The sequence below is a fragment of the Adiantum capillus-veneris genome, chromosome 25 (genome assembly GCF_014529385.1).
Source record: "Adiantum capillus-veneris isolate H3 chromosome 25, ASM1452938v2, whole genome shotgun sequence".
NCBI lineage: Eukaryota > Viridiplantae > Streptophyta > Polypodiopsida > Polypodiales > Pteridaceae > Adiantum > Adiantum capillus-veneris.
In genome coordinates this window covers 119,332,971-119,405,059 of record NC_140955.1, presented here as the reverse complement: position 1 = coordinate 119,405,059, position 72,089 = coordinate 119,332,971, and the positions used below count along the sequence as shown (strand labels likewise).

Genomic DNA, 72,089 nt, shown 5'->3' with positions numbered 1-72,089 from the left:
TCGACACAAAAAATTTGACTGACTTGCTATCCACGCCAGTGAAGTGCACAATTACATTGTCAGAACTTTTGAAAATCAAGCCAAGTATGTGGACGGATATAGGAAAATGCTTGGGAAAAATTGGGATCAAAAGCCCGTTAAGGTTTCTGGAAAAAGAGCTAGATGAGATCGGGAAGCCTAGATCAAATGTAAGATCGGTACCTCTAAACAAAGTAGGAGAGTACTGTGAAGGAGAAGATGGTAATGCCACTTTGCCTGTCAAGTACAATGGGATTGAAACGAAACCTATACTCGACAGCGGAGTAGGAATTGCCATAGCAACAAAACGAATATGGGAGAAATGGGGTAGGCCCGCCTTTAGAACAACCAGAATAAAATTACAGTTAGCTGATGGGCATCTGGAAAGACCCATGGGATTGCTAGAAGTGATAGTGGTGTCTTCTTGTGGTATAGAGTATGCGCATACTTTTGTCATAGTTGACTTTGGCAAGAAAAATAACTATGAAATCATCCTTGGAAGACCATTCATGAGGCAACTCAAGATGGTACAAGATTGGGGTTATGATTATCTATACTTGAGACATGCTAAAACCACAACACGTGTAAATATGAGAAATCATAGTTACCAAGATGTAACTAGAATGCCCGTGGAAGATTTTGATTCTGCAACACAAAGTGGATCAACAGACCATCCGGGATGGGCAAAAAGAAAGAAATCTGGATGTGCAGAGCATCGGAGTGTAGTGACTTTGGGAGAAATGAGAATTCCTTAGAGAGGGTCTTAGAAGATGATGCTTACATAAGAGAACCTTTTCCGGAAGAGGCGTTAGAACCACTAGAGTGGACTCAGATATTGGCTACTTTGGATGTCTGTGTTAATGAGACCACACCAACAAAATTTTGCGATGAGGACATAGTCCCCTACTACATGCTAAGGGTTATGTGTGAGATAGATGAAGAATCTCAGTATGATGAACTCAAAGTCAAGACAAATGACTCTATGGGTGGTCCTGCTTGTGATTCATATATTGAAGGGTCAGATAGGCAAGAAGTGAATACCTCAATGATGTCTACAATATCATTGGGTGGTATTGCTACACTTGCTACAACGGAGGGAGGTGTGAAAGCTATCCAAAGTGCTAGATGCAAATCACCACCACATGATGCATCCCTCACCACTGGAACCTCAGATGACAAGGAGTCCATGCCAAAGATTGCTCAAGTCACTCAAGAGAACACAGGCAATCTAGTACCAAAGAAGATCAACTTTTTGCTAAGTGCACAAGGCAGAGTCAAGATGAATTTTATGGCAGAAATTGATACAAATTCCACGACTAATGTCATGTCATATGGCATGTGGTTACTTCTAGGTAATCCAAAGCTTTATGATATTCAAATAAAGGTAAATCTCTCACCTGAAGTAGATGTTATAAGTATGGGGATTGCAAAAGCTACTCTCCAGCTACACTCACAGAATGTCAAAGAAAAATTCTTGGTGGTAGATTCTCGACAAATGGGAACACACTTGATTTTGTCCAAGCCATGGGCACAAGTCTTTGAAAACGAGCCTAAATCTTCAACAATGGTCATCACGACAAGCTATCAAGTGGCAGCAGAGGTCAAGCCTACAATAGTTCAAAGATTCTTGGCTATTAAAAAAGGCAAAGCTAAAGTAATCCCACATTCTCTAGCCCAGCCAATGCAAGTGCAAGACAAAGCCTCTACATCAAAAGCCAAACCATCAACAAAACAATGGAGACCCAAGCAAAAAGTCTATCAACCGAAGTTTCCATCGCCCGAATGTCTCCAAAGGAAATCAAAACAGGTCAACCAAGTGCTAGTATCCAAGGCACAGATTAGAGTTAATGATCCAACTTGGATACAATCACAGGAACAACCTCAACAAGCAAAGGTAACAGGATGGATCACATCAAGCGAGTCAATTATTGCACAAGGCTACAATAAAGTAAATTCAAATGTTTGGGTCAACAAGCCCGAGATAACAGACTGGCAATATCCATCCCATGACAACCACTCAGTTAGGAATCAACAAAACCGTCAACGTCAATCATATAACTCAACCAAGAGAAAGGATAGATACAAAAATCAAAAGAGAAGGTCTTCCACTGGACAAACCATACGACAAGTCTGGGTAATGAAATCAGAATTCTACCAGACTACCCAACAAAGTCAAGTAAGATCACCTCCAAGCAAGTCCAAAGATTCATTCCAGTCGAGTTACTCGAAGCACAAGGATTCTATGAGGGTAACTTTCAAATCTGGTTACCTAAGCTAGTAGCTTATCAAGGAATCACCCAAGAAAAGCAAGAAACATCAAGAAATCAAGAGCAGCCACACGCTACACCCAAGAGTACTACAACCTATAGATGGATCCCTCGCCAACTACTACAAGAGGAAGGCTTTTACAAAAGTAACAACCATATTTGGAAATTAAAGACAAGGTACCATCAATTCAAAGAAGAAACAAGGCAAGTGGCAAAGGAGATCACACCACGCCCAAGAACAATGTGGGTTCCAAACTCCGTGATTGAGGCTGCTCAACAAGAAAGATACACAACTCCTTTATAGCCTCTTAACAACAAAAAGAAAGCAACGGTAAATGCGGAGGTCACAGTTTTGAAGAACACTATCTGGAAGAAGAAGACTTCATCAACCATTGCTTCAACATCAATACCTGTCTCATCAAGCGACCACAATTTGCTACCAAGGAATGAAGAGCAGATATATGCCAATGTATTGGACAACATGGCATCTCAAACAGAAACTAACGAGAAAGGCCTAAACATCAAAAGCATATGGAATTGGATTTCAGGCCGCGATCAGGTAAGTCCAAGTCTCCATTAAACTTACATGGCATAAGAGTCTAGAGTTGGGCAGCTAAGCCTTTAAATGAGCAAAGTGTCAGACCCAAGCTTCAAGTTAATATTTTTCTGTGGTCTATGAGTTTAGCTAATAGGTATAAGCTCAAGCTGGAGAGTTGAGCATACATAAAGTCATGTCTCTCATGCTGGAAGAGGTGAGCATAAGAGTCAAAGTCCATATAATAGCTAAGGTGGAGTAGTTCAAAAAAAAAACACTCACGCACTTGACACAGTGAGGAAGAGTGGAGAACCCTCGACAACAAAAACCCTTCTTGTGAGTAGTGAAAGATTTTGAAGCACTCATGCTATATGTTTTGCTAGCTACACTAACTCCATGAAGAACCCATCAATACTCTTCTCTCGCACCACATCTTGTTTAAGATGCATAACTCTGTGCAAGCATATAGATGTCCCATCATTGGACATATGCATTAGGCACTCTTTTTTATTCCACCCATGCACTTACACAAACAAATGACGATGACCAAGCGGAAATAGGTTTTATAAGCCTTTTCTCAACTGACTATGACTTCAAGCTACTAACACTTATCCATGTATATCAAGTCCATACTAGTAGCCATATGGCCATATGTACTTTAACTTAGCATAAATCTATAACATCAGAACCTAAGTACATATAGCCTCGCATTTAATTATGACTAAAGACATTTTTTCCCACTGGGTTTTTCCCTTTAGTTTTATCCAGGTATCCAAGACCTTCATTTTGTATATACGCTACATTTTACTTTTACTCTTTTATTTTTTATAACAACAAAAACAAGAAGAACCACGATATCCCCACACTACTAATTGAAAATCTACTGACAAGTCAAAAGGGAGAGGCAAAAAAACAGCTTGACAAAGCTTCAAGTCAACTTATAGGTACGACTGCCAGATAACAACCACAAGAACAGCAAACTAGAGCTACAATGACAACGAACTGTTGCACCAACAAGTCGATACAACCTCATCCAATTCAAGATACAACAACCATTAGGAGGGGGAGAGTTCCAGGCTTCAGATACACTACAGGTACGACTTCAAGGCAGCTTTAACATCACGCAAAGCAACCAACTGCAAAAGAGGCTGCCACAACAACTTCAACCAACACCAAGACATCAAGAACTCGTCAAGGCCAGCAAAGACATAGGGTCTTGTCGGGGACGACAAGAATTCGGAGGAGAAGAGTGTTGAAAGGATGCCCTTTAAACAATGTTTCCATAAAGATTCCATTAAGATTCCTCAAAGATTCTGTAAAGATTCCACATGAAGATGGTGATGAAGTAATGAAGATGAAGATGGATGCTGCAACATGAAGATACAAGTTCATGGATCATGGACGTCATCAAATATCCCGTTATTATTATTTTGAGCCATTACGGCCACTTTTGTAATGTTTACGGGAACCTCATATTTTAAATCGGCACTTGTATTTTGGCCGCAAATGCTTGTATAATGAGTAAAGCCAACTCAGTTTCTTGTAATTAAGCTCTGTAGAAGCCTAGGGACAATTCAGGTCATTTGGCTGGACATTAGGTTTGAAGGCTTGGTATATAAGCTGAAACCTAAGGCTTTGTAAAGGACACATTACGTTATCTCAATTAATATACAGTCGTGGGTTCTACAGCACACGATAGTGAGCTTCACGCACACACATCGTCGTGCACACTAATCACATTGCAGATATGAAAGTAGGAGCGTGTTAGCATCGAGGAGCTCTCCGTGTCGACGGAAGCAATGCAAGCCGAGGACCACATCGTGAGCCCGCCTACTACGAGCTATATTTGGCCGTAAGTACCTCAAACGACATCCGTTCTGAATGATCAAGTAGTCGTTAGAATCAGGGCGAGAAGCTCTTCGTGCTGATGTCTTTGTAGATCAGTTCTGGACACTTTGGAAATTATTGTTTTGAGTCTATCACGATAGCGATTAGAGGTCTTACAGTCATGGTTTTCAGGGTTTAGGTGTTTGGCCATATAGGATATTTCCTTGTGAGTCTTACCCTCCGATTTCGAGTCATTCCGATATGATTTGAGACTGTTTCGAGCTTGTAGTGTTTTGTAGAATGCGTTGTCTGTTTCTTTGCTTTATAGTAGTGTTGTGGTAGGATTAGTGACTCTAGAGTGTTTTTAGTGTCTAGCTCAGGGTTGACAACCCAGAGATTGTCTCCATTCCCTAGTCGGGTCAGCTATATCCTCGGATTGACAATTTGTTGGTCTGTGTTCTCGCTGTGCTCCATCGTCCGTCGCGGCGTACCCGCTAACATTAATCATGATGGATTGTGATTTTGGTACCTTGTAGGATTTCAACCAAACTTGGTAGGATAATGTCTCTATGTATCTTAGACCTCCTTTTAAAGTTTTTTTGCATTTGGATTTTGTTTGAATGCCAAAATGCCATGACGACTGAGAGTGGTTACATAGAACATAGGTATCTTGCTAGATTTGAGAGTGATAATTTGCTAGTTCTAAAGATGGCTTCATTCCGTAGGTTTACTTCTTGAGGTTGACACCCTCAATGAGTCTATGTGCCCAATCCAAATCACTTTCCAGAGTATTGACATTATGTTAGTGTCAAGTAGCTATGCTACAGACGTCCGACACGACGATCCAAACATTGGCATCGTTACTAGAGATAGTAATCCTTAGGTGGTGAGTGATCTATCACAGCTTTTACTTTAGAGACCTTTGATTTTGATTTCCATTTTGTTTACACCTTAGCAATCAAGCAGCTAGACTGAGGGTTTAGTGCTTGGTAGAGGCTAGAAGTCGGGGACTTGCTATCTCCTCTTGAGAGGCATATGGAGTTGTGAGTGAGAGATGAAAGCATTTCATTTTGCATTTTTTTTATACTTTAAAATCACTATTCCATCATCTATTCTTCTTTCAGTCTTGTACCAATTGTTTGTTTATGTTTCTAGAATTCATTTTAGTACTTAGAAGTAGGTTAGGTAACATCCAAAACCATCAAATTGAGCTAAAAAGTTTAGGAAAAAACTATCAAAACCATATTTTGGTAGGAAAACCATAAACTCTTAAAATTTTAGAAATTTGATGTGGTCAAAACTCAAAAGTTGATCTAAACCCAAAAATAAGTGCAAAAAGGGGATAAACAAACCACAAACAGTCAATCTAGAAAGTTTCATGCAAATTGGTGCAGGAACATGGATGACGATCCATGTCTCCCTATGATCTTTTGACCAAAAACTGATACCATTGGGTTGAGTGTGGTCCACATCACTGAATATACACTTTTGGTGAGAAATTGACACAAAAAACTCACTCAAATCAAGAAATTGGGGCAAAAGGGAAAAAAAACTTGTAAATTGACTAAAATTTGGGACTTTTTTACTTTTTGAAATCCAAATTCAAAAATAAGTGAAAATCTAACATCTACTGAGTGCAAGTATACACAGACCAAATTTCATGTTCAGATGTGGTCAAACATGGATCGCGATCCATGTCCCCTTTGATCATCTAGAGCTGAGATTTGAGCAGTGAAAAACTGACAACATTTGGGACAACTTTTGCAAACAAGACCATAACAAAAAAACTCCAAAAACTTGAGCAAATAACCAAAAGACCAGTTGCTAGTAAAAAACCACAGGGCAAACACAATTTTTTTCTTTTGATCGACAAAAGGTTTTCCAAATCCAAAATATAAGTGGTGGAGTGGACTACTCATACTGCAAGTAATCATCAAGCCAAATTTGGGTTCCATATCTGATGGAACATGGATCATGATCCATGTACCCTTTCTAATTGTTTGGATAGAGACCATGCACTTGTAGCAAAGACCTATACAAACAAAATATCCAAAGCAAGAATAGTCAAAAAACTCTAAGAAGTGGGTTAAAAAAGGACAAAAGTACTACTAGTCCACCAAGAACCGCCAAACAAACTTAGGGTTTGACTTTTGGGTGACCCAAAGTGATCCAAATCACATAAAAACCTTATAGCAGGGATCAAGGGGATTGAGAGAAACCTGTGTATCAAGTTTCAATGTAATCTAATACAAGGGTACATGGATCACAATTTATGTCTCCCTATCATAGATTGAGCCCAGAGACATACCAGAGCTAGCTCTAGCCCCTATAAGCATAGTAATCTTTTCAAAATTCAATTTGGATTTGAATTGTAAAAACTACAAGAAAATTAAGATTTTGTGTCGAAAGTGCGATAAAACTCTGCTTGGTTCGGATTTTGACCAATAGAGTGGTTGTAAACTTATAGCCACCAAGTGATTTTTATACAGGTTGTATAAATCATAGTTTGTAGATCTAGTCGCCTTCCATTAGAAGATTGGATGTATCATAAAAGGTAACTGGTTAGGGATTTATAAGCGTAATTTTCTTGATGTATTTGCAATCAAGCAAGTTATATCAAAATAGAAATCTTGTTGTTAGTGACCAGCCAAGGTATACTTCAAGGAAAGGAAGCGTCAATCAAGGAAACTTACCGACCTTAGAGCCAATCCTAGAGGAAAGTATTTTTTATACATCTTCAGAGAGATATTATGGGATCCAAGAGTGTGAGTTTCAAGGAAGAAACCAAAATGGGAGTGGGATTGTCACAATCAGCACCAACCACAAACTTCTACACGTGCAATACTAGTCTCAAAATGAATAAGGTGCTCAAATCTACAAAGATGGAATGGATCATTACTTTGTGAAAATAGAAGAGAGACCTAATGAGCTCAATCTCATACTACTAGTAGATCATAGTGGTGATCGATACTTTGATGAGGAATGAAACATGTAATTATTTGTGCACAATCCCTTCATTGTGACAAGTGGGGATTGATAAGCCCTAAAGATAAGGTTGATGTTGAGCCCGAGGAAAAGCCGCCAAAGCTGGAATTCCTAATGCAAAGCTCAGGCGAGTGAATGTGGCTACTCACATCAATACGAACAACACGCTTGTGGGTTTATACAAGTATGATAACATAGAGAAAATGCTCTATTATGGATATGATGAACCCAATGTGAAAGAGTTAACAGAGCAAAAATTCTTATATCTATTACAAAGTGGAGAGACACTCAGGTGATCATGCTGGATAAGTATGGTCCGAAGTATGGAGAGACACTATGATCAACTGCAAACTATGTTGGTCCAACAGACTCCTTTGCCTCAAGAAGATTGAGCCATTGTTTGATACACATAGCTGGAAAACCCACTCATGAGCATACCCAATGATGCCACCAACAATTTACTATGAGGAGCCTGTAGAAACTCATGTTAGACAACATAAGGGTGTAGCATATGCTATTGAGGATAGTCCATTTTGGGTAGCGTGGATGAAGCCACGGAACCTTCATAGGTGTCTCAAATAGCAAGAAACAAATTCATGATGGATGAAAATATGCTCATGTTCATAGCAAACCAAAACTACAAACCTAGAAGATATCCTCCTAGGATAGAACAGCCAATGGGAGCCCCACCAGATGCCCAATCAGAAGGTCCATGCTATGAATGTGGAGGTGAGCAATGGGCACAAGGTTGTCCAAACAAGGACCAACAAACAAAAATATTTGGATTCTGAACAAATTATTATATTTTCTTGTGGAATAGAGTACGAGAACACTTTTGTTGTAGTTGACTTTGGAAAAGGCCACAACTTTGATGTTATTTTGGGACGTCCATTCATGCGTCAAGTCAAAATGGTTCAAGATTGGTTATATGACCATCTCTACTTAAAGTATTAGGGTATCACAGCCAGGGTCAACACAAAGAACATAGTTAGAGAGATGTAAATTGAACCCAGTGGAAGATTTTGGTGCAACTACGGATTCCGCAACACAGTTTCCTAGTTGGTTGTTGAAGAGAGCGCATGTTTGGATATGTGGAGTGTTGGAGTGTGGAAGCCTAAAAAAGCAAGATTGTATCCTAGAGCTCTCGTTAAAGGATGAGTACTATGTAAAGGAGCCATTTCTAGAGGAGTTGTTTGAACCCTTTGGATGGGAACAAATATTGGCGACTCTAGATGTTTGCATAAACGAGGTAACCCCCATTACATTTTGTGACAAAGCTGGTTACGACATAATTCCCTTCCAGATGGTAAGTACTATCTTGGAACCAGAAAAGAAAACCAAAAAAAGAGAAACTAACAAAACAATTGATTGCAAACGAATAGTGGATGAAGTTTCTCTTCAAGATCTTAGTGACGATAATGGGGAAGAAATTCATGAATCATTAAGTGATGACTTAGGGAACGATGTTGGAAGACGAGCTATCCAGTGGCTCCAAAAAGGAAAATGTGCCAAAACAAGATGAGCCAATTTTCTACAAGTTTCTTGACCAAAAATTGAGGAGACAAAAGAGATATCAAATGAGACGAATGATGAAATAACAAAATAAATTTGAGAAGCCAATGGCAAGATTGATGGCCAAAATGTAGTATCTCATGCTTGTGGGAGCAGATGACTATGTCCGAGAGAAAATCACCAAAAAACCATTGGAATTAACAACCTTTTGGGCAAATCCAAAAAAGTAAAGCTAAAAGAAATCCATGGACACGGTCAAAACATCAACCAAGATGTCCAAAACGGAACAAAAAATTGAGTACCAAAAGCTAAAATAGACGTTAAAAGAGGTTTGGACAAATGAGATGGAAAGTGGAGAGGAATCAGCACTAAAGAATTTGATTAGAGACAAATATCCCTTACCTATCATAGATCGTGTGATTGAGAGAGTCACAATCAAGGAAGCTTACATCCTTCTTGATGGAATTTTGGGCTACAACCACCTCACAATAAAGCCAGAGGATCATCACAAAATGGGCATATTTTCTTATTGTGGGTAATGCCATTTGGTTTAACCAATGCACCTGCTACATTCTAGAGGCTAATGAGTCACGCATTTAACGAATATATACGACAATTCTTAGAGATTTATATAGGTGACTTGTGTGTGTATTCTCTACAGCGAGACAAACATATCAAGCATTTAAATAAGTGCAAAAATTATTGCATTTTTCTAAATCCTCAAATTTGTGTCTTCATGGTAAGAGAAGGTAAGATTTTGGGACACATTGTGTCTAAAAATGTCATTTCCACAGATCTTGCAAAGATACAAGTGATTATTGCTTTTCCAAGACCCACCAAAGCTAGAGGTTCAAGCCTTTATGGGCCATTCTAGCTATTATCAAAGGTTTATCCACATGTATGTTGTTATTGCAAAACCTCTCTATTCTCTTATCATGGAATTCAAGTGGAATGAAGAATGTGAGAGAGCATTTCACCAATTGAAGTAGAGGTTGGTTTCTACTCCAATTTTGAAAAGTCCTGATTGGAACAAAATCTTCCATGTCCACATATATGTGTCCACATATATGTGTCGACATAAGCTATTGGATGCATCTTAGCACAACTTGGAGAGAACAATATGGATTTTCCAATCTATTACTCCAATAGATAACTCAATAGTGCAGAGCAAAATTACACGGCCACGGAAGAGAGGGATTCGAAATGATCTATGCCATCAAAAATTTTAGACATTACCTTGTCGCAAACAAATTTGTTTCTTTTGTGGATCACCAGGCACTATTGTACTTAGTGAATAAACCATGCAATACTGGCCACATAGTTTAATGGTTCAACATATTGCTTGAGTTTGATTTCATCATAGTTCTCAAGAGAGGGACTACTCATCAGAGGGTGGACCATTTATCTTGTTTGATTCATGGAGAAGCACCTCTTGGGGTTAACAATGAATTTCCATACTCGTACCTTTTAAACATACAGATGATAATGAGGTGGAGTGAACATGTGATAGCATTGCTCATCATTGGTTCTCTACAAATGAAAGGTAGCCATGACTCATTGAGCAAACACGCCCGCTTGTGCTTATCATTGATTGGCTATATAAGCAGGGAAATGACAAAATGCTTAGACTATGTATAGAGCAATCCAAGAAGGAATTGTACTTGAGACAAGCTCACGTACAAACAATGGGGTTTCACAATGCAAAAATGCAAACATATTAGATATTGATGAGACCTGGGGTGTATTGGCTCCATATGCAAAGAAGCTACCATGACTATGTTAGTTCATGTGATACTTGTTCCATCCAGAAGCCAATCAAACATGCTACACTATTCAGGATAACAGAAGCACCCAAGTGGGGGAAATACATAATGGGCTACCTAGAGCCGGGAGTCTTGCCAGCAAACATGAGAAGATCTAGACTATGCTCAATCCAAAGAGAAGCAAAAATCTATACAATCATTGAAAATAATCTTTATTAGAGAGGGATCGACAACAACTTAAGATTTTGTGCAGCAAAGAACAAGTAATAAAATTTCCAACGAGAAAAAGTACCCATGAAACACGATGAAATGCCATTATGACCAATTATGGGTGCAAGGTCTCTTGCCAAATGGGGGATAGACTTTGTTGGACCTGTCTCACCACCCGCATCACACACGCATGCTGAATACATCATAGTTGCCATCGATTATTTGACCAAATGGGCAGAAGCCAAGGCGAAACATAAGAATGATTTTAAAACAACCACACAGTTCTTGGATGAGAATATTTTCATTAGATATGGGCTTTTGATTGAAGGACTCACTTCATCAACGATATGGTTGACTATCTATTGCAAGAGTTTATAGTGATTCATTCGAAGTCAGTGTCATAACACCCTCAAGCAAAGGGGCAAGCCAAGAGCACAAATATATTTGTATTCACAGTTCTCACAAAAGCAAATCAAAAGCCGATTGGGATAAGAAATTACATTTAGCTTTATGGGCATATAGGGTAGCATACAAAATGCCACAGAATATGACACCTTTCAATTTGGTGTTTGGGATAAATAATTCCATATTGCCCGTGGAATTTTTGATTCCTCTACAAGTGGCACAAGAATTAGGATGGAATGGACACGAGTTGTTTGGTAGACTTGATCAACTCTCTAGGCTAGCCTATGCACAAAAACGAAAAATGAAAGCATTTCATGACCAACACGTGATAAACAAGGAGTTTTAAAAGGGAGAATATGTCTGAGTTTATACCTTGAAGCAACACTCCAAGAAACTAAAAAGCAAGGTAATGGCACATTTGTGATCACCATATCATCAAGTGGCACCGTACAACTTGCGACATTAGAGGGAGAGGAAATGCATAATTGAATCAATGGTTGTAGATTGAAACAGTATCATCAACCTCTGACCACGGAAATGTTGGAAAAGATTCACGAGGCAAAGAAAAGGAAGCAAAAAGCTCAAGCAATTCAGGATCAAGAAAAGGAGGAAGCCAAAATGCAAATTTTAAAGCATAAATAACGACATAATAACGCTCAAATTTGGTAACAGGAAACACCATCTCCTCCTATTGTAGTAGTATAGATTGAGCAAAATTGGCTTGGAGGTATGGATGTATGCATCAATCTCTAGCTTGCCAATGGAACAACAGAAAGAGCACTTGTAGATACTGGAGCGTACGTTAATGTGATGTGGTATTCTGCATACCTCAAAATAGCTAACTCCACGATAGAACTCACAAAGATTGAGCTATAGCACAGCTAACCGAGGAACAATGGTTAGTTTGGGACAAGCCAATGTCTCAATCAATATTGAGGGTAATCAACATCAATTTCATATCATGTAGATATAGATCTCAATGAAGAAATCATCATAGGAGTTTCATGGATGTGCACTTACAAATCCATACCACATTGGTAGAATGACACTCTCTCTAGGGCACAGCTTATGCTACACCCTTGGCACAAACAGATTACATTTGGAATAAACAATCTCACTTTGAATAGTCAAATCCAGAGGAAATATTGTCAACAATCCAACCGCCACAACCTACAACCAGCCATGGGAGAAAGGTCAAGAACATTTGGGTTAAAAAGTTCATCATGGAAACCAAGCGAGATCAGTTATGGATACCCAAAATAGTACTTTCCAAGCAAATTTCCAAATCATCCAAGCCAAGCTTCCAAGGATCTAGAACTACTCTAAACAAGCCTAAACAAGGATCTAGAACTACTCTAAACAAGCCTAAATGGTGGATGAAATTCAAAAAGCAAACCAACGCTTCAACAAGATGCCCACAGTGCATATGGATTCCCAATCCACAGCAAATAATTCAACCACTACCAAAGAACCATCCTCGCAATGGAAACCTAAACCATCCAATCACCAACAATCTCCAAAGTCTCCAAAACCAATCTTTAAGTGTGTACCCAAAGCCCGAACAAGCCAACTCATTAACCAACCACTAGTACTCAATAAACCAACCATCTACAGAGAACGGGCATTCGTCTTGAATGAAAACATAGTGTTACCCAATATATCTCTTCCATAAGCATGATAGGGACACATTTCACGGCCTTACATAGATACATCGTTTGCACCCAAGCACATTGCATAAACCTTTATTCAAGACGACTCAGAATGGGAAGGGAGAGTAACCATAGCTAAAGCAGCATATAGCAAGATCTTAAGCTAAAAGATGAAAAGAAACTGTGTGTATAGTACAAAGTGTGTTTTGTCGCTTCGAATTTTTTTTTTAGCGTCTGCTTAACAGAATTTTGCTCTTATCAGGCATAACAGTGAGCCATATGGACAAATTTTGATGGGAGAGATGCTTAGAGTGAGAGTAGGTACATATGAGTGTGAGGAATAATTTTAGCAAAATGTTTGGTCAATAAATAACACATTTCAATAATTTTCTTTATTTTTTAAACTAATAATGATTTAAAAAATTTAATAAACGGAGCCAAGAAATTTGGATTCAAGTTTTGAAAGCAAACACCAAATCTACAAAGAAAGAGCTTTGAGCATGTCAAATATGGAAAGATTTGTCACATGTCAAAATTTGGGCCAACTTGCAATGGACCATAATTGAGAAATCAAGAGCAATTAATGACCAGCAGGTGTCCAAATGACGAGCCATCTGAGTTGTAGATGGTATGACTTGAGAAATGTGGGCAAATAAGGTAAGTATGCACATAGCTTCCACGGTAAGCCAATCACATATAGGCAAAAAATGGGCAAATTAGACCTCATTTGTAGTCACACACTTTCACACAGAGAGAGAGAGAGAGAGAGAGAGAGAGAGAGAATCACTTTCCTTACCTACGATGGAACATTTGGAGAAACTAATAAAGTGTTGGATTTCATCCAACAATTTGATGTTGCTTTTAGAGATGAAGATTTCTTGAAATTTTCAAAGGTCCAAAATATATCCATGCATTTTTTTAAATCAATCCATAAATGGTGCGCAAGTATACATGCCCAAGGAGATTCTTCAAAGACATGGGAGGCTTTGAGGATTGCTATTATGAAGCAATTCCTCACAAGAAATGCCAAAGATAAAAGTCCTCATGGAATGGCAATGCTTGAAGCTGGCACGAGTCTATTCAAAAATATCTAGATAAGTTTTGGGAGTAACATATCAAAGGCACTATCTACAAGAAGATAGACTTTGCAAAACAAAAGCAACAATTTTGTGGCAGTCCATCCAAAGAGATGATTGAGTATGTCAACTCACAGTGGCCTAAAACTATCTTGGCATTCATACATCACACGATTGTCACCTTGAGGATTCACTTCTAGCAAGGAAATAAGAAGGGCCCCAAGAGTTAACACATTCAAGGATGTTGCCTCAAATTCGGTCAAAACTCAAAAGCCTAATTAGGAACCTTACAGTAGCAATGCTCCAAAGAGAACATAGAGCAGTAGTTAGGGATTAAGATGCTCAAGTTGAGCCTCAAATCCTCCTAAGCTTTTTTTACCCAAGCCTAGATTAGCTTATGTTGACTTACTACAGGGAATCTTCTTGCTTCAATGAATTCATGCAAATGAATGATCTAGACATGTGGGGGCAAGTGATGCAATCAATTTAAATTTCATTGAAAGGAAGACAATGTTACCTTGCAATTGGGTTTACAAGAAGAAGTATACAAAAAGAGATCCAAAGCCTAAATACAAGGCTAGTCTCAAAGCTAAAGGCTTCAAGCATCAAAAAGGTGTGAATTTTACAAAATCTTCTCACCTATAGTCAAGATGACTACTTTACATATGGTGCTTGGACTAGTAGCTATAGAGGACTTTGAGTTAGTCCAAATGGATGTAAAGACATGTTCCTTCATGGATATCTCAAGGAAGATGTGTACATGTTGTAGCCCGAAGGGTTTGTTAAGCTAAGCAAAGAAGAGTTTTTATGTGACTCAAGAAAGCATTTTATGGCTTAAGGCAAGGTTCCAAGAAATGATAACAAAAATTTGATACTTGCATGCAGTCTCATGAATAAATGGATTCACAAGGATCATTGCTTATAAATGAATAAGCTCAGTGATGGATTAATTATTCTCCTTGGGTTATATGTTGATGGCATGCCAATCATCAAGAAGAACACTTCGGAGATTGCAAATTTTGAGTCAAACTTTTCCCATGAAGGATTTGGGAGAATTTGGTCACTTTGTTGGTATGCATATTAAGAGTGATAGGCCAAAGGGTATTCTTGAGCTTGCAAGTCAAGAGTCATACATTCAAGAGATCTTGCAACATTTCAATTTACTGGAGGTAAGGCATCGATTAACCCCATGCCATCATATTCAAAACTTAGCAAGAATGAGTATCCTAAGTCTGATGTTGAGAAGTCCAAAATGGCTAGGATCTACTATTCCTCAATAGTGGGTAGTCTCATGTTACTTTGGTGGCATGAGGCCAGATATTTCATTTGCAATGGAGTTGGTATCATTACATGGCTAACCCTAGCAAGAAACATTGGGTTATAGTGAAGCATATCCTCAAGTACTTGAAAGGTAGGACAAGCAAGTGCTTACACTTTATAAATGGATATATATAGCATTTATGCCAAGAATATATACAATAGAGATACCTGGCCTCAATGTGTTTTGTTTTGGAATGAAACATGGGATTCCAATTTAAAGCAATGGCACTTTCACTATTACAACACTAGAATTTGTTGACCCCTATTCAAATCTCCCACTAACCGTGCCAACCGTAATGCTTCCTTTTGTTGGCCTCTCATGCTCCAACATACTCAGTCTTTGTAGTGGAAGAGGACATACAATTTTGAAAACACAATCTCTTAGAAACAACTTATCAAGAAAATCTGAAAATATAGCCAGAAGCTTTTAGCAAAGCTTTGGGCTTACTCCCCTTTGTAGATTGATCATGTCCTTAGGGCATGACACTTCCCAATATTCTATGTGCCAACTCTTGTTCAACGCATCGCTCTCAGGGGTGATTTGTTACCATACATATGGCATAGTGATGTGTGTGAACACACTTAGGACCTTCAAGGAAATATTTTCCCTCACTAGGAGGTTTGTTCCCCCAAGCATTGTAGATATGTCCATCACTCTAGGGCTATCTTATCTTTCCATTGCACACTAAGTACTACTACTCTTTGTTTTGTGCCTTGAGCTTCCTTCATCTTCTCCAAGCTGTGTGTGATTCCCTGCAACCGTATTTCGAACAGAGGGTAGTCCAAGAAATTTGGGTGGCATCTCCATAGGAAAATAAAAGGGAATTGTCCCACCAATCAAAAAACCATCAATATCTAGGTTTATCAAGGAGATTTCCCATTGGATGAAAGTCCTTCTAATTTGCAATATCTATTAATATGAGATAGAAACAAGTTCCTTCAAAATAAATGAAAATTGGTGGAGAAAAATATCACTAATGGGTACATTCTTATGGGGGATCAAAAGATACTTATATACTTAGTTCCCAACAAAAAATCCAAGCTAACCTGATTAGATTCCAAATTTCATGGCTAGTAGGAAGAAGGAAGTGTTTAACCAATGAAGTCAGAATTTGTTTGAGGACTCTATTAGACTTACACTTTCTAGCTTTGAAGATTTCTGATAATTAGCATGATAGAATTGAAAGTCATATCAAGGTGACACTTAAAGTAAATTTCTTCCAATGAAATGTACAAGAAAAGTAGAACACATTAATTGTGTGTGTGTGTGTGTGTGTGTGTGTGTGTGTGTGTGTGTTGTTTTTGTTGTCGTTGTTTTAAAGATAATACTTATCCATTAAATGTACAAGAAAAGTAGAACACATTAAGTGTGTAAGTGTGTGTGTGTGTGTGTGTGGGGGGGGGGGGGGGGGGGGGGGGGGGGGGGGGGGGGGGGGGGGGGTTGTGTTTGTTGTTGTTTCGAAGATAATATTTATATACAGAAGAACACGTTGTTCAAAAAATCAATTGACATTAGACAGCGGGAAGTATTAGCACAAAAACTTTCTTGCATTTGAGAATTCCAATTATTCTATAATTCATGACTGAAAATGAATCTATGGATGAGTTAGGCTTCACCTTTGAGGTCGAATTGCGACAAACCTAAACCTCTTAAAGCAAAGATATAACTATCATATGCATCCATATATACAAGACAACGGATTTGTTAGCCTTTGATACACTTTGTAGGTGTCAAAGAACCTATCAATTGCGATCCATGTTATACTTGAAAGTTATTAAATTAAATATTATCCTAGAATATAAAAAGATTTTGAAGTAGAGAAATTTTATTCTCTTTTTTACAAAAAAAACAAGTTTATTTGAGAATCTGTATTTCCATCAAAAGACCATCACATACTGTAATGGGTGTGGAGTAAGAAAGCTTTGTGTAAGGAACATCTTCTTGATGTTTTAATGTTTTTATCTTAGTAATTATGTTTTTGAAAATTTTAAATGATTTTTTATGACCTCCGCCAAGAAGATCTTTGATATATGGCAATCCTTGTGTAAACAATGAGTCACGATTAGATACATAGATATCATAAGTTCTTCCTTTGAATAATCCCATGAGTCAATTGACCAAGCCATCATTACACACTCTTGGAGTAGTATCTAGACAATCATAAGAAGCATCAAAGTGTCTTTCGTTCATCATAGAGCCTAAGTTGTCCAGCCATCCACAACGCAAGGACATCTTCTTTAAAGTCTTCATTAGTTGTATGAAAACATAAGTTAGACTAAAATTGTATTTAAAACTAGAGCAACTATAAGATTTTGTAGATCTAACATTAGGAAAGTTATAGACCAAAAACTAAATTTCATTATATATTTTGAGGATTGCATAATCGTGCCATCATAATAATCCCAATATATATCAAATAAGATACAATAAGGCATCCGTTAGTGTGGTCTCACTAAGTAAAACAAAGTAACATTCCTAGGAAAAGTCGGGTAGATATCAGCAAAGATCATAACCATAAGCTATGCTTTGTGATGAAACATAAGGTTTTGATAAGGGTACACAACCATAACTAGGTCCAAATCAAAGAACCAAAAAGTATGGATAGGAGGTAGCATTAGGCATGTATCAGAAGTTAAGAATGCATCTATTGGAACCATTTGGACGAAATTAAAGGACTTAAGTAGAAAATGAGAATAAGGGAACAAGTGGAAAAAAATTTCAAAAATTCAAAACAAGAAACCCCAAATCCTATGAACACATAACTAAGTTGGTAGGTTAAATCATACATGTACACAACAACATCAAACTGATGCTGATATTTGGTGTGGAGAAATGCTTATATTTAGTGGAGAAAGAACCCCAAGGTAATAAGCCTTAGATTTCGATTTCCTCAATCCTAGAATAGAGTAGTAAAGACATATCAAAACAAGGAGTCCTAGGCTTAATATAACTCAAAAAATCAAACTAAAACTAGACAAATTATAGATCCCATATGTGTTTTTACCAATGCCATAGGTTTTAAAATCATGGTTTTCAAAAAAACTAGTAAGCCATTGGTGTCATGTTCTTAACGCAACAGGCTTAACTTTTCCAAAGTTTATAAAATTTGTAAGTTAAGTTCAACTCTAGGTGAGCTTATTTATTTCAATTTTCACAAGGAAGATATAAATTCCAATTGAACAATAAGTTTCCAATTGCAAATCTTTTCAAGCAGATGTCAAGAGGATTATACCCCACCAAATCAAGAAAAGAAAAGAATCATTCAATATTTCAATTTTCACAAGTTCTCAAAGGAAGATAATGATTCCATTTGAACAACAAGTTTCCAATTGCAACAAATCTTTTCAAGCAGACGTCAAGAGGATTATACCCAACCAAATGAGCAAAGCAGAAGAATCATTTATACATCTCATATTTGAAACAAGGAATCCTAAGCATTGTCCATGTAGATTAGTGCATAATAAGGCCTATAATATTCAAATATCAATAGGATAGTAACACTCTACTTTGCTTCCAACAACTCTTTCTTCCATACATAACCTATAACTAATTGAGTCAAACATTATAAAATGAGTAGGTATCCCAAGCCATCCAATGAGGTATACAAAGCATACTATGTTAAGATCTTAGAGATATATCTCAAAGGAGGACCAAAGTTTCCAAAAGATAACACAATCGATGCATTAAAAAGCTTTCAGTATCAATGCTTTCGAGCAAACATCAGAGTGAAGATTATTCAACCTCTAGAATATTTATTTTATACATTTCAGATTTAAAGTAAGATATTACTATTCCATGACCGTTAGAAGGGGAAACACTTAATTTATCCTTGCCAAAAAAACCAAAACCATGCTTAGTTTTTAGAAACCAATTAAGCACACAAAGAGTCAAGCCATCCATCATATGGAGTGTTTCGTTTTTTTACAAAACATATTAAGGTCAAGATCAATAGTAAGTAGTAGGCTTCAAACAAAGCCTAGGTGAAAACCCCTTTCAAATAAGAATAACCAAATACTAAAGGCCGTATCATACATTAGAAACTAGAGACCAATAACTAGAGCAACATAACTTTATTTCAAAATAAAAACTAATGGACTAGGTACGCTCAACCATTCTTGGAGGCAAAATCGGGCCTTTAGTATAAAGCATCATGATCAAAAAACCTAGTCAAGCAGTACAATGATTAGGAATCCAAACTATTGTGTAAAGTAAAGAACTTAGTGTTCCCAAAACCATTCAAGCATTGCTCTCTCTTTTTTTAACCAAAAACTATAGCTAAAATACCATTACTTATTAGTACAAGAGTGACGAGCAAAAAATAATCCCAATTATACCAAAAAAAAATAGACTTTAGGTAAATGACCCATGAAGAAGATGCTCCCTCCATAATCTCCATATGGTGAAAAGGGTAATACAGCCCAAAAATCAACTAGTTGGCACCAACAAAGAAAAAAAGCACTCTTCCTCTCAGTCTCACTCTCTATCCCTCTTGCTTGGAAGGCAAGAACAACAAAAAATCCAAAAGCTAAGTGAGGGATAAGATCTCTCACCTTGTATAGAGGCATGGACTTGGTGTGAGCTGGCAATCACCTCCTCACCTGCATATCCTTAAGCATGTCTAGCTACCTTCCCAACTAAAAGTTGACAAAGAGCAAGTAAAGCAATCAAAGTGGTATGTGTTAGGTGATACAAAGTAAATGTGAGCTTTGAGTATGATCCAGAAGAACCTTGGAGTCCAAAAAATACTATCCTACCTTCCTCATAGCAAGAGGGACTCATTGCACTATCATTTCTTTACTCATTAAAGTATCAGAGCATCAAGCATGATAGAATCTCCATATCACTAGTTTTTAGGATGTCCATTAATTGGAGAATCCAAGATTATCGCCAAGTATGGGTCTTCAATAGTAAAAAACCGTGTGCAAAGGATAAGAGAGAGGATGCAATATATCCTTGATGTGAAATTTAAACACCACAAGGGGCACAAATCAATTCATAGAGAAAAGAGTGATGCAATACTTCCAAACATGAAAAAACAAGCCAGACGATTGCTAAGTCAAGGAGAGTAAAGGCCCTAGATTGTAGAGATATGAGAGAGGGTAGCTCCTTAAGTGTGACATGGTGGTGTAAAGTGAAAAAAGATAGGGAGGGAGGGAACAAGGCCTTTACATGGCCATTGGACAAGGAAGGCGATAATAATTGCTTCCTCAAAGTCCAATGAGGCCTTAAAGGCATATAAGGTGAGGATGCCACCAAGAAAAAGCACTCCTTTGAGGAGTTCTAAGTCAAAGAAGAGGTTAACTAAGAGGTTGTCTTCATGGGGGCCTTCAAAGTGGGGGAGAGAGTGTCAATTACAAGGAAAAATCCAGCCCAAGGTGAGGGCTTAATTATGTACCACATAGATACTACTCCAAGGTTAAGATTCATAATCAAAGCATCAAGAAGAGTTATCATTGAAGTAGAGGATTCAACCTATAGAGGATTGGTAGGGAAAAAATTTCCCAACAGGGCATCTTTAATTAAGAGTTTTTTCTCAAGTCACACTACTAATATGGTCAATTAGTTTCAATGGAAGGGGTTATTCAACTCGAGTCAAAAATTTCCTAAAAGGTCTATTAGATGCATAAAAGCAAAGCCTTACACATCGATGTAAATTTCTAGGCCAAGTTGCAATCAAAAGTGTTACATGAATCAAACAAAGTCTCAAAAAGGTGCCAAAGTGTATGAATGATAATAATCAAAGTACAAAAACATGTTTCATAAATTCAAGTGTGTGTATTAAGTGGAGCAAAAATGAAGTTCTTAGAAGAATATGACATCTTTTAATCAAGGTTGCCCCAATGCTATTACCTAATTCATCAAAATTATGTGGTATCAAGGTTGCATAACAATAAAGAGGAATCCTTGTAGTTCCCTCTACTATGTTGTGCTATTAAGTCTACTATATAATATCCCACCACCCTATAGCATCTTATAAATTATTCAAGTTTTATATTATTAAGTGCAATTTTGTGCTATAGACCAAAAATGAGGGGTCACAGCTATTAGAAAGACTCCTTATGATTACACCAATGCTATCATATAATGCTATCCTATAATGCTATATTTGATTACACATTGCTACTATTTGCGTAGCAATCAAAGGTTCCCTTGTAGTTGCATCAATGCTATTACCTAAAGTATACAATGTGATTATGTCCTATTTTGTATGCATATCACTAAGGAGGTTTCCTTGTAGTTGTTGTGGTAATGTGAGTTCTCATTATACACTCTTTTATTATGTGGTTGTTGTGTTGTTGTTTGGCATTCAAGTTCTTTGCAGCATTTCATAGCAAATTCATGCCTACTATTAAATAAATTCTTGTGCTATATACCGCTACAGTGGTATCATAGCAATCAAGTTGTTCCCTTGCAATTGCACCATTATTGATTTGTGTGGTTAGTTTCATTACACACTTTGCTATTATATACAATATAGAACTTGGGTGGGATATCTTGCAAAAGAGGAGGAATTGACATTTCATGAGTATGATTGTCTTATGGAGAAGTGTTCCAAATGTGGTATGAAGAGGGCCAAGTGATGGAAATTGTTGCGATTCAAGTGTTTGATGATGTTCAAGTCCAAAACAAGCTCAATGATACAAAAAAATGCAAGGTTCTGGTTATCAAGCATTTATTTGTAAGTGGATTTGTAAGTTCTTGAAGAGAAGGCCAAGAACTTTATCAAGCACAAATTTATATATAAGTAGCAAGTTATCAAGCACAAATTTATATATAAGTAGCAAGTTAAGTAGTATAGAGAGTACTTGAAGGTTTTTCAGAGGCATAACATAGTTCCTATCGTGGACTTTGCAAAGGACTGCTCATACAAAGAGAAAAATGATATCTCAAGAAAACTAACTAATGCATAATCTTAGTTCACATTTGATATCCCCAAAGAAGCATAGATAACAACATAATCAAGAAATGCACTTTTATATATATGATGAAAAGTTTTCATGACATACTTTTACTCTAGCATTGGTTCGTTTCCATAGTATATACCTTAAAGATGAAGGTTTGTGGTTTGAGAAACATTGTTTTTGTTCTTATTGTGTAGCTTTTCAATTCAAGGTTGCAATGCCCTTTGCTTTGTCATCAAATATTACAATCTAATGGGAACATAGGTGACACTTCTTTAGATCATGCCATAGGAAGGAACAGCACGACTTTGTTGGTTCTTTCTTGAAGAGGACCTTTCCATATGATCAATTAAAGATGAATGGTGTGATTCTTTGACAAGCTATAGAAGTTGTTTCTTTTCTAACATAGACAATGATAGATGGAGAACCAAGATTTTATGCTTAGTCAACAAAGCAAGGCCCTCCAATAAAGAGAATTTTTTGGCTCATAAGGGTAGGAGATGGAGCTATCAGACAAATTACGGTATGATAATTGGGGCTATGAGACAATTACACAGGTACACATTACTAGTACTAACATAGGTTTGAGTAAAGGCATACTTTTGTATAATTTTGACAATATCTAAATAGACACAAGGATGATTACATGTCACCATGATCCATCATATGATAACATGCCCTAAAAAATATGTACATATCTCCGAACTAACTATATATTAGGAGGGTAATTCCCTTGTCATATAATCTACACTTTAGGATGTATATAGATCAAAAACACATAGAGCCTAGTTAGGCTTTGCAAGCAACTAGTAGCAAAAATCAAAAAGATATTGCAACTCAGACAAAATGGATCAAGGAACTTCATTCAGCTCTTATTCATCTTCATGCAATGTTCCATCACTATTCTAGAAATAAAATCTTTAGGATTGTGAAACATGTGCAAGCTCACATACCTTTCTAGCTACCGGCACCATTCCACTACATTACTTAAGGAAGCAAAGTTTGTGTCGGATACCATGGGCCGTTTTTATCATCCTCTGCCTCAAAGGAATGATGGTAGATGCAAGTATGCCAGGGGCTCTTCCAAGACTTGTATCATGCGTCATCTATCAGCAAATTTTTACTTTGATCATAGTTTGATTATTATTTCCTGTTATCATATAAGCTCTTTAAGAAAACATGTTTCTTGTTATCTCTCTCTACAAGGACATGATCTACATCACAAAGCTTGAAACCAGTCTCCCTACAATGGTCCTGTGTAATATTTTCCATGAAAATATTCTTGCATATTATGGGAAACACACATGGATTGCCCAATTTATAGTTTCTCTCTTGCATGAACTCCATAAAACATAGGCAAATACGGCTGCACAAATCTCAATAAAAGTTTGTGCATTTGACGGAAACTGCCATGCCCGAAGGACACGGTCAATCCACAAAGGGAAGCAAGCCCAAAGCTTTGCGGAAAGCTTCGAACTTCTCATGAGGCAATCCCTTTGTTAGAAGATTTGTAAGGTTGTCCTCTATCGGCACATAATCCAAGTTGATCTCTCTTGCTCAAAGTCTTTCCATGATATAGTGATAATGCACCTCAATGTGCTTTGTGCGAGCATGAAAAATTGGGTTTCTCGCAACTATCGATGCGCTCTGACTATCATTGTAGATTTTGTAGGCAATATCTTGTCCAACACCCAAATCAGCTATAAGGCATTTGAGCCATGGACACTCAATCGTGGTTGTGAAGACTACCCTATACTCAGCCTCTCAACTGGAATTAGCCACAATAGGTTGCTTCTTTCTCAACCACGATATACATGAACCACCAAACATGAAACAAAAACCACTTGTAGACACTCATGTATCATAACTACAAGCCCAATCTGAGTTCAAAAAACATACAAATATGGTGGCAACGATCCCCCTTGGATAAAGCACCCCAATTTGTAAAGTGCCACTCAAGTAGCAAAAGATCCTTTTAATAGTGTGCCAATGCTTAGACCCTAGGCGATACATAAACCTGCTAATCTTTGAGACTATAAATTGAATATTCGGGCTAGTGTTACATACATGACAAAGCATGACATCCGCAAGATCTCCAGCATTATGAAGACTCAATTTCAAGACTATTTCCATTGGAACCCCAAGTCTTTCATCTTGAAAGTAGCATTCAATTCAACCTTGAATTTAGCAACCTGTATCTCATCTGGACCATTAATCAACAAATCATCCACATACAAAACGACGATTAGATATACACTACCCTCATGTCTGAGATTCAGAGTGCTTTCAATTGGATTGTTACAAGAGCCTTAACCAAATGAGTGTTAGCTTTCTCATACCAAGCACGAGGAGACTACTTCAACCCATATAGAGCCTTCTCGCATTTGTACGCTTTCTTTTCTTGTCGTTTCTTGGCAAAACCATGAGGCTACATTACATATGTTTAGAAGATGCAATCAAGCAAGTTTGGATTGGTGTTCGAGAGAAAATTCTACACAAATTTTGAAAGGTGGTGTTAGTTTTTGAAGCAGATATGAAGATTAAAATCCTACGGCAAGATGTAAGGGAAGATTTCAATACCTTTGTTGATATATTTGAAGCATGCTAGAGGATAGATTTAGCTATTGTTACCCAAGTGGCCAATGTGGAATTCTTCAAGATGAACAAATTCCTCTACTTGCTTTAAGAAATCTAAGCTCCATGCAACACATGAAGAAGCTTTTGTCTATTGCATTTAAAATAGTGGATCTTCGAGATATATATTCATGTCTTCGTATTCAAATTCAATGACATTTTTTAAGGTTATCATACTACTTTGACAAACAAAGTATATTCGGGATATATTCAAAAGTTTGGATTGGAGAATGTTCACTTTGCTAATGGTAGCCTCAACTAGAAGTACTACATTCATTTGGAATGATTAACCATTAGCCTTACATCAGTCATATGCCAACCTTAAGGGTTGTTTACAATTTGTGGGCTGAATTACAAGACTTGGCATTCTCTTCAAAACAAATTTTCTTGGTGACTATCTCGCTTCTCCATCACTTAAAAGGTTGTTATTTTCAAGTACACACTTCTCAAGAATCTACGTGTATCCTTTTAGTGGTATCAATCTCATGCTAATATGATCCTCAAAACCTCATTGTTTGATTTCCCCAGTTCTTCATTCAATAAGCATTTGACACACTAATCCATTGCTGTTATTGAGCCATTATTGTAAGAATTATTCTCAAAAATTGTTGGGCCAATATCCTCATTTTGAGTTGAATTCATCAATAAGTTAATCTTTGTATAAGCTAGATGTGTCCTAATGCACACCTCTTAGCTCATAATTCGTACATTTGCATTAACATTGTTGGGCTTTGACCACTTCTCTAGCCTATTCAATGTTATTACAATTGTATTGATAATGACTTGATTATGTCTCTTTCACTAGCTGGGAGTTGCACTTGCAAAGGGCTTTTCCTAGAGCCCAAGATTGCACACATTGGATATCAGTTGTCCACTCACCTTTATATTTTCTTTTTCCAAACTCACTATAGTGAGTGGGTGAATTAAATTCATCCCAAAAAAATATACAGAGAGGCCTCAAACTCATGACGAGCCTTGAGGGATATCATAATACAACGGCATAGTTCCAAGCCTCATAAAGAGGCAAACAACTACCCATCCTCAAGTCAGCTCAAGCTCATGGTGAGAACGGTCGTGGTGGCCCACACCCATTCCTCCAAGTCCTTCCTTTTGCCACAGGCTACAATCGAATCCTTGCTTTCTTGAACGATTTCTATGAAGCTAGCAATTACAGTAGCATTCTCAAACACTCGACTGTTTCTATAGAGCCTTCCAGATTTCTTAAAGTAGCAGTATCTAACTATTTGAGTGCGGACCAAAACAGAGCTTGGCTTTTCAACCCTCCAAAAAACAGATCATTCTTGAAGAATCCTATTCCCCACGTCCTTTGAACTCATTTGCAGATTTTTTCTTGCGAGGCCATTAATGGTCGGGCACTCCTTAAAGAGGTGAGGGAGGTCCTCACATGCCATTTTGCATCCCGACATCTATCAAAGCCAATCCCTTTGACATGAATCTTAACGCCTGTCAGCAAGGCCCCCCATAAAATCTTTCAAAAAAAGATCTTCATCGTCGACGGCCATTTAGGAGTCCATATGTTGTTTTCAATCGCCACCCATCTTGCCTTCGGCCATTGTTCCCCATTGATTGTTAAGGGGGGAGAACCAATCAGGTGAGGACATTAGAGTGAGATATACATCCTTGGCTTTCGGTTTGTAGAAGTGTTTGCTCTTGGGCCAACGCCAGGTTTTCCACTTGAACTTGGATTCCCAAACCGGCATGCAACAGTTGCCCCCCCCCCCCCAAAAGAAAAAAAGTCTGGACCATCGAGGGACAAGCAGCTTGTCATGCACCTCGAGACCTTTTTATTGTCCATCTTGTGGGAACAACTTCACCTTGTCAACCATATCCTTATTAATAATTGCACATGCTTGGACGTTCTCAGCAACAACCGTAAGAAATCCATCTCATTGAGCTTCCGCATTGATATCAAGGTTGAGAATCACAATTCCTCCTTGATCCACTGGTCTAGCAAACAAATCCCGATGGACCCACTACCACATCGTCGTGTCTTTGGTGTTATTTTTCCATAAGAATCTCTTCACAAGTTTCAGAAAATCCTTCCAATTGCACTTGGCAAGCGTGAGCAATGGACTAGTGATGGCTATGTAAGGTAGCATAGATTTATTGATCACTTTCACCACCACATACTCCCATCTTCTCATCTTGCTCCTTATCCTATCCTGTAACCCACTCATCTTTATGTTGAAAATTGTGTAGAAAAGCTTCATTTTATCAAAAATTGTCTTTTTTCCTTTGCTCGATAATCTTCACAATTGTGTGTGTGTGTGTTCAAAGCTTTCTATAGAGCTATAGACTAGTTTCATAACTATTCATGAAGGAAAAATCTATCAAACGAAGAATATCAATTGATGATTCACAACATTTTTTCCTAGCTATGTTCACATAGTGAAAGTAAGTTTAAATCTTGATGATTAAGCCACTTGGACAAGCAATCAAGGGGAGAGTTTATCCCATTATAGTGATGAACGTGGTAGTAGTGTGTTCAACCTAAGAATCAAACGCTACCTTTTGAGTATATTCATAAAGGCATTTGGTCAAAGCCAAAGGTCTTCATGCTAGGAGATACATACATGCCATGGCTAAGTATGAAATATACCATATGCATTCAAAGGGTATTAAAAACCCCTATACTTGCATGCTATGCCATAATAAAATGACCACTTTTTCTTCCCAAGTATGTAGCCATGATTACGAGAACAGAAGAGTCACAGGAGATCCACAAGAAAGCTAAGGGAAAAAGATAGGAGAAGAAGAATCACAAGAGATGGAGGGGAAAGCTAAGGGAAAATTAGACAGTGAAGGGACAAGGAAGAGGGGGCATGTGGCAGCAAGTAAAGCAGAGCCAAACTGCAAGCAAGGCAGACAGGTTGTGCAAGAGGTAGGAGGGGATGGGCAACACAATGTCGGGCCGACCCAACTCAAGCGAAGAGGGGACGCAAGGCTACATGCAAAGCCCAGGACAGAGAAATTTTGACAAACATTGCTATATGTATACATATTGCTGCTTGTAGCTAACTTCTTATTAAATATCACAAACTTGTGCAATTTTCTTTACACACTATCTTCTCCTGCATTATGTCATCTTTTTGTCAAAAATTGGGACCCTGACCTTCAGAAGATTCAGGAAAAGCACCAAATGCTAGATGGTGCTCACTGCTCTTGACAAAAGAGCATTGTCTAATAGCACATTCACTCCCAGCCTTGGCAGGGGGGTAGAGTGCACATTAGCGAATTCGCCCTCTACTGCAAAGCCAGGGCCCTGACATTGTCTTCCTCTTGGAGGCAGGGGGTAGTCTCCAACTCCGCCAAAAATGGTAGAGTTGAGCGAGGCAGGCAGCGTTGATGACCCACACGAGGCGTTTCAATGTACAGACAATTCTTTGCATGGGTAATGAATAAACTAAATTCCAGTAAGTCAATGCATCTAGCATGGATATGACCAATCAAGTAGAGGTGAAGGAGCTGATGCAAATAGATGAATCCTTCAATCACAAATATCATGTGTGTGTTAGCTGCCAATATTGGCCAACAAAGCTCACATTTCATTCAGGCGCACTTCGCCTCAACTCTCAACATTATCTTAGGCTCAGTTCAGACAATGGCGAAAGTAGAAAACCTTACTGCAGAGAGCTTCTGCCCTCCTGGTTCACACCAAGCAGTAGCAAAACAGCTGTTAATTTCACACCAACCTCTTGCCACAGTTTTGTGTGGCGGTCCAGAAGAGTTTGAAATGCCATTCTCCAATGACTGAAAGCCATGCAAGCACGACGTCCTGCACCTCATACTTCTGCCGCCCTATCTGAACCCAGCCTTGACATAATATGAGGAAGTTTCTCCTTAGCAATGTAAGAGAAAGCATCGCACCAAATCAACTGTCTCTCTTCTATCATGATCGACCCGTACAAATCCAACAATCACTCACTCACCAGTTGAATACACTGTACAATCTATTCTTAGTAATTTGAATTCACCTCGAATAGTTAATTGGCTTTCAAATGGACACACAAGACAAGAGCAAAGAGCCACACTTATTACAATGGAACAGTGGGGAATAATTTTTCTCTTCAGACACTCGCTTATGCATGTGAAGCGAGCCAGACAACGCTGTACAGATTTCAGCTGCTTACAACTTGTATATCCATGTTTACATCCTTAACCTTGTATCTCTGCTGGCATATACCAGGTTTTGCATTTGAATGAGTGGCCAGTAAGTGAAAATCTTTCAGACCTGCTGCTTGCAAGAAACTTTGTGAAGTAATAATAGACTGTGACATTGATGAATAAGTTGCCTCAGCATTACAAGAGCTAATACTGACTGTTCAAGTACAAAAATACGCCAACTAGAGCAGCAACCCCAACTGCAATACCAATGGGCAAGGCACTCCTGCAGCACACACAACCCAAACAAAATGAACATAACCTCTCTCTCTCTCTCTCTCTCTCTCTCTCTCTCTCTCTCTCTCTCTCTCCACCCACACACACACACATGCATGCATGCTCAACTGTGCACATCCACCAGTACTATGTGAGTGGGTACACAAGGTGCATGATCATGGATTGGGTGATCAACAATGAGAGGTGCACCACAAACCTTAGCAGATAAGGATTTATTAGTTCATAGATACTAATGCAAATTTCTCTTACTCTCCCCTTATCCTCTTGTTGTCTGTGTATGTGAGTGTGTGTGGGCACGAGAGAGGGCGTGTGCGATCAAGCATCGGTGACAGTACGGTGGCAGCGAGACGGTTGAGCAACAGAGGCGAGCTCCCTCTTCACTGCAGCGCGAGATTCCCTCTTCGATGGCGACACAGAGAGGTGAGTGACATGTTCGGAATGGCCACTTGGTGTCACATGCACACTAGCTCTGTATGCCACGTGGAGCCAAACAGTGTTTGTAGTGATTGAGTTGGTGCTTTTAGTGGATCCCAAAGGAAGACTCCTCCCACTCTTGGAATAGCAAGCCTGCCATTGCCTGTAGGACTATGCGCCTTAAGCGTAGGCAGTCAAATTTATTTGTGTTGGATAAAGAAAGGTCAGCATTTTTGCAAGAGTTTAATGACTGTTTTTCTGATTCATTACCGTCACAATTGCCGCCGAAGTTGCCGCCGGAGAGGCCTAAGGATCATGCGATAGATTTGGTGCCAGGGTGTAGCCCACCAAACAGACCTCCCTACAGGGTTAGTGCGGCTCAGCAGAAAGAGATTACAGGCCAGGTTGAGGAGCTTGTAAAGAAGGGGCTGATTCAGCCTAGTTCTTCACCCTTTCGCTCCCTAGTGCTCCTAGTACAGCAGAAGGATGGCTCTTGGCACATGTATATTGATTACTGTGCATTGAATAAGAATACCATCAAGAACAAGTTTCTTATCCCAAGGATTGATGATATTCTTGACCATTTACAGGGTGCTGCAATTTTCAGCAGGATAGACCTTAAGAGTGGGTACCATCAGATTCGTATAAGGCCAGAAGATGTGCACAACACTGCGTTTCGAACGACGTTTGGTCTTTAGCAGGATAGACCTTAAGAGGGGGTGCCATCAGATTCGTATAAGGCCAGAAGATGTGCACAAGACTACGTTTTCAAACAACGTTTGGTCTTTATGAGTTCCTAGTGATGCCATTTGGTCTTACAAATACTCCTGCTGTCACGTGACACATCCCAACCCTATGTGTCCGTGGACAAGCTACACCATAAGAGGGTTTCCGTCAAGTCCAATCAAGTTAGATTAGAAGTGATCTGGCACTTTAGTGAGTCTATTCGTAGACCGTGCATGCCCAATCACTTAGAGTAGAGGATATGAGTCACTTATAGATGCATATCCTCTGGTTGCATAAGCATAAGCATAAGCATTTCCATCAGATTCCATCAGAGTCAGTTTGGGGATTTTTTAGCTGACTTTATCCCATTTTTCCCTATTTTTAACATTTTTCACTTATTTATCAAGTGACTTTTGTTGGGTACTCAGTAGGGCAAATTGGGTAAGTTGATATATAAGCAAACCCAAGTTAGCACAAATTGGCAGATGAGCCAAGGAGCACAGCAGGCTACCAAGCAACAAGTGTTTCCCTCCCTCTCTCAGCAAGGCCCTCTCCAAGCAACTTGGTGAGGCCCATTCCCCCGCATCATCCTCATCTTGGAATCGCCCACTCTTCTGGCTGCCCTAGCGTTTTCCTCCCATGCAGATATCGCCAGTAAGCAGTGAAAGCTAGCGTTTTTCCCATTGGTCACATCAGCGTTTTTGGCCACTACTAAAGCCAGGCAAATCTCAGCCAATTCAGCGATTTCATCAAGCAAATTGAAGCAGACTACCGAGGCTGGGTAAGGAGTTATTAAGCACTTGGAAAACTGCCATTTTCAGCAAAGAAACCTCTGCTGTCACAGCGTTTTTCAGCCAAGCATTCATCTCCAAAAACGCAGCAGAAAGAGCAGAAAGTCCAGCATTTTTCATCATCCTCTCGACCCGACAAAAACAGTCATTTTTCAGCCATGAACCCATCAAGAAACAGTCATTTTCAGCCACCAAGAAGTTCACAGATTTCAGCCTAAGTCGCCGTCATCATCACTGTCCTCGTCATCGGCATAGTCCAATTGCATCAGTCCATTGCATACACATTGTACACCTTGTGCAATCAAAGTAGACCACTCTCGCCGACAAGAGTGGGGCCTTCGGAGGAGGGTTTTACAACCTCTCGGTGTCGTATCTCTTCTCTCTCCTCTCAGTCTCATTCACTTGCACGCACAATAGCCACTCACTTTGTTCGTGACCACAGCACTCTACAAGACGGAAAGCTCTCTCTTTCCCTAAGAACTAAAAGGAACCTTGAGCAATAAAGATCACTAATCTTGAGAAAATACAACATTCATTCCGCTGCACCTTACATTGGTATCAGAGCTTTGGAAGTGTTCTGCATTACTCAAGGAAAGAACCACAAGATTTTTTTTTGCTTGTTGCGATCGCACGAACCCAAGTTTACTTGGGCGTGGCGATTCCTAATCGTGTTTTGTTGAAGAGTGAAAGGAATCCCAAGAAAGAAGGGCTTGTCCAACCTCCCCTTGTGTCTCTTTTCACTCATTGAGAGCGGACCATGCACTTAGCGGCCGGCCAATCGACGTGAGGTGGGAAAAGGCAACCTTGGTGTGAGCGCAAGGCCGCCAAGGGGTGCGCCCGCAGAAAAGGGTAGAACTCGGGTGAAGAGAAGATCCTTCGTCGACGCGATTTGCAAGCGAAAGATCCTCAAGAACCTCAAGAACCAAGTTCCTCGAGAACTTAAGAACCAAAGATCCTAGTGCATGGTCGTCACCCGAAGCGGCATGGATACTTCGCATTCAGGTGATGAGCATGAGAGAGGCGACGAAGGATTCTCCCCACCAGGAGATTTTTCCAACCCTCCCCCTTCGCCATCTACGCTACGAGTTGTCCTCACTCCTATGGAGATGATGGTCAAGTCGATGTTGGACATGATGGCACAACAACAAGAAACGAATCGAGCTGCCTTGGCACAACTCGCAAGCAAAGCAGAAGAACAAGCAGCAAAGGACCGTGCACAAGAAGCCAAGGACCGCGAGTGCGATGAAAGAAACGAAAAACTTGCTGCAAAACAAGAAGAAAATCGACTTGATCAGGAACGTGAGCGCATTGCTCTTGCCGCAAAACAAGAAGAACAGCGACTTGCTCTCGAACGCGAGCACGCTGAACGAAAAGCAGAAAGGGACGCCGAAAGAGAAGCTCAAAGGGAGATTCGTAATCAAGAATTTATTTCCCAAGTCCTAGCCTCAAAGACCGAATCACCCAAAGATCGTGGGAGTTCGTCAAGTGGCGCAAGCCACGATGCGGATTCACACAATCCAGTCACAGAGAAGTTGACTTTCAGTAAGTATGACGGTAAGATGGATGCTACTGTTATTCATTCTTGGTTGCATCAATTTAATGCTTGTTTTGCGACAACTAAGAAAACAGGCAATAGCAAAGTTTTGACGGCAGCTACGTACCTTGCCGGTGATGCCATAAATTGGTATCAGGCTTGGCAAGAGGCACAGCTAGCCGCGCACCTAGAGGCAGCCGACGATCTCACGCCCCTCTCTTTTAGTTGGGCTGATTTCCAAGACAAGCTCAAGGCGCGGTTTATGCCACCGCCACCTCAGTACCTTGCACGACTAAAGGACGATTGGCGAGCTCTCAAGCAAAACGGTATGCCGGTTATGTCTTTCTCTAATCGGGTTTTGCAGCTCGGCACTCAATTACGTAAATCGGATAAGAAGCGCAAGGAGGCATTTCTTTAAGGATTGGACGAGTATATCAAGTATGATGTCGAGGTACTCGATCCACCCGATCTCAACAAAGCGGTAGCAATTTGCTCTCGCCCACGAGATGAAGCACAACAAAGGAAAGCCTAAGGAAAACAAGACTTCTCAAGGAACCCCGCAGAATTCTCACAACACACAGAATGGTAAGAACAATAAGAATGGTAAGAATGGTAATTCTTCTAGCCCTTCTTCCTCTAATTCCTCAGAAAAGAACTCTAACAATGAATCTAAGGGTAAAGCTAAAGCACATGCAAAACCTAAGCTAACCCCTGATGAAAAAGCTTCTCAAGGAATTATAGGAGGATACATCACGGCTGAAGAACAAGTGATTTATGCTAAAGAAGGTAGATGTTTTCAATGCCATGTCAAGGGTCACATTAAGAAGGCATGTCCTAAGACAGGCCCACCTAAAGAACCAAAGGCACCCACAACTACCACAAACTCTGTCACAACACAACCTGCATCTTCTCCTGACTCTGACACACACATTGATGAATCTCTCTTGAAGTGTTATGGTCATGTAAAAGGACAGCGTTTTATCATATTGTTTGATCCAAGCAGTATGCATGATGTGATTAGTCCCCCTCTTGTTGAGAGAGCCCGCCTAGAGGTTAGTCAAAAATCTCCTCTCGACGTTTCTGGCTTCGCTCCTGGTATGGACTCTCTCATCACGAAGGAGTGCCTTGATGTGATGTTTACCGTTCAACAAGCTTCTTTTCGTAGGAAATTTCTTGTGTCTCCTCTCTCGGGATGTGATATGATCCTATGCATTAAATGGTTTCGTGAACTCAACGCTCTCATTGATTTTGAAGCTAACACTCTCATTCTACATGCCAAATCTGATTCCCCCCTCATCATTCGTGCTGAGGAGGGCTTGCATTCTTTGCCTCTCATCTCGCATGTACAGGTAAAGCGTGAATTACAACGAGGAGCACAAGCGGCATTCATTTATGCTGCCCCACTTTCCCAGAGCATTCAGGCTCCAGGTAAGTATTCGGAGTTGTTTACGAAATTTAAACATCTCTTTTTGCAGGATGATCTTCCACCTCGTCTCCCACCGGAGCGGTCGAAGGACCATCGCATCGAGCTTATGGAGGAAGCGCAGCCCGTCAGTAAGACTCCCTACCGTTTGAACAAGTCATAGGAAGAAGAGTTAAGAGCGACAACTCACGGAGTTGGTGGCTAGAGGATTCATACGTCCTAGTGTAAGTCCTTTTGCTATTTTGTTCGTTCGCAAGAAGGATGGTTCGTCTCGTTTGTGTGTTGATTACAGGGCATTAAACAAGATGACTGTCAAGAACAAGTTTCCGATGCCTCGCATTGAGTACATCCTCGATAGGCTCAATGGGGCAAAGGTTTTCAGCAAGGTCGATCTCAAAAGTGGATACCATCAGGTACGGGTATTCAAAGGCGACATTTTCAAGACCGCCTTTCGCACCGAGCGAGGGCAATGGGAGTATATTGTTATGCCTTTAGGATTGACAGGAGCCGTGGGTACGTTCAATCGTCTCATGGTAGGTCGTTTCGGCGACATGATAGGTGTATGTGTATTCATCTTTTTAGATGATATTCTCATTTTTTCTGCAGCGTGGGAACAACATGAAAGAGATGTTGAAAGGGTACTAACTCGTTTGGATGAGTGTCAGTTATACATTGCAGCTAAGAAGTTTGAATTTTTTCTTACTGAAGTCACTTATTTGGGTTATATCATTTCTGTAGAAGGCGTCAAGCTAGACCCCGCGAAGGTGGAACAGGTTCGTAATTGGGATTTACCCAAAACTGCATATGATGTGCGTTCTTTTCTTGGTTTATGTCCAGCATATAGTTCGCACATAGAGAATTTTGCAAACATTGTTGCACCTATGACTGATGTTTTGAAAGGGGTAAAGACTCGCCGTCAGCGCGTAGACTTGCCCGAAGCAGCCATTGAGGCTTTCGCAGCTCTCAAGGTTGCGGTGACAGAAGCACCGTGTCTTATCCTTGCCTCTTGGGATGACCCCTTTGAGGTATGGACGGATGCGAGCAATGTCGCCATAGGCGTTGTGCTCCAACAGCATCGTCACCCATAGCTTTCCTTAGCCGGAAGCTCAATAGTGCGGAAAAGAATTATTCAGTTTATGATAAAGAACTTTTGTCTGTCATTCACTCTCTTAAGCATTGGAAGCATTTTTTGTATGGTAGAGAGTTTACAGTGCGCACAGATCATCAAGCCCTTAAGTGGCTACAGTCTATGCCTAGTGCACATTGGAGTGATCGCCAAGCGCGGTGGTCACAATTTTTTGAGCAATTTGGCGGTTTGATTGAGTATGTGTCTGGGAAAGCTAACCCTGTTGCAGATGCGTTGAGTCGCAAAGGACAAATTTTGGCTCTTGAGTCAAGAACCACATTTTCTATACAGGGTGAGTCTTTTGACAGCATGAAGAACCAGTATGCAGATTCGGAGTTTGGTAAGTAATTGTTGCAGGCTCTTGCTTCCCAAGGGCCCAGCAACTATCTCATTCGTGACGGATTCTTATTTTTTCGTCAACGTCTGTGTGTGTTGCCCTCTCTCAGGCCAGCCATATTGCATGATGCACATGACTCTCTCACGAGTGGGCACAGGGGTATGAACACCACATTGGAAAAGATTGAACGATTTTACTATTGGCCTAAAATGCGAAAAGATGTGTTTAGTTATGTCACACATTGCACTATATGCCTCTTGCTTCCGCTGCCTATTCCCAAGAGACCTTTTCAGGATATCTCTATGGATTTCGTGACTAACTTACCACCAAGTCAGCATTCAAGAAACACTCAATGTTTAACTATTGTTGATCGTTTCAGCAAATTCTGCATGTTGATTCCTTGTAAGGCCACAGTTACTGCACAAGATGTTGCACGATTGTTCATAAAGCATTGGTACCCCCTCTGTGGTTTGCCAAAGTCCATTGTTTCAGATAGGGATGTTAAGTTTACGTCCAACTTTTGGCGTGCACTTTCTGAAATTTTGGCACAAAGTTAAATTTTTTCATTCGCTTTTCATCCACAGTCAAATGGTCAAACGAAAATTTATAATCAGTTGGCTTTTGATGTGTTGAAGTCTTATGTTCATGATCAGCAGTCTCAATGGGAGCTCTATCTCCCATTGGTTCAGGCTACTCTCAATGATTCCTTCTCTTCTGCTATTGGTCGAACTGCGTATGGGGCAGCCGTATGGGGCAGCTTTTGGCCGCCGATTCCAGTCACTGTTGACTCGATCAATCAGTCAAATGCCTGATGCCAATGCTGAGAGTCAGTCATTGGATGAGATTTCTGAGAGTGTGAAAGCTTCAGCTAAGCAAGGCTCAGGAATCTTATTCTCCACAGGCTAACAAGCATCGTCAAGAGGTCTCGATCAAGGAAGGAGATTGGGTGTATCTACGGATTATGAAACAACGTCTTAAGCAAGTTGGAAAGAAATGTCCTAAGTTATCTTTTCGCATGTATGGTCCATTTCCAGTCATCAAAAAGATTAATGAGGTTTCAATGAAATTAAAGTTGCCTAACTCATGGTCAATGCACAATGTTTTCCATGTTTCTTGGTTGAAAGTGTTTCAGGGAACACCTCCAAAGGAGGTTTCGGAAGAAGAAGAAGAACCAGAGATCATCGATGAAGAAGAAGTCATGGAGCCGGAGCAAGTCTTGTTGCATCGGTTTCGCCATGGTTCGAAGAAACAAGTACGACAGTATTTTTTGAAGTTCAAAGATCGAGGAACCCATGAAGCGGTGTAAGTAGACGAAGAGTTCTTCAAGGATTATCCAGGGTTGTTGGCAGACTACAAGGAAGCCATGCAGCTCGGTACCAATATCTCACTTTAAAAAGGAGGGGATGTCACATGACACATCCCAACCCTATGTGTCCGTGGACAAGCTACACCATAACAGGGTTTCCGTCAAGTCCAGTCAAGTTAGATTAGAAGTGATCTGGCACTTTTGTGAGTCTATTCGTAGACCATGCATGCCCAGTCACTTAGAGTAGATGCATATCCTCTGGTTGCATAAGCATAAGCATAAGCATTTCCATCAGATTCCATCAGAGTCAGTTTGGGGATTTTTCAGATGACTTTACCCCATTTTTCTCTATTTTTGACATTTTTCACTTATTTATTGACTGACTTTTGTTGGGTATTCAGTAGGGCAAATTGGGTAAGTTAATATATAAGCCAACCCAAGTCAGCACAAATTGGCAGATGAGCCAAGGAGCACAGCAAGCTACCAAGCAACAGGTGTTTCCCTCCCTCTCTCAGCAAGACCCTCTCCAAGCAACTTGGTGAGGCCCATTCCCCCGCATCATCCTCATCTTGGAATCGCCCACTCTTCTCGCTGCCCTAGCGTTTTCCTCCCATGCAGATATCGCCAGTAAGTAGTGAAAGCTAGCGTTTTTCCCATTGGTCACATCAGCGTTTTTGGCCACTACTAACGCCAGGCAAATCTCAGCCAATTCAGCGATTTCATCAAGCAAATTGCAGCAGACTACCGAGGCCGGGTAAGGAGTTATTAAGCACTTGGAAAACTGCCATTTTCAGCAAAGAAACCTCTGCTGTCACAGCGTTTTTCAGCCAAGCATTCATCTCCAAAAACGCAGCAGAAAGAGCAGAAAGTCCAGCGTTTTTCATCATCCTCTCGACCCGACAAAAACAGTCATTTTTCAGCCATGAACCCATCAAGAAACAGTCATTTTCAGCCACCAAGAAATTCACAGATTTCAGCCTAAGTCGCCGTCGTCATCGGCATAGTCCAATTGCATCAGTCCATTGCATACACATTGTACACCTTGTGCAATCAAAGTAGACCACTCTCGCCGACGAGAGTGGGGCCTTCGGAGGAGGGTTTACAACCTCTCGGTGTCGTATCTCTTCTCTCTCCTTCTCTCAATCTCATTCACTTGCACGCACAATAGCCACTCACTTTGTTCGTGACCACAGCACTCTACGAGACGGAAAGCTCTCTTTCCCTAAGAACTAAAAGGAACCTTGAGCAATAAAGATCTTGAGAAAATACAACATTCATTCCGCTGCACCTTACATTTTCTACGTTCAATAGGATCATGGACCGGATTTTCCACTCGCATCGGAAGTTTGTTGGCACATTCTTTGATGACATGATAGTCTATTTGAAGCATGAAGTGCAGCATAGGCGTCACTTGACCATTGTGTTCAAAGAGCTACGCAATCACAGGTTACTTGTCAATCCTAAGAAAAGTGAATTCTTCTTAGAAGAGATCCACTTTCTTGGCCACATAGTGGCAAAGGATGGTGTCCAAATGGATCCCGCAAAGGTTAAAGCTATTAAGACATGGCCAGACTTAAAGACTGTGCATCATGTCCAAAGCTTCTTGGGATTGTGCTCATACTATAGAAGGTTTATCAGGAATTTTGCACAGATAGCTTCACCTCTTCACGCTTTGCAAAAGAAGACTCAGATGGACCAAAAAGAGATTTCAGCTTTTAGTCTCTTAAAGGAAAAGTTGACTTCACATCTCGTGATTGTTTTACCAGATCTTGGGAAGTCATTTGTGGTCCAGTGTGACGCGTGTGGAAATAGCATCGGAGTACTGCTAATGCAAGATGGTCGGGTAGTAGCTTACGAGAGCAGAATCTTGCAAGGGCCAGAAAAGACTATGCAAATCTATGAGAAAGAGCTTTTGGTTGTGATTCATACGCTTTCTAGTTGGAAGCACTACCTCTTAGGTGCTGATTTTGTTGTTCGAACAGACCATCAGACCTTGTGATACTTCTTGACAAAGTCAAAGTTATCCGAAAAGCATATGCAATGGGCAAACATTCTTTCTATGTTCCACTTCCAGATTATGCATGTGGAAGGCAAGAAGAATGTTGTGGCTGATGCATTATCAAGGAAGCCACAAATTTCAGTTGTGTCAATTCCGTGTCATCATGAGCTTGATGACATGAAGGAACAGTATGCTACTGATGAAAATTTTGCAAGAATCTTTGAACATTTGCAAGATGGCAACGTCATGAGCACTACCTTCTCAGAGACGGTTTTATGATGATGCATGGCAGACTAGTCTTACTAGGCCATTGCGACATAAGGTCATGGTAGAAAGTCATGTCCCACCGTATGCGGGGCATCGTGGAATTGATGCGACAGTGAGAGTGGTAGAGACATTCTTTTATTGGCCTACTTTAAGGAGAGATGTGGATGCCTTTGTGCGAGCATGCGTGATTTGCCAAAAGGTCAAGTTCAACAGGCAAAGGGCACCACAGTTATTACAACCACTACCGATTCCGGATAAGAATTGCTATGAATTTTATCTTTGATCTTCCAAGAACGCCGACACAGAATGATGAAATATGGACCATTATTTGCAGGTTCAGCAAGCAGGCCCATTTTATTCCTGACAAGAAGAAGATAAAATCTGACCAGATCGTACGGTTGTTCATGTACAATGTGTTTAAGTACCATGGTATGCCACAATCGATTGTCAGTGCTCGTGATCCTCGCATGACAAGTTTTTTTTTTAGAGGATTGTTTGAGAACATGGGCACTACGCTCAAGTCCCCGTCTTTGTTTCATCCACAAACTGATGGACAGTCAGAAGAGGCTAATTCTACAGTCTTGGATCTACTGAAATGCTATGTGTCAAATAATAAGGGCAAGTGGGAACAATAATTGCCTATGCTTGAGTACGCGTGCAACAATACGGTGAATTCGTCCACACGCAAGGCACCTTTTGAGATTGTTGAAGGTGGCAAAAAGGTTCCTCCCATTTTGCATACAAAGAACAAGACCTTTGAGGCATATCAATATGTTGAGAACATGGATGAAATGTATAAGAAAATAAAAGTTGCCTTGGAGAAGACTCGGGCAATGCAGAAGAGGGCTGCTGATCGTCACAGTCGTCAGTTCCTGTTTTCACCCTATCACAAGACGGGCACCACGTGCCAATAGAAAAGAACAGACTGAACAGACTTTTAGCACTTCAATAACAACTAAACTGAGAGAGAGAGAGAGAGAGAGAGAGAGAGAGAGAGGCGACACAGAGTGGTAGAATTCCATCCCAAAGAGTATTGGCCCCAAACCTTGGCGCCCCTTTCGGTATTTCTTTATATTGCATCAACACAGTACAAGCCGGTACTCCAGACTCTGCACCTTCTCCAAGAAGCATGCCAGAGAATGAGCCCTAACTTGATATTTAAAGGCCCTAGGCTCCAAAAGCAGTTTACAATAAAAAGCCTTCAAACTCAAAAGCATCCCGTCCAAAAGCAAAGCCAAAAAGCTGCCAACGTAATTTATGGAAATCCGTATAGCCTACCACGTCATCAGCCAGCGCAAAATACGAAATTCCGTACAACTTGCCATGTCACCATGCCAGTGCAATTTTCGAAAATCTGCCGCAAGTCTCTTTTGTGTGTGTGTGAGAGTCCTACTTTATTTTAATCCTTTGTCACTCGGGGCCCCATCGGACGGGGTCCCCATAAGTTGGTAGGACTTCTTCTGTTACTTGTTCTTATTAGGGTTTAGGCTCCTCGGCCGGCATCTGCAAGTTGGCTCCCTTCTTTAGGGCTTTGACACGTCAGCAGTTTGTGACATCTCCCCTTCTTGAAAGAGAGTGATTGTCCGCGATTACAGCATATCTGCAAAACAACTCAAGTTAGCTCAAAAATTTCCGAGGGACAATCAGTTTGCTCTTCTTGTTGAGGAGTTAGCTTCTCCTTTCGGCTCTTTTGATCAAGGAGTTAGCTTCTCCTTTCAGCTCTTTTGATCAAGGAGTTAGCTTCTCCTTTCGTCCAGATCGGAACTCTCGATATTCCGGCGTAGTAAAATTAGCCATCACACCCAGACCATACTGATCTTCCACGGGTGTCTTGATGCACTAAAATTACATACCCAGGCAATCCCATCCAATTAGGAATATTCACTGGTTGGCACATCACAATGCAGCACAAATGCTCACATATGCATGTTACAAGACATAGAAACATAAAGCAGCCGATGAACACTCCTCCCGCATAACCTAACAAGGTCCGGGCCGGGAGATATTCAACGACTCCCTCATCACTCCTCCCGCATTACCTAAAAAGGTCCGGGCCGGGAGATATAGAGGCCTTTTACAACCAAACGCCCCCCAGACCGCAGCCTGCATCATTTGGAGGTGCTGAGAGTAACCACTGCTCAGACTTCTTAATACTCCTCTCGCATAACCATCCAGGTCCGGTCAGGGAGTCACAACAACAATACTCCCCCTGTAAATAACCACAAGTCCGGGCCATGAGTAAAAACATCACTTTCAATCATTTAATACTCCCCCCTGCAAATAATCACAAGGGTCCGGGCGATGAGTATGAACAAGCATTCCCAAACATAATTTCTCACTACTCCACCCAGGAGTAAAATCATCAATCATTGAAACCAGTATTAAAATCAGAGTCAAACAATTCAAATCGGCACCAAGATAGGGTTGTAGCCGAGCACAGCATGGTCCATCAGCTCTTGGACACACAGTGTTTCTTTGGCGGTGATGGTAGTCCCAAGATAGCAATCGCACTAGACCTCCGAGGTCATCTGCTCGTGAAAAGACATCTACTGGGAGATGTCGAGAAATTTCAAGTTATAATCTGCTAGGGTTTCCATGGCAAGCATTTCAGGATACCACACTCTGCCAAAAGTTGCACTCCAAAGAAAGATGTCAGAAACCATATAACTACGGGCAAAAAAATTCTTGAAAGCTTGCCTAGTACTTGGAGTATGCTGCTTGGTAGCTATAGACATCAACATCTGCATGGCACTGCTTTTGAGAAAAACAGTGACTTGAAACAAATATGGATCCTTCTCTTGCAATTGATCTTTATGGCTTATGCCTTATAAGACATGAGCGCTGAAGACGGGAGCGCACCCGATGCGCGATGAAGTAAGGGTGGACGTGGCTAATAAGTCCGGGTTGGAGGGCGAAGATACCTCGAATAAAGTCTCTGGCTTGCTCTGTCTGCTCTTTTGTGGGACCGGTATGCTTTCATAAAAGCACACGCCTAATGCTCTGATACCACTGTCACAAGACGGGCACCACGTGCCAATAGAAAAGAACAGACTGAACAGACTTTTAGCGCTTCAATAACAACTAAACTGAGAGAGAGAGAGAGAGAGAGAGACGACACGCGACACGGAGTGGCGAAATTCCATCCCAGAGAGTATTGGCGCCCCTTTCGGTATTTCTTTAAATCGCATCAACACAGTAAAAGCCGGTACTCCAGACTCTGCACCTTCTCCAAGAAGCATGCTAGAGAATGAGCCCTAACCTCATATTTAAAGGCCCTAGGTCCCAAAAGCAATTTACAGTAAAAAGCCTTCAAACTCAAAAGCATTTGGTCCAAAAGCAAAGCCAAAAAGCTGCCAGCGTAATTTACGAAAATCCGTACAGCCTGCCACGTCATCAACCAGCGCAAAACGCGAAATCCCGTACAGCTTGCCACGTCATTATGCCAACGCAATTATCGAAAATCTGTTGCAAGTCTCTTGTGTGTGTGTGTGTGTGTGTGTGTGTGTGTGTGTGAGTCCTACTTTATTTTAATCCTTTATGTCACTTGGGGCCCCATCAGACGGGGTCCCCATAAGTTGATAGGACTTCTTCTTCTATTAATTGTTCTTCTTAGGGTTTAGGCCCCTCAGCCAGCATCTGCAAGTTGTGACAGGAGAGCATAACAATATAAAATATACTCGGATAAATAGAATTTATCACTTAGTACTGAAGCCAAAGGATATAGAGAGAAATAAACAGAGAGAGAGAGAGTGAAGATCGACAAAGTACTGGGGACAGAAGATGGGTTGGTCCCCCCCCCTTAAAGAGTATTCTTTATTAGGGAGAATCTTTTTACAAGCACAAGAACCGGAGAAAACCCCTCCGTTCTAAATCTCTGACTCGATGGTCGTTCCTTCCCGTAAGGGAAATCCGAGAGACAAGCTCTCAATCCTTTTTCCGTATGTACTCGGAGTCGAGACTCCGCAGACAATTTCCGAATTCCGAAGCTTAGGCCGAAGCCTTCTCGCTTCTCCTTCGCGATGAAGTACCTGCAAACACACACGCAAACACGCGACAACAATTCGTATGGCGAATCCACAATAGGTACCTGTTGCTCTTGCGCGAGAAAAGCGACTTCCGTGCTTTGTTGTCTCGCGATCTCTCGCGTCTTCTGGCGGCAGAGTCTTCTCTTGCTGGCGCTGGCAATCTCCCTTCAGTGAGGGCATGTAGTGCTTTTATAGCTCCTTCACCATGGCACGAATAGCTGCTCGCGGAGAGATCGCAGCTGTTTTTTTTTTTCCAAAATATTTTTTTTCTGTTTTTTTTTTTTTCCCCTATTCTACCCGAAATAGGGAGAGAGAATTCGCTGGCTGGTTTTGTTGCTTTATTTTCTAAGTGGTTGCCCACTTATTAAGTGGACGGCCGGCATATTTTTAAAATTGGTCTGAACCTGCCCAAAAACTCAATAAAACCTTATAAGTTAAAAACAATGCTTTCACGGCACTTCCCAGGTGTCCCTCGATGCAACCACATGCACGAATGCAATGCAAACATAGATTCCTCGCGGAAAGCGTCTGCTCTTTCCGAAAAACTCGTTAAAATATTCCGCTTTTTAAGAAAAGCTTCTCAGAACCCATCTTTATTCTTGTGCTTGCATCTTTACGCGTATTCCTCTTTCCAGTTCGGATTTCCTCTCGACTATGGATATCCCCTTTCTGATGCACCCGTCACCCACCTTGTGACGCATCAGGAATACCCATCACCTAGTCCTTTCCTACCGAACTTACGGTACAATCCCCTTCACGATGCTCTATGTCACCCATTCTATGACGCATCAGAGATGTAGAGATGTTCGTTCCCGGATGGTCGGATACTTCTTCCCGATGCTCCCTGTCACCCATCCGATGTGACGCATCAGAAGTACCCGTTCTTGGTGGCCTTACAGATATTCCCGTTCACAGTGCTCCCTTCATATTACTTTGAATGACGCACTAGGAATACTCTGTACTCGGATGTCTCCAATGAGAAAAACCCTCTCACTTAAAATTCCAATAATTCATTTAGAATTAGTTTCTTGGTGTTCCGAGCAAGAAAACCCTCTCACTTATAAATCCAATAATTCATTTAGAATTATTTTTCTATCAGATAAAGCCAATTTAGCAACAGCTCCCTTCTTTAGGGCTTTGATGCGTCAGCAGTTTGTGGCACACCTTGTGATTGGGTACTTTTACGGTTTGAAAAGGCAAGGTTTAAGAAGATGAAGGGCAAGGAAAGGTTATTTCCGAAGCGGCCTTTTCAAGTGCTTGATAAGATCAGCGATGTTGTTTATAGGCTGAAATTGCCTGACACTTGGAAGATTCATAATGCGTTTCACGTGAGTCTTCTAAGACCTTTCGTGGGTCATGTGCTAGAAGAAATGCCACAGGAGGACCAACCAGAAGTCAGTGAACTTGATGAGATCTTGGTACCTGAGCAGATTTTGGCACATAAGGAAAGAAAAGTTAAGGAACAGATTGCAAGACGCTATTTGGTGAAGTTCAAGAACTATCCACCTATGGATGCAAAGTGGATGGAAGAGCATGAACTGTCAGAGTCACCAATTGTATTGCAGCTTTACCTTGAGTCCTTTGGGTTACAACCTACGTATACCCCAAACCAATGTGTTCAAAGGAGGGATAATGATGGAGCTAGCACATCAAATATACATGCGGATTCAGTGCAATAGAAGTGTGCATCGCTCTTCAAGTGTTAAAGGTATTATGCTCACTTCTATCATAGATAATAATGACAAAAGTATGAAGGTCTCATAAAGTCATAAGTATCTATGTGTTATGACCTTTCTTGCAGATACATACGGTGATAAAAGCGTGCTAACAACACAAGATCATCAATGGCATGTATACATGGCATGCAATCTAGAACGTTTGCGATTTCAAGAGGGGGGTATGTCACGAGGACATGGCAATTGCTAACCTTAGTTGTTGGTTTCTTTTCCTTGATTTTTGTTTAATTTTTGGGACCCTCTTTTTGAAATTGCAAATGGCCGGACACTGTATAGCCAATGTGAAACGACCGAGAGAGTTTCACCCGCAGACGGAAAGGCCTTGTCGCCACGAGTTGGTCGGGCTGACCGGCACTGGAATCCAAGCAATAAAAGTATGTCTAGGCTCTACTCAAAGTTTGAAGAGAAGATTACCCGATAACTGGGTTACATTGCATTTTTGGATGTGGTCCCAGTGGTGATAGATGGTCACATGACCAATGGAAGTGCCATGGAAGTATCTCCTAAAATTTAGGAAACTGCTATTTTGGGCCATGAAATCTGTTCGCGTCATTAGCTCCGGAATGACAAGAGGAACATTTTATTACTCTGCCACCAAGTCAACTGAGCAACCAATTGAGATATTTTTAGAGCACAAGGTGCAAAACGGTAAAACCATGCATGAGAGAGAGAGAGGCGTTGAAATTAAACATGGGGCTGCCTTTTCAGCCAAATGGTGGATTGTTGCAGGTACCAAAGCTATTGTGTGCTTGCCTACCCTCTATGTACAGTGAAGTGCAAGAACTGAAGCCTTGCACAGCATTCACTGTGCTCTCTGTCCCCCCTCCGTGCAGTTATGTGATGCCCCACAAGAGGGCTCTTCATTTGACCTATGTACAGTTGTGTGGATTCATGCGCGATTGCCGAGGCAAGAGCCTCTAGCACAGGTACTAGATTAGCTAGTTGCTAAACCCCAGCAGGTTTAGGTGAATTTGGAAAGATTTCTGTTAGAGTTTTGGCATCTCAAGTGAACTGCCCAATGTGATCCCATTATTTAGTTTGGCTTTTCGGTATTTATTTTACTTATTTGTCAAAGTCTTGGGTAGGGCAATTTACTGAGATTGCTATATAAGCAACCCCTTGCCTCCATTGTATATATATTCAGTTATTCATCGCCAAGGTTGATTGGTTCACGAGACTCTCTCTCTCTCTCTCTCTCTCTCTCTCTCTCTCTCTCTCTCTCTCTCTCTCTCTCTCTCTCTCTCTCTCTCCCCTTGCTCTCTACGCTTCCGCATAGTCGACTTTGACATGGTATCAGCGCGCTTGGTGCAACTCCGCGCATGAAGAGCTTTGGTAGAGGAGCAGCCCGCAAGAAGAGAAGAAGAGAGCTTGTTGCCAGTGTCTATTCCCCCCCAATCGGAGTTCTAAAATGCAGCCAGCTGCACTTCCCTCTGTCGTAAGCGTTTTGAAACGCTGCTATGCAACGCCGGACACCCCCCTCTGCTCCTGTGAGTTTTAGAACGCTCGCTACCAAAGCCCCTCTCTGCCCTGCTGCGCGTTTCAAAACGCCGATGTCCACAGCCTACCCCCTAGTTTCAGCGCCTTGGCAACGGCTCTCCCCAACCCTCGTTTTGAGACACTGGCAGCACCAACTGACCCCCTACTTCCAACATTTTGAAACGCATTGCGACAGAGATTACAATAATAAAGATTTGGCAGAGGAAATCGACATGGCACACGTGACGGTGGCCATGGTGGCCTCGACGTCAGATTTCTAGTCAAATGACAGGCGTCACCACTAGCTTCAGCCAGAGAGAGGCTTGTGAGTGGCAGAGGGGCAAGCAATGCTCCCTATAATTAATTTGGACCCTGTCACAAACGGGAGCACATAACAATATAAAATACATTCGGATAAATAGGATTTATCACTTATTACTGAAGCCAGAGGATATAGAGAGAAATAAATAGAGAGAGAGATAGAGAGTGAGAAGATCCACACAGTACTGGGGACCAAAAGATGGGCTGGTCCCCCCCCCGTAATAGTATCTTTATTACTGAGGAGAAGTCTATACAAGCACTTGAACCGAACATATTCCCACGTTCGTTCTAGAATAAGACTTGATGGTTCCCGGAAGCCTCAGCTTCCGATTCCTAGGGCAAAACCCTATTCCAAGGAACTTCCGTTCCTTATTCCAATTCCTCGAGAATCAAGGTTCTCGCCTCTGGATCTCACCTTCCAGACTCAGGGCATGGCATCCCTGCAACTCTTTTCCAACTCTCTTTCCATAGTCCTCTTCGCGCAGAACAACTCTGCTTTCCCGGACACGAAGTCCTTACTTGGGAATCCCAACTTCCGGATCACAACTTGAGAGACTACCTCTCTCCGATCCATGGATCTACTTCCCAAACTCGGGTACGAAACCCTTGGGCTGATCTGGCTCTAGTTCCTCAGAGCGCATTTCTCCTGCACAGGCTCATGCCTTCCTCTGCTCCTACTCCCTCACGAAGAGGAAGTACACCTGCAATCAAATACTCAAAGATCAGAACATGAAAATCGTTACCTTCAAAGTCTCGACGCTCAAAGCGCAACTCGATTCTCGAAAAGCAATTCCTCGGAAGAGATCTCTCCATAGAAAATCCTCTCTTCCAATCCTACACACAAAAGAGGTGTGTTCTCGGGTTCCTTCTCGTAAATCAGCCCCGTCGACGACGTTTATGGGCTGAAAACAGAGAAAAACAGCAACTTGTCGCGATGGAAACACGCTTCGTAAACACTTCTTCGCGAGGTAACTCACGCACTGGGTCTTGGCGACATCTGGTACACTTGGGGCAGCCATGGGCATCACCGGCAAACGTCTTCTTTGCGGGTGAACTCTGCAGCAGCATCTCCTCCTTGCAAAGATTGGTCCTCCCCTCTAAGTGAGGGCATGTGATGCTTTTATAGCTCCTAGCCACGGGCACGAATAACTGCTCGCGTAGAGATCGCAGCCGTTTTTTTTTTTGTTTTTTTTCAAAAAAAAAAAAATCTGTTTTGCCAGAAAAAGAGAGAGAGAAAGCGCTGGCTGATCTGTTGCCTTATTTATCAGATGGCTGCCCACTTATTAAGTGGGCGGCAGGCGTATTTTAAAAATAGTCTGAACCTGCCCAAAAACTCAATAAAACCTTATAAGTTAAAAACAATGCTTTCACAGCACTTCCCAGGCGTCCCTGGATGCAATCACATGCACAGTTGCAATGCAGACATAGACTTCCTCGCGGGAAAGCATCTACTTTCCCGAAAAGCAATGCCGCTTTCTCAAAAAGCATCTGTTTTCCTCAAAGTTTCCTCTGAACCCATCTTCATTCAAGTGCTTGCTTTTTCCTTGTGCACAATTCTAACACAGTTCGGAATTTCCTCCCGACTATGGATATTCCCTTTCCGATGCACCCGTCACCCACCTTGTGACGCATCAGGAATACCCATCACCTAGTCCTTTCCTACCGAACTTACGGTACAATCTCCTTCGCGATGCTCTATGTCACCCATCCTATGACACATCAGAGATGTCCGTTCCCGGATGGTCGGATACTTCTTTCCGATGCTCCCTGTCACCCATCCGATGTGACGCATCGGAAGTACCCGTTCCTTGTGGCCTTACAGATATTCCCGCTCTCAATGTTCCCGTCATTACTTTAAATGACACACTAGGAATACTCTGTACTCGGATGTCTCCAGTGAGAAAAGCCCTCTCACTTAAAATTCCAATAATTCATTTAGAATTATTTTTCCTTGGTGTTCCAAGCGAGAAAACCCTCTCACTTATAAATCCAATAATTCATTTAGAATTATTTTTCTGTAAGATAAAGCAAATTTAGCAACATCCCTCTCACTTATAAACAGTTGTCCTCAACTGTAGAGGTCCAACTGAACTGCCGGGGAGAAACCGGAAAGATTCCAAATCTTACTCAATAGTGAGTTGAGCTAGTCCTTTCTCAAAAGAGAACTTAAAATTTTAATTAAACAAAAATTCAATAATTCAATACTTACCGTACCGGTTCATGTCTTTCCTCTAGGACCTCGAGGATATCCTTCACCTTTCATTAAACTTATGAACCGTGTAAGAACTCGTCATTCGCGTCTTTCCAACAGATCGAACGTGTCCTCATTCGAGAGTGTGTTAACTCAATTCCACCTTCTCAATCCGAGAAGAATAATCCTCCTAGAAATCAATCTAGGTATCTGTCCTTGCGCATAATCCTATGTTGTTAGTCTAGAGGGTATTAAACCTCTTGTGTGCTCCCACATAGGGAATGCTCAAGTCATAGAGCATTAAGCTCGATGTCTTTCTTTCACAAACAAAGTTTGCGATCACCTTAAAGAAGGTTCTTGTTTCGGGCAATCGCTCAACGTAGGCAGATGGTTCCAATCCGAAGATTCCTTGTGCACGGCAGCACTTCCTTCCAATCTTATTCTCTTGCAAGTTATTACCACTAGCAGTGTTTTCCCGACGCCCATTAGCATCTCTTTCTTACAAAATCATAAAAAATGATTCACCTTGCAAGCATCAATGACAACTTGCAAAATCTCAGGCAGATAGGATTCTAGCCATAGCATTTTCTGAACGTACGTTCAAACCCGGTTCACAATAAAGCGAACCCTCTTTGAATCTCAGGGATGTTCTCCCATATGTAATTCTTACCATTTTGAAACGGTTGGCGAACTATATTCTTACAAACATAATAGTTCGAATTTATTCCAGCAGCGTGTAAATGCTACTTTACCTTCTCATGGAGAAACATATACTACAACCAAAAGTTGCTATTGTAATGGTAAAGGCACATAGCGTACTCAATGATCAACGACCATCGGAAAACCTCTTCTCCGTAGAGAAACTCAAATTCCTTCTACCAAACACATCTCAAATAGAGATTCTCGTGTCGGAATATTCTTGTGCGCAAAAAGGCGCTCAAGAGAGTATAACAAACTCTCGTCCAATTCCTTGGCATAGGTCTGCATCTTCGTGTGTTATCCATGTACTCAAAAGTGTACATAATTCTTAAGTTGTGTTAAAGTTTCGGTGAACCTGGGAAATTACCTTCCCTTTGTAAGATCCTTAGAGCGAAGACGCTCAACTTGATGATCACTTGGCTCGATCTTAGAGTAAAACCCGCTCATCAAATAATCTAGGATTTTAATCCTTGGATTCCTCAAGCACATGCCGTAGTCGTCGCTTGTTCCTTCCCTCCTAAACAGAGCATTCATTCACTTGTGCAAAAAGCACCATATCTTCCCTTATCGTGTAGGGGGCGTGGGCTTAAAGAGTATTCAAGCTTGATGAAAGCTTTTCTTTGCTGGAAAGCTCATAATGGTTCCTTCATAATTTTCCTACCCGCAGTAGCAAGTAATCTATTCGGGAATTACCGGATACCAGATCAATAGTTGACCTTCCTGCTAGTTAAGCAAACCAATTCATCTCAGAAAACAATGTTTCAGTTTGATCCTGCTCTCATAAACACTCGAGAGTGGTAGTCCCGGTTAGACATAACCATATCTTGTGCAAAAGAGCAAACAAGCACAATGCACTTTATGATTTCCTCAAAGATGTAACTTTGATTGAAAACCTGCCCTCTCACTTAAAGTTCGAGGGTCTTCTATTCAAGAACTCGGGAGTTAGATTGAATTCCCTTACTCCAAACTTTCTGTGTTCAATGATTCCCGTCCCACTACGGGGATTGGATTCTATGTACACTAAGGTGTACACTTTCAGCTTTTATTGCTGACTCTACCATCTGCTGCAAAGTATTTTGCAGATGGGTTTACAAAATTCAGGCAAAAGTCCTTTGTTGAATTTCTTCATCTTTCCTTCCTCAGAGAGGATCGAGAGTGGAGCTACCTTGGCAAGGGTGAACCACTACTTGCTTTGACTCACTCGTGTTCCTATTGGGCAAACCCATCCCAATCTTCTTGGATGCCTTCCTCAAAGTGTAGAGGAAAAAAATGTGTTGAAAAATTCAGCCTTGAATTGAATCCAAGTCTTGTTGTAAGTTCCTTGCAGAGCTTTGGTATACCACCAAGTACTTGCAATCCCCTTGAGGTGTTTGGTCACATGTCTCACCTTCAACACTTTTCAGAAATTGCCGCCTGCAAAGGCAACTTCAAACTGTCGAATGAAAGCGGTAGCTTTTGGGACATCTTCCCATCCGTCAAAAGTATCAAGCTTGACCATAGTGTTCTAAGGTCTAAAGACCTTCTTCATATCCTTCCCGAAATGACGGGATTTCTTGGCTATAGTTCTGGATTGACATTCATGGATATTTTCTGGATTCTGAAGAATCTCGAGCATTCCGCTCCTTGGATTCCCTAGGTTCTTGAGCATCATGCTCTTGTCGCCTTCTCAGAGAATCCCAAGCCTTGTGTCGACTTCTTGCAGAGAGAGAAAAAAAAAATTCCAACTCTGCGAGCTTTTCCCTGCAGGACTTAGGGTTCCACCTGCTTACTTCTCTCTTGGCTTGTCATGGCTTCTTCCCGTATCTTCCCAGAGTCGTCCTCCTTTACAGAGAAAGAGAGGAGACCATGCTCTGATACCACTGTCACAAACGGGAGCACATAACATTATAAAATACATTCGGATAAATAGGATTTATCACTTATTACTGAAGCCAGAGGATATAGAGAGAAATAAATAGAGAGAGAGATAGAGAGTGAGAAGATCGACACAGTACTGGGGACCAGAAGATGGGCTGGTCTCCCCCCCGTAATAGTATCTTTATTACTGAGGAGAAGTCTATAAAAGCACTTGAACCGAACGTATTACCACGTTCGTTCTAGAATAAGACTTGATGGTTCCCGGAAGCCTCAGCTTCCGATTCCTAGGGCAAAACCCTATTCCAAGGAACTTCCGTTCCTTATTCCAATTCCTCGAGAATCAAGGTTCTCGCCTCTGGATCTCACCTTCCAGACTCAGGGCATGGCATCCCTGCAACTCTTTTCCAACTCTCTTTCCATAGTCCTCTTCGCGCAGAACAACTCTGCTTTCCCGGACACGAAGTCCTTACTTGGGAATCCCAACTTCCGGATCACAACTTGAGAGACTACCTCTCTCCGATCCATGGATCTACTTCCCAAACTCGGGTACGAAACCCTTGGGCTGATCTGGCTCTAGTTCCTCAGAGCGCATTTCTCCTGCACAGGCTCATGCCTTCCTCTGCTCCTACTCCCTCACGAAGAGGAAGTACACCTGCAATCAAATACTCAAAGATCAGAACATGAAAATCGTTACCTTCAAAGTCTCGACGCTCGAAGCGCAACTCGATTCTCGAAAAGCAATTCCTCGGAAGAGATCTCTCCATAGAAAATCCTCTCTTCCAATCCTACACACAAGAGGTGTGTTCTCGGGTTCCTTCTCGTAAATCAGCCCCGTCGACGACGTTTATGGGCTGAAAACAGAGAAAAACAGCAACTTGTCGCGATGGAAACACGCTTCGTAAACACTTCTTCGCGAGGTAACTCACGCACTGGGTCTTGGCGACATCTGGTACACTTGGGGCAGCCATGGGCATCACCGGCAAACGTCTTCTTTGCGGGTGAACTCTGCAGCAGCATCTCCTCCTTGCAAAGATTGGTCCTCCCCTCTAAGTGAGGGCATGTGATGTTTTTATAGCTCCTAGCCACGGGCACGGATAGCTGCTCGCGTAGAGATCGTGGCCGTTTTTTTTTTTCATTTTTTTTTTTCTGTTTTGCCAGAAAAAGAGAGAGAGAAAGCGCTGGCTGATCTGTTGCCTTATTTATCAGATGGCTGCCCACTTATTAAGTCGACGGCCGGCGTATTTTAAAAATAGTCTGAACCTGCCTAAAAACTCAATAAAACCTTATAATTTAAAAACAATGCTTTCACAGCACTTCCCAGGAGTCCCTGGATGCAATCACATGCACAGTTGCAATGCAGACATAGACTTCCTCGCGGGAAAGCATCTGCTTTCTCGAAAAGCAATGCCGCTTTCTCAAAAAGCATCTGTTTTTCCTCAAAGTTTCCTCTGAACCCATCTTCATTCAAGTGCTTGCTTTTTCCTTGTGCACAATTCTAACACAGTTCGGAATTTCCTCCCGACTATGGATATTCCCTTTCCGATGCACCCGTCACCCACCTTGTGACGCATCAAGAATACCCATCACCTAGTCCTTTCCTACCGAACTTACGGCACAATCTCCTTCGCGATGCTCTATGTCACCCATCCTATGACGCATCAGAGATGTCCGTTCCCGGATGGTCGGATACTTCTTTCCGATGCTCCCTGTCACCCATCCGATGTGACGCATCAGAAGTACCCGTTCCTGGTGGCCTTATAGATATTCCCGTTCTCAGTGTTCCCGTCATTACTTTAAATGACGCACTAGGAATACTCTGTACTCGGATGTCTTCAGTGAGAAAAGCCCTCTCACTTAAAATTCCAATAATTCATTTAGAATTATTTTTCCTTGGTGTTCCAAGCGAGAAAACCCTCTCACTTATAAATCCAATAATTCATTCATTTAGAATTATTTTTCTGTAAGATAAAGCCAATTTAGCAACAGACCCTTGTGTTGGAATTCAAGTTATTGGTATTTGGACTCGTAGGTCGGAGTTCAATGCACAAGCATCTGGCAGGAAACCAATCAGACGTCTAAAACACTATGGATGGGCGTGCCAATTCATTGTTGTTGGTCGGATCATGGACAGGATGTGTTCCAACAGTTCATTATCTTGGAGTTTTATATTTTGAACGTGATGTGTTCATAGTTCACAAATGGGGTTATTGGACATAGTATGGTCTACAATTAAAAGTTTCTACAAAGTATCCAATAGTCCAAGGCCTTCTATATTGGGGTATTTATGGTAGCTTCTTCATCGACTTGGTCTCACTATTGATGTCCACTATGAGCTGCATAGAGGGTGTTAGAGTTTTGAGATCTCAAGTAAACTGCCCGATGTGATCCCATTATTTAGTTTGGCTTTTAGGTATTTATTTTACTTATTTGTCAAAGTCTTGGATAGGGCAATTTACTGGGGTTGCTATATAAGCAACCCCTTGCCTCCATTGTATATACATTCAGTTATTCATTGCCAAGGTTGATTGGTTCAAGAGACACTCTCTCTCTCTCTCTCTCTCTCTCTCTCTCTCTCTCTCTCTCTCTCTCTCTCTCCCCTTGGTCTGTACGCTTCTGCATTGTCAACTTTGACAATTTCACCCGAGAAATCTCGTCCGATTCAAAGGGCAAGTAGCCCTACAGGTGCGGGAGCTCGAGGACTTGCTACGGATGCGACTGGCTTGCGAAACGGAGCCCAAAACAGGGAAATACAGCCTGCTGTGTATTTTTGCAAGTTTAGGGTTTCGGCCCTAAACGGTCCCTAATACCCCCAAGAGGTCTGGGGACACGTGTCACAAACTGCTGACGTGTCAAAGCCCTAAAAAATGGAGCCAACTTGCAGATGCCGGCCGAGGGGCCTAAACCCTAAGAAAAACAAGTAACAGAAGAAGAAGTCCTACCAACTTATGGGGACCCAGTCCGCTGGGGCCCCAAGTGACACAAACAATTAAAATAAAGTAGGACCCACACACACAGAGAAAGAAGCGTAGGAACTGATGACGTGGCAGATATTTGAAAATTCTGCTGACTGCTGACGTGGCAGAGCTATACGGATTTCCGTTTTTCACGTTGGCAGTGCTGACCTGGCACGATTGTACGGATTTTCGTAAATTACACTCGCAGCTTTTTGGCATTGCTTTTGGACCATAAGCTTTTGAGTTTGAAGGCTTTTCATGTAACCTACTTTTGGGGGCTAGGGCCATTAAATATGAGGCCATGGGCTCATTCTCGAGCGTGCTTCCTGGAGAAGGTGCAAAGTCTAGAGTACCGACTTGTAATGTGTTGATGCAATATAAAGAAATGCCGAAAGGGGCGCCAAGGTTTGGGGCCAATACTCTCTGTGGTGGAATTCCACCACTCCGTGTCGTGTGTCGTCTCTCTCTCTCAGTTCAGTTGTTATTGAAGTGCTAAAAGTCTGTTCAGTCTATTCTTTTCTAATGGCACGTGGTGCCCGTCTTGTGACAGTGGTATCAAAGCATCAGGAGTGTGCTTTTTTGAAAGCATACCAGTCCTACCAAAGAGCAGACAGAGCAAGATCGCACTTCCGAAGTTCATTGGAAATTTTGGCTTCATGTTGTGACCCCGGACCTCGGTTCAGTTGTTATTGAAGTGCTAAAAGTCTGTTCAGTCTGTTCTTTTCTATTGGCATGTGGTGCCCGTCTTGTGGCAATGGTATCAAAGCATTAGGCGTGTGCTCTTCTGAAAGCATACCAGTCCTACCAAAGAGCAAACAGAGCAAGATCGCAATCCCAAAGTTCATTGGAAATTTTCCCTTCGTGCTCCGACCTTGGACTCAGTTCAGTTGTTAATGAAGTGCTAAAAGTTTGTTCAGTTTGTTCTTTTCTATTAGCACGTGGTGCCCGTCTTGTGACAGTGGTATCAAGCATCAAGCGTGTGCTTTTCTGAAAGCATACCAGTCCTACCAAAGAGCAGAAAGAGCAAGATCGCACTTCCAAAGTTCATTGGAAATTTTGCCTTCGTGCTCCAACCCCAGACTCGGTTCAATTGTTATTGAAGTGCTAAAAGTCTGTTCAGTCTTTTCTTTTCTATTGGCAAGGGGTGACAGTGGTATCAGAGCATCATGCGTGTGCTTTTCTAAAAGCATACCAGTCCTACCAAAGAGCAGACAGAGCAAGATTGCACTTCCAAAGTTCATTGAAAATTTTACCTTCGTGCTGAACTTTGGAAATTTTGCTTTTGTGCTCCGACCCCGTGCTCACTAACCCCGAGCTCACTAGCCACCCCCACCCTTACTACATCGCGCATCGGGCGCGCTCCCGTCTTCACCACTCATGTCTTACAGGGCATAAGCCATTAATATCACTTGCAAGAGAAGAATCCAAGATTTATTTCAAGTCACTTTTTCTCTCAAAAGCAATGCCATGCAGATGTTGGTGTCTACAGCTACCAAGCCGCACACTAACTTCTGGCAGAGTGTGGTATCCTGAAATGCTTGCTATGGAAACCCTGACAGATTATAACTTGAAATTTCTGGACATCTCCTAGTAGATGTCTCTTCACGAGCAGATGACCTTGGAGGTCCAGTGCGATTGCTATCTTGGGCCTACCATCACCGCCAAAGAGACATTATTTGTCCAAGAGCTGATGGACCATGCTGTGCTCGGGTACGACCCTATGGAATGAACCTAATCCTAATTTTTTGGTACAGATTTCAAAATGGAAAATCATTCGACTTTTCGAGCTCGACTAATGTCGAGATTGCTTTTTAAGTTTGAAATCTGTTTGAGAACTTGTTTGGTGATCCTGTTTGGAATTTGTTTGAAATGGATGGTATCTGTTTTGAATCTGTCTTGATGCCGAGACTCTGGTTGTAATATTGGTTTCAATGATTGGTGATTTTACTCCCGCGTGGAGTAGTGCGAAATAATATTTGAGAATGCTTGTTCATACTCATGGCCCAGACAAACAGCCTTAATCGAGGTGATTGGGGGTTGAAAACAGAGAATTTGCAACAGCCAAGCTCGAGAGGAAGAGAGTTTTCTATTGCTTTTCGTGATGAATCTTCCCCCACGGCAGCCTATGATCAAGAGAAACCTTGTTCTAGGTGATGGGAGCTCCAGGACTCCACATGTCACATGACACATCCCAACCCTAAGTGTCCGTGGACAAGCTACACCATAGCAGGGTTCCCGTCAGCCAAGTCAAGTCTAGATTAGCAGTGATCTGGTACTTTTGTGAGTCTATTCGTAGACCGTGCATGTCTAGTCACTTAGCATAGATGCATATCCTCCGGTTGCACACAGCATGATCATCCGAATTCCCATCAGAATCCATTCGCATCAGTTAGGGGAATTTTCCAGTGCATTTAGCCTATTTTTCTATTTATTGGGATTTTCACTTATTATTTTTAAGTGACTTTCCTATAAAAGTAGGTAGGGCAATTTTGCTAAGTTAATATATAAGCAAACCCAAGTTAGCACTTTCTGGCAGAAGAGGCAGCAGGAGCACCTTGCTCAACAGGTAACTTCTCAGCAAGACCAACCCCCGCGACTACTCTAGCGTTTTCTCCACAGAAGACCTAGCGTTTTTGCATCAGATCAGCCTTGGCGATTTGTGCACAGCAGATCAGCCCCGGCGTCATCACGACACAGCAAATCAGCCTAGCGTTTTTGCATTTGCAAAACCCCGGCGACAGAAGGACCAATTTCAGCCCCTGGCGTTTTTGGATTTCAGCAGCAAATTAAGACCAGCATTATTCACCTAAAGTGTAGCAAATTCAGCCCGTAAAGACCATCAGTTTTCAGCCCTAAGAAACCTCATTTTTCAGCCAAGAAAACACAGCCAAAACAGTCATTTTCAGCCACCGAACAGTCCCGAAATTCAGCGATTAGAAGATCTCAGATTCCAACCATCGTCGTCGTTGTCGTCGTCACCGTCGTCGTCATCGGCATAGACCAAGTCGCATAGTCCATTGCATACGCATTGTACACCTTTGTGCAATCAAAGAATAGACCACTCTCGCCGACGAGAGTGGAGCCTTCGGAGGAGGGTTTTACAAACCTCTCGATGTCGTATCTCTTCTCTCTCCTTCTCTCAGTCTCATTCATTTGCACGCACAATATCCACTCACTTTGTTCGTTATCATAGCATTCTCCATAAGACGGAAAGCTCTCTTTCCCTAAGAACTAAAAGGAACCTTGAGCAATAAAGATCACTAATCTTGAGAAAATACAACATTCATTCCGCTGCACCTAACATTGGTATCAGAGCTTTGGAAGTGTTCTGCATTACTCAAAGAAAGAACCACAAGAATTTTTTTGCTTGTTGCGATCGCACGAACCCAAGTTTACTTGGGCATGGCGATTACTAATCGTGTTTTGTTGAAGAGTGACAGGAATCCCAAGAAAGAAGGGCTTGTCCAGCCTCCCCTTGTGTCTCTTTTCACTCATTGAGAGCGGACCGTGCACTTAGCGGCCAGCCAATCGACGTGAGGTGGGAAAAAGCAACCTTGGTGTGAGCGCAAGGCCCCCAAGGGGTGCGCCCGCAGAAAAGGGTAGAACTCGGGTGAAGAGAAGATCCTTCTCAACGCGATTTGCAAGCGAAAGAACACCTCAAGAACCCAAGTTCCTCGTGAACTTAAGAACCCAAGACCCCCTAGAACCCACAAGACCCCACGACTTCAGAATGGTCATCACTCGAAGCGGATTGGATACTTCGCTTGGAAGTGATGAGCATGAGAGAGGCGAAGAAGAATTTTCCCCACCAGGAGGTTTTTCTGACCCTTCCCCATCTACGACACCGATTGCATTAACTCCAAAGGAGGAGTTGAAGCTGTTGTTTATGGAACAAAATTTACAACGCAGAGCAACAAATGCAGTAAGAATGGCAGCCATAGCGTGTGAGCGTGAGCAAGCACGCTTGGAAGCCAAAGAACGACAAGCCAAATTGGATCGTGAATTCAAAGAAATGGAACGCAGACACGCAGAAGCCAAAGCAGAAAGACAAGCAGCAAACAAAGCAAGAGAAGCATAAATGGATCGCAGACACACAACAAACAAAGCAGAAAGAAAAGCAATACAAGAACAAATCGACCGACAAAACAAAGAGTTTTGGCAACTTTTTTCTCAAGTACAGGCGTACTTTGCATAGAATCACGAAAAGGAGACTATCTCCGTCTCTTCTTCTCCAAAGCAGGGTACACAGGATTTGCATAATTGTTTGAAGCATGATGCTGATTTGAATGATATTGCTAAGCATGATGATTTGAATGACAATGATAAGCATGATGATTTGGATGCCAATGATTTCCATAATGATTTGGATGACAATGACAAGCATGATGATTTGCATGATCAAGATGTGATTTCTCACAAGCATGATAAAATGCATGAAGAAGATGTGATTGTTTACAAGGATGATGTGTTAGTTGATGCTTTTTCTAGCGAAACTAACCTCGTTGTAGATTCGATCAAAGCGATCTTGGCTTTCGAGTCGAGGTCCAAAGAACCCCCATAGGACGATTCGATCATTCAAGAAGAAGAGATCTTGGCTCTCGAGCCTAGGTCCACAGAACCCCTTCAGGAAGAACCGATCTTGGCTCTCAAGCCTTGGTCCAAAGAACCATCAAAGGAAGTATTATGTGTTCGCATGATTGATACGCACGCATTGTTCGAGTGTTTCATTCGTGAAGGTTTCCTGTATTTTAGTCAACATCGTTATGTGATCCCTTTTCCTAGGCATAACATATTGTATATTGTATGTTGAGCACGTTTCTCTCATGGATGAGCACGAATGTATGCGGATTGTTCATGAAAAGTTGAAAAGTTTGTATGTCAGGAAGTCACATTCCATGTCTCTTCCTTGGCATGACACAATTTCCGAAAGATCACATGATTGTATGAGCACCAAGCATTGGCATTTCCATTGTGATTTGCCACAGTTGATTGATTTCGATCAAACAGAAAAGATTCGATCTCATTGTTTGCATGTGTTTGATGAACGGGTTGTAACTCCGTCTCTATGTTCATCTACATTGCATACACAATCTTTAGAGAAGACAAGATTTTTTTCCTTCACTTTACATGGAATGGGTATGTTCATGGTTTTGTGTTGGAGATTGTTTCAGGAATTTTCAGCCATGGAGATTCTTGAAGATGGAAGAAGCACGACTCTAGACGAAGTTGAAGTAAGAAAGGAGCTATAGAAGACTTTGAGTCGCTTTCGGCGCGGCCCAAAGAAGCAAGCATTGCAGACCTTTATGAAATTCAAGTACCGCTCGACCCACACATCAGAGTGGGCCGGGGACGAGTCCCTTCCAGGATTCCGGATGCTGTTGGCGATCTCCCTCGATGCCATACAGTTCGATACCAGTACCTCACTTTGAAAAGGAGGGGATGTCACGTGACACATCCCAACCCTATGTGTCCGTGGACAAGCTACACCATAGCAGGGTTCCCGTCAGCCAAGTCAAGTCTAGATTAGCAGTGATCTCGCACTTTTGTGAGTCTATTTGTAGACCGTGCATGTCCAGTCACTTAGCATAGATGCATATCCTCCGGATGCACACAGCATGATCATCAGAATTCCCATCAGAATCCATTCACATCAGTTAGGGGAATTTTCCAGTGTATTTAGCCTATTTTCCTATTTATTGGGATTTTCACTTATTATTTTTAAGTGACTTTCCTACAAAAGTAGGTAGGGCAATTTTGCTAAGTTAATATATAAGCAAACCCAAGTTAGCACTTTCTGGCAGAAGAGGCAGCAGGAGCACCTTGCTCAACAGGCAACTTCTCAGCAAGACCAACCCCCGCGACTACTCTGGCGTTTTCTCCACAGAAGACCTAGCGTTTTTGCATCAGATCAGCCTTGGCGATTTGTGCACAGCAGATCAGCCCCGGCGTCATCACGACACAGCAGATCAGCCTAGCGTTTTTGCATTTGCAGAACCCCGGCGACAGAAGGACCAATTTCAACCCCTGGCGTTTTCGGATTTCAGCAGCAAATTAAGACCGGCATTATTCACCTAAAGTGTAGCAAATTCAGCCCGTAAAGACCATCAGTTTTCAGCCCTAAGAAACCTCATTTTTCAGCCAAGAAAACGCAGCCAAAACAGTCATTTTCAGCCACCGAACAGTCCCGAACTTCAGCGATTAGAAGATCTCAGATTCCAGCCATCGTCGTCGTCGTCACCGTCGTCGTCATCGGCATAGACCAAGTCGCATAGTCCATTGCATACGCATTGTACACCTTTGTGCAATCAAAGAATAGACCACTCTCGCCGATGAGAGTGGGGCCTTCGGAGGAGGGTTTTACAAACCTCTCGGTGCCGTATCTCTTCTCTCTCCTCCTCTCAGTCTCATTCATTTGCACGCACAATATCCACTCACTTTGTTCGTGATCATAGCATTCTCCATAAGACGGAAAGCTCTCTTTCCCTAAGAACTAAAAGGAACCTTGAGCAATAAAGATCACTAATCTTGAGAAAACACAACATTCATTCCACTGCACCTACCACCACATACACCACAAGGGCTGATTCTCAAGCTTCAATGGAGAGCTCTCGTGCATAGAGCATGCTCACTTTAGCGGGGATAGATGCACTGCCAACCTAAGAAGAGGGGGAGGGGCGGCACTCTTATAGACTCCAACCAAAAGGGGGTGCTAGAAGAAGAGGGAGGGTGAGAGTGAGTGAGTGTGAGAGTGAGAGAGTCACTTTGCATTGGTAAGTGTGCCAGGTGACACAATCACTTAAAGTAAAAACCATTCAACTTTTCACTTTAAAAATCCCTAGGCTATTAATGAAATGTGCAATTTAACTCACAACTGCACACATGAAATGCTTCTTATGAAAATGTTAGTTGCTCCCCAACACAATGCCGTACCGGCACTGCTTCGACATTACTTGTTCGCACTTATCCGGTCATTTGGTCCGGCACAAACAATTAAAATTAGTTTAACTGACTTATCCTAATGTTAGGTGCAGCGGAATGAATGTTGTATTTTCTCAAGATTAGTGATCTTTATTGCTCAAGGTTCCTTTTAGTTCTTCCGGAAAGAGAGAGCTTTCCGTCTTATGGAGAGTGCTATGATCACGAACAAAGTGAATGGATATTGTGCGTGCAAGTGAATGAGACTGAGAGGAGGAGAGAGAAGAGATACGACACCCGAGAGGTTGTAAAACCCTCCTCCGAAGGCCCCACTCTCGTCGGCGAGAGTGGTCTACTTTGTTGCACAAAGGTGTACAATGCATATGCAATGGATTGATGCAATGGGACTATGCCGATGACGACGACAGTGGTGACGACGGCGACTTGATGGCTGAAATCTGAGATCTCCTAATCGCTGAATTTCGGGACCGTTTCGGTGGCTGAAAATGACTGTTTTGGCTGCGTTTTTATGGCTGAAAATGGGGGATCATCTGCAACCGTCTTGGGGGTGATCTACTGCGATGTCATAGGCTGAAAATTGCGAGAATCCAACTGCTGAATTCTGCGTTTTTGCTGCTGCTGAGCTGGCGTTTTTGCCAAGGCTGAAAAAACGCTGAATCTGCAAGTGATGCTGGCGTTTTTGTCAAGGCTGAAAAACGTTGGCTGAGATGTATCTGCTGAGGTTGGAAAACGCCAGGCAAGAGGACTTGTAGGCGATGGCTTGCTGGGAGGAAACGCCGAAGGGAAGGAGTGGATGGCGAGGGTCTATTGTTGAGAGGGGGGTACTGCTGAGAAGTTGCCTCTTGAGCGGGGAAGCTCCTGCTACCTCTTCTGTCAGAAAGTGCTAACTTGGGTTTGCTTATATCATAGTTACCGGGGAACGCCCCCTAGCCCCTGTTCCGGCGTTCCGGGGGGCAGTTCCCTTCCCGAACGTTCCGGAACGTCCCGGAATGTCTGACGTTCCGGGTGGCCAATGCAAACCGGAACGGCCGTTCCGGAACGTTCCGAAATGCCCCCGGACCGTTCCGGAATGCCCCTGGAACGGCCAACGGCTACAAACAAATTTGGCAAAAATTGAAAAAATTGAAGTAAATGTTTGGGCTTCTTTTGAAAGTGTGCAAGGCCTCAAGGACTCATAAAATGCACCCCCCTCCCCCTTTCTCTTCACAAGCTAATCCTCAAGGCTCAAGCTCTCTCCCTCTCACTCTCAAGATCTCTCCCTCTCAAGACTCACTCTCTCAAGGCTCAAGGCTTCAAGCCTTCAAGCTCTCTTCCTCTCCCTCCCACTCTCTCAAATCTCTCCCTCTCCATCTCTCTCTCTCTCTCTCTCTCTCTCTCTCTCTCTCTCTCTCTCTCTCTCTCTCTCTCTCATCATCTAGTCATAGCAAGGTTGAATGGTCTTCAAAACGAGTTTTTTGTGAGTATTAGAGTCAAAGCACTCTAATACTCCTTGTATTTAAACACAAGGAGCTAAAAATTGCACTATTTGGGTGTTTTTTATACCTCCCGTTCCGCGACGTTCCCGTTCCGGACCCCTAGCCGTTCCCCCGTTCCGCAGGGATCCCGTTGCCGTTCCCGTTCCGCGTTCCGGGTAACTATGGCTTATATATTAACTTAGCAAAATTGCCCTACCTACTTTTGTAGGAAAGTCACTTAAAAATAATAAGTGAAAATAACCAAAAATAGGAAAATAGGCTAAATGCACTGAAAAATTCCCCTAACTGATGCTAATGGATTCTGATGGGAATTCCGATGATCATGCTATGTGCAACCGGAGGATATGCATCTATGCTAAGTGACTGGGTATGCACGGTCTACGAATAGACTCACAAAAGTGCCAAATCACTACTAATCTAAACTGACTAAACCCTGCTGTGGTGTAGCTTGTCCACGGACACATAGGGTTAGGATGTGTCGCGTTACATCCCCTCCTTTCAAAGTGAGGTACTGGTACCGAACTGTATGGCGTCAAGGGAGATCGCCAACAGCATCCGGAATCCTAGAAGGGACTCTTCGCCGGCCCACTCTGCTGTGTTGTTCGAGCGGTACTTGAACTTCATAAAGGTCTGCAACGCTACTTCTTTGGGCCGCGCCGAAAGCGACAAAGTCTTCTGAATCTCCTTTCTTACTTCAACTTCGTCTAGAGTCCTGCTTCTTTCGTCTTCAAGAATCTCCATGGCTGAAAATTCCTGAAACCATCTCCAACACAAAACCATGAACATACCCATTCCATGTAAAGTGAAGGAAAAAAATCTTGTCTTCTCTAAAGACTCTGTATGCAATGGCGATGAACATAGAGACGGAGTGGCAACCCATTCATCAAACACCTGCAAACAATGCGATCGAATCTTTTCTGTTTGATCAAAATCAATCAACTGTGACAAATCACAAAGGAAATGCCCATGCTTGGTGCTCATACTATCATGTGATCTTTCAGAAACTGTGTCATGCCAAGGAAGAGACATGGAATGTGACTTCCTTACATACAAACTTTTCAACTTTTCCTAAACAATTTGCATACATTCGTGCTCATCCATGAGAGAAACGTGCTCAACATACAATATGTCATGCCTAGGAAAAGGGATCACATAACGATGTTGACTAAAATACAGAAAACCTTCACGAATGAAACACTCGAACAGTGCGTGTGTATCAATCATGTGAACACATAATACTTCCTGTGAGGGCTCTATGGACCAAGGCTTGAGAGCCAAGATCGGTTCTTCAGGATCTATCGAATCTTCTTGTGGGGGATCTGTGGACCTCGACTCGAAAGCCAAGATCGATTCTTGGTGATTGATCGGATCAACAACAAGGTTAGCTTCGCTAGAAAAAGCATCCACTAACACATCATCCTTGTGAACAATCACATCATCTTCATGCAACTCATTATGCTTGTGAGAAATCACATCTTGATTATGCAAATCATCATGCTTGTGAGAAATCACATCTTGATCATGCAAATCATCATGCTTGTCTTTATCGTCCAAATCATCATGCTGATCATTGTCAATCAATTCATCATGCAAATCATTGTCAATCAAATCATCATCATGCTTCACACAATCATGCAAATCCTGTGTGTCATGCTTTGGAGAAGAAGAGACTCAGAGAGTCTCCTTTTCCCGAATCTCTTGCATCGGTGCCTGAACTTGAGAAAAGAGTCGCAACATCTCTTGCATTCGTGCTTTGTTCTCGCGATAAAATTCTGCTTGTCTTGCTTTGTTCGCTCGATCAAATTCTGCTTCTCTTGCTTTGGCTTCCAAGCGTGCTTGCTCGCTATCACGCGCTATGGTTGTCATTCTTTCTTGGTATTTGCGCTCTATGGTTGCTATTCTTTCTTTGCTTTCTAACTTCCTGTCCGTCATCCTTTTGTCGAAAGCCTCCATAGAAGTTAGTGCAATCCTTGTCGTAGATGGGGAAGGGTCAGAAAAACCTCCTGGTGTGGAAAATTCTTCTTCGTCTCTCTCATGCTCATCACCTCCAAGCGAAGTATCCATTCCGCTTCGAGTGATGACCATTCTACAATCGTGGGTTCTTGGGGTCTTGGGTTCTTAAGTCCACGAGGAACTTGGGTTCTTGCGGATCTTGGGTTCTTAAGTTCCTTGATTTGTGAAAATCTTGGGTTCTTGAGTCTTGAGGGTCTTGGGTTCTTGGGGTTCTTTAGGTTTTCTTTCGCTTGCAAATCGCGTTGGAGAAGGATCTTCTCTTCACCAGAGTTCTACTCCTTTCTAAGGGCGCATCCCTTGGCAATTGCACTCACACCAAGGTTGCTTTTTCCCACCTCACGTCGATTGGCCGGCCGCTAAGTGCACGGTCCACTCTCAATGAGTGAAAAGAGACACAAGGGGAGGCTCGACAAGCCCTTCTTTCTTGGGATTCCTGTCACTCTTCAACAAAACACGATTAGGAATCGCCACGCCCAAGTAAACTTGGGTTCGTGCGATTGCAACAAGCAAAAAGAAATTCTTGTGGTTCTCGTGGTTCTTTCCTTGAGTAATGCAGAACACTTCCAAAGCTCTGATACCAATGTTAGGTGCAACGGAATGAATGTTGTATTTTCTCAAGATTAGTGATCTTTATTGCTCAAGGTTCCTTTTAGTTCTTCGGGAAAGAGAGAGCTTTCCGTCTTATGGAGAGTGCTATGATCACGAACTAAGTGAATGGATATTCTGCGTGCAAGTGAATGAGACTGAGAGAAGGAGAGAGAAGAGATACGACACCCGAGAGGTTGTAAAACCCTCCTCCGAAGGCCCCACTCTCGTCGGTGAGAGTGGTCTACTTTGATTGCACAAAGGTGTACAATGCGTATGCAATGGGACTATGCCGATGACGACGACGGTGGTGACGACGACGACTTGATGGCTGAAATCTGAGATCTCCTAATCGCTGAATTTCGGGACTGTTTCGGTGGCTGAAAATGACTGTTTTGGCTGCGTTTTTATGGCTGAAAATGGGGGATCATCTGTAACCATCTTGGGGGTGATCTACTGCGATGTCATAGGCTGAAAACTGCGAGAATCCAACTGCTGAATTCTGCGTTTTTGCTGCTGCTGAGCTGGCGTTTTTGACAAGGCTGAAAAAACACTGAATCTGCAAGTGATGCTGGCGTTTTTGTCAAGGCTGAAAAACGCTGGCTGAGATGTATCTGCTGAGGTTGGAAAACGCCAGGCAAGAGGACTTGTAGGCGATGGCTTGCTGGGAGGAAACGCCAAAGGGAAGGAGTGGATGGCGAGGGTCTACTGTTGAGGGGAGTTACTGCTGAGAAGTTGCCTGTTGAGCGGGAAGCTCCTGCTACCTCTTCTGCCAGAAAGTGCTAACTTGGGTTTGCTTATATATTAACTTAGCAAAATTGCCCTACCTACTTTTGTTGGAAAGTCACTTAAATTAATAAGTGAAAATAACCAAAAATAAGAAAATAGGCTAAATGCACTGGAAAATTTCCCTAACTGATGCTAATGGATTCTGATGGGAATTCCGATGATCATGCTATGTGCAACCGGAGGATATGCATCTATGCTAAGTGACTAGGCATGCACGGTTTACGAATAGACTCACAAAAGTGCCAGATCACTGCTAATCTAAACTGATTGAACCCTGTTGTGGTGTAGCTTGTCCACGGACACATAGGGTTGGGATGTGTCACGTGACACCTAAGGCCTTAAAAATAATCCAAGCCTAAGGATTACTGTTCTAAGGACCCCATCTCATTCCTGTGCTCTCACTGACGCGCGTAATTTTATGAGCCTGAAATCTGAGGCTAGTGTCTACCCCTTATTGAAGACCCAATTTCCCAATCACTAGGGCTTCAAGATATTCTTCTGCTAGGGCCTCCCTGAGATGCTCTTGCCCAAGTTTGGACACACGTAAGGCCCTAGAACTGCTAGTTCTCTTCTGATGTGCACACAACTAACTAGATAACTATTTTCTTGTAAATAAATTAATTATTTACAAAGTCTGACATTGTTACATGTTAGGTGCAGCGGAATGAATGTTGTTTTTTTCTCAAGATTAGTGATCTTTATTGCTCAAGGTTCCTTTTTGTTCTTAGGGAAAGAGAGAGCTTTCCGTCTTATGGAGAGTGCTATGATCACGAACAAAGTGAGTGGATATTGTGCATGCAAGTGAATGAGACTAAGAGAAGGAGAGAGAAGAGATACAACACCCGAGAGGTTGTAAAACCCTCCTCCGAAGGCCCCACTCTCGTCGGCGAGAGTGGTCTATTCTTTGATTGCACAAAGGTGTATAATGCGTATGCAATGGACTATGCAACTTGGTCTATGCCGATGACGACGACGGTGACAGTGACGACGATGATGATGACGACGACGATTCAAATCTGGGATCTTCAAATCGCTGAATTTCGAGACTGTTTCGGTGGCTGAAAATGACTGTTTTGGCTGCGTTTTGCTGGGCTAAACTTGGGGAACAATCTGCAACCGTCTAGGGGCTAATCTGCTACTGCGTCATAAGCTGAAAACTGTGAGAATCCAACTGCTGAATTCTGCGTTTTGCTACTGCTGAGCTGGCGTTTTTGACAGGGCTGAAAAAACGTTGAATCTGCAATGATGCTGGCGTTTTTGTCAAGGGCTGAAAAAACGCTGAATCTGCAATGATCCTGGCGTTTTTGTCAAGGGTTGAAAAACGCTGGCTGGGATGTATCTGTTGAGGTTGGAATGCCAGGCAAGAGGACTTGTCGGCGATGGCTTGCGGGGAGGAAACGCCAAAGGGAAGGAGTGGATGGCGAGGGTCTACTGCTGAGGGGGGTACTGCTGAGAAGTTGCCTGTTGAGCAGGAAGCTCCTGCTGCCTCTTCTGCCATTTAGTGCTAACTTGGGTTTGCTTATATAGAAACTTAGCAAAATTGCCCTACCTACTTTTGTAGGAAAGTCACTTAAAAATAATAAGTGAAAATCCCAATAAATAGGAAAATAGGCTAAATGCACTGGAAAATTCCCCTAACTGATGCTAATGGATTCTGATGGGAATTCCGATGATCATGCTGTATGCAACCGGAGGATATGCATCTATGCTAAGTGACTGGGCATGCACGGTCTACGAATAGACTCACAAAAGTGCAAGATGACTGCTAATCTAGACTTGACTGAACTAACTGAACCCTGCTGTGGTGTAGCTTGTCCACGGACACATAGGGTTGGGATGTGTCACGTGACATTACACCCTGTCATTCAGCAAAAAAATCCCTTGCAGATCTGCTGCACTTTTTGCATTTCAGATCTGTGTTTTTGCAGCCAGCATTCAGCCCTTGAAACCTCACATCATGTGTGCAAATAAGCCGCTGATTTACCTTGTGGCAGCCATACCCAGCCCCGAATAAAGACCATTTCCATTTTTGCATCAGATCAGCCCCGGAGGTACATCTGCCCACCTACATTGAAAGACCTCTCGCTCCATACAATTCTCTATTCATTCCGAGAAAGGACCCATCAATAATGTGAAGTCTCATTCACTAATGCACGGTTAACAACAAAGGACGTGATTGTGTGATTCCTCAATTCTGTATAATTCTCTCAATTTCGTTGCATCTGACACTTGAGAGGTGAAGGTAAAAAGTCTTGAGTATTTACCACGAGGTAAACTTGTAGCTTGATTGCTCATTTCAATGTGGATAGTTGTACTACTACCCCCAAGCCTCAAGCTATTTCTCCACAATCTAGCGTCCATTATCTCAATGGCTAGCGTAGCCTTCTCTCCCTTGTTTTCCTTTTTTGACAAGTCTCAAGCTATAGGCATAGGCCAATTGTGCCGTGAAATAACAAGAAGCAATGTGTCTTTCTACATGTGGTGCTCAGACCCTAGTGAGTTCTCACCTGGTGCCATTAGTGATTGTCCAGCCTTTGGTCTTCAAAACAGACAAATTGATAGTAAAACGGAATAGGGTGTAAGACCGTGTGCCCATAATAAGCACAATCAACAGGATGGTGGAAAAGGCGCAACATTTTCAATGCATCTCCAATTCTCTGCATGCAGCTAATTGGGTAGGTCCTAAGTTAGACTCTAGGTGAGGACGAACCCATTTCACTAGTTTCGGAAACCCCTTCCACTAGTTTTCAAAATAAGAACATTTAACAGCCCCAGCATTGCAGCTTTCCACCAAAAGAATATGGACTACATCAGCATGTCCAAGTATAAACTTTTGAATATCTCTATAGTTTACAATGTAACAACACAACAAGAACACAGCCAAATCGAATCAAAAGGTAGGTTTAAAGGTCACATGAATGAAGGAAACAAACCCGATAGCATCATCACCCTTCAGTTGTGCTTTGCGAGCTTTTCGAACATCAAGCTGGTTGGCATTTGAAGCCACGGGTATGTCATAAGGCTTAAATCGTCTCTTAGGGGCAGAGCAAACTGCAGCATACAGGACACAGAAAAGATAAGGTTCTCTTCTTGTTTGCTCATAAACACTCTACAGCCGGAGCAGGGGAGAAAGATCACTCACCAGGGCATCGATAATCATCAGATAGTTTGTCAAAAGGCTTCCTGTCACTGTAGATGTACCTACATGTATACCAAGACACGTCAAATGCATGGGATACCGCCAGTATCTGTCCGCTGCCACGTAATTGCAAAACATATAATCATATGCAATACTGAGGATATCAGCTAACATGCATATGCTCAGTAAGTAAATCGATCTCATAAGCAGGAGCTTCACAAGAGGGCATTCATGGGATACCCCCCGTGTCTTTACCATTGAGATTCCGCAGTATGAATGGAAACCCACATTAACCACATGCAATACCAAGAATGTCAGCTAGCAAGCATATGCTCAGCATGCCAATCGATCTCATAGGCAGGAGCCTCACAAGAGGGCATTCTTGTCATACAGGATGAGGAATTGACCTACATATCCATAAGCTCAAGGAATGCATGCATTACCCGCAGTCTCTGCAAATGTAAGCGCCCTTTGTGGCAGCTCGCATGGAAATTCTGTGCTGCATGAGAGGCAGAGGAAAGAGCAACGCAGACGCGCCATTGAAGAAGGCGCTCTTCAAAGCAAGCTTGTCTGCAGAGGACCGCAAGCCTCCTGTAGAGTGTAGCAGAATGGGTCCCCTGTTGTTGTTTGTTAGAGATGGCACTCCAACTCCAGCGCCCATTGACGTAGCAGCCATTCCACTCTTGCCGCTTGTGATGCACACACGCTTGATAAACGTAGGCCTGCTCTAAAGGGCACCACTAGCCTACACTCTATCCAAAGTTCAATCAAGGGAATCTGAGAGAGAGAGAGTGTGTGTGTGTGTGCGCGCGCGCGCGTGAGTGTGTGTGTGTGTCCCATCCAAAAAAAAAAAAAAAAAGTGACACGAGATGAGATCTGGGACATCGAACTGTGCATCAAGCGGGGGTATTTCTAAGGCGCAAAACTACCAGAACATCACGCTAGGGGAGATGGTTGGGGTGTCTGACTAGGACCAGGCAGGGTGGAGGGTCGACCCTTGAGCCGTGCATCAAGGCAACAGGTTGGTGCCACATGGCATTGTTATTTGACATCGACCCCTCGATTTGCGTGTGTCGACTATAGTCGAAGGCGTCCATGCTAGTGAAAGGGAGGAGTCAAGACACACGTGCATGCACGCACGCATGCACGCATTTGATGGGGTCAAGGCCTTCTAATAAGGTGTTTGTGTTGACTCATGTTCAATTCAGCTAATTGAGAGAGAGAGAGAGAGAGAGAGAGAGGGAGACTCTATGTGTGGCACATCTAGTTGAGGATGCCCAATCTAGTGAAAGGGAGGACACACACCTATGATGGGGTCAAAGCCTAGTAATGAGGTATTTGTGTTGACTCAGGTTCAAAGAGAGAGAGAGAGAGAGAGAGAGAGAGAGAGAGAGAGAAGGCCAATGTCAGCTTGTGAGACAGAACAATGTACATGTATATGTCCTTGGGTATCGACAAAAGTGTTGAAAATAAACATGCTACGAAAAAAAGTAAACTAAAATGGAGGGGTATGGCTAAGGTATACATGGGTTTAAGTGATGAGGGGATGGAGCTCGAAGAGGCCTCCCTCATAGGCTCGCTAACGAGCCTTTGGAGGGCCCTTAATTATTCAAACAACAACCCCATTGAAGCTTGCACACTCAGTTGTTTGCATCTAGAATTCTATGCAGTAGCTTCATCGACTGAGCTAGTTGAAGCACCGCGTAGGCTAGAGAAGTGCCTTTTGATCGTCTCTAACCAGTTTGCAGCAAGTAAAAGCTACATTAAAAGATACGCAACCTATTACCAGCTCGTGCGAAGGAGGCAGCTTTGCTGGGGGAAGGGGGGGGGGGGGGGGGGGGGGAGGGTGTAGTTGAAGCACCCGACACGCTAGAGAAGTGCCTTTTGACCGTCTCTAACCAATGTGCAACAAGTAAAAGCTCCAATAAAAGATACGCAGTTACTACTACCAACTAATGTGAAAGAGGAGAACAGGGCCCTTGTGAGTGGAAGGCCTATGGGGGAGCCCTCTAACTCTAGTGGATGTTGAACTATATGCTACCATGATATGCAAAAGTCTAGCTAGCTCCACCCGGCATGTTGAATGTCATGATATGTAAGGCCTAAGGTAGGACTGGGCAAGCCGAGGGCCAGGACGTACATGCGGTACATGGGGCCTATATTTAGCATGGTTAAGGGCTTGTATAGAGTTGACTTAGACACGAGATCTATAAAACTTGTAATGTTCTCTCAAATATGAATAGAGCTTTAAACTCCTTGTACACTAGTCCCAAATTGACAAGCAACAATAATGACACTAGTAGATCAAAGGGATTCATATATTGCCTTTATCCTCAAAACACAATCATCCATAGATTGGTCTTTTTTGCATAGTATGTTTCTATGCCTTCAATTGCAGCTTCCTTGCCCTGTTTTGGTCACATCTAGTGAAATAAAATCGTTTTAGG

General features: G+C 42.1%; 1 protein-coding gene across 2 annotated transcripts; it reads right to left on the bottom strand.

Annotated features, from left to right (window-relative positions):
• Positions 1-29,139: 29,139 nt before the first annotated feature.
• On the bottom strand, positions 29,140-70,387 carry LOC147425547 (uncharacterized). 2 transcript variants are annotated; one of them, XM_086499600.1, is made up of 5 exons: positions 70,086-70,387; positions 69,646-69,704; positions 69,437-69,554; positions 29,445-29,512; positions 29,140-29,359 (listed from the first exon to the last, which is right to left on the bottom strand). In XM_086499600.1, exons 1-5 carry the CDS (start codon positions 70,316-70,318, stop codon positions 29,244-29,246), a joined length of 594 nt encoding a protein of 197 aa, XP_086355726.1. In that variant the 5' UTR covers positions 70,319-70,387; the 3' UTR covers positions 29,140-29,243. The 2 variants fall into 2 exon arrangements, with proteins under 2 accessions (XP_086355726.1, XP_086355725.1); XM_086499599.1 differs by having other exon boundaries at positions 29,140-29,512; positions 69,418-69,554; positions 70,086-70,386.
• Positions 70,388-72,089: the final 1,702 nt, after the last annotated feature.

Bases quoted from the DNA above. Each gene is read 5' to 3' on its own strand.
- LOC147425547 (XM_086499600.1), bottom strand. From the start codon at position 70,318: ATGGCTGCTACGTCAATGGGCGCTGGAGTTGGAGTGCCATCTCTAACA. The intron at 69,705-70,085 runs GTAATGCATGCA...GTATACATGTAG, and splicing joins TACATTTGCAGAGACTGCGG to GTACATCTACAGTGACAGGA. The intron at 29,513-69,436 runs GTTTGTTTCCTT...TGTGTGCTGCAG, and splicing joins AAGGGTGATGATGCTATCGG to GAGTGCCTTGCCCATTGGTA.